The following is a 70212-nucleotide window of genomic DNA, read 5'->3' on the forward strand; positions in this document are numbered from 1 at the left end:
CAACACGTTACTTTCTTTCAATCGGCCTTTTTGGAGTGTTTGGATTTGTCCTCTTCAGATAACTTAATTTTGCAAGTCTTCACGATTCGTCGACAATTTTCAGGGTTCTGTTTCGATAATTTGGGAGAGACGACCTTTTCCAAGATATTCCGTGAGGAATTTAGATTGAAAAAATGTTTTGTTAGGATGAGCACAGAAAATAGAAATTCATAATACATGTTGGAAATAATATAAAATTTTAATGAGCAAACTTACTGGTAATGACGGAAATGATTGACAGAGGCATAAATGAATTAATTAGTCTATCAATCATAAACTCTGCAACATGTGCTGGCTTTATAGAGGTAAATATCCACAATTTAGAGGTATTGAACTTGAATTTTTCGTTTTATTTCGTGAATAAGCGTTCTACTTTTAGAAGTAAGGTCTATTAAAGTTTGATCACAATGGAAACTAGAGAATTTGTCCTCTCTTAAATGCCCTAAAACAGAATGAAATCAGTGAAAAAATAAGCAGGAAATTTATTTTAATTTTAATTTTTAAACCGCTCCAAATTCGTAATTTTAAAAATACGACGTTGGCGCTAAAATGTTTCTAATTGAAAGTGTACACACTATTATTATGCAAGTATTAAAAAATTAAAAAAAAATAAGTTTTGCCGTATAAGTTGCTTGCCAGGGGAAATAAGGAGGAAAGAGAAAATTTGACTTAAAATTCTAAATGACTGATGAAATGAATGAAATAAGCAGGGAAATTATTTAAATTTTAATTTTTAAACCGCTTCAAATTCGTAGTTTTAAAAATACGACGTCGGTGCTAAAATGTTTTTAATTAAGAGTTTACACACTATATTATGCAAATTTTCAAAAAATATTAAAAAATAAATTTTGCCATATAAGTTGCTCGCCAGGGAAAATAAAGAGGAGAGAAAAAATTAGACTTAAAATTTTAAATGACCGAAAAAATTCAATTTATTTCAATTCAAAAATTCAATGAAATCATGAATAAATTTTTGACCGTTAAGTAAACTAGAAAAAATCTAGAAAATATGTATGTCTTGCCAAGAAAGAAAAATTTTGAACAGCTCAAATGTGTCGCGCTGACACTCAAATATGTCGCGCAAACAGTTTAAGTAATTTTTAACCATCTCTTTACTATACCTACGTTGCAGATTAAATTTTCCAACACTTAAAAGTATCCAGAGGAGAAAATAAATGACAAAACCAAATGTGAGGGACAAAAATGAATTCGAAAATATTTAATAAAAAACTAATTTTTTTGGTGTTTTAAGCCTGATAAATGACTGCTTATTTATCTAAGAAAGTTTAACTAAACAATATTGGAAAATTTGTGTTTGGATGTAATTTAACAATTATTATCTACAATATTTTTGCAGTTTTAACGTAGAATCATTCTAATATAACTCTTTTTATCTAGAAAAATATCCCACGTCCGCAGTAATTTAATTAGTAAATTTTAATTTATTTTTTCTATGTAAACTCACTTAAAGCAAGCACGAAAACTTGGCCGACGCGCTTTCAAACGAAAATATTTACTGCAGTTCTTAAGAAATCTTAAGTTTTTAAAGAAACTTTCTACTCAAGCTAATTTTAATAATGCAAATTGAACCGTCGGGCCGCTTATTTCGTCTTATCACCCCACACATGTAATTCTTATAAGAAAACTTTGCTTAAGAGTGACCAGCTTTTGGAGCTATTTGTAAGAAAGCTTAAGGACCAAATTCTGAGGGTAATCACAGGATCAGTCCTCCCCAACCTGAGGACGCGTAAACGGAAAACAAATATTAGCTCAGCCACGTATACGCGTGAATATCTTTACCTTCGCATCCTGTTTTAATTGCTTCCAGGCAAGCGCTCATCTCAAAACCGCGAGCTTCTATACTGAACTTCAAAAAGTTTTCAATGTATGGGAGAGGTTGTAAACAAATTTGGGTGTATAGAATTAGATTATAAATCGTTTGACCGGGCGGCTGGAAAAAACAAGAATTCTGTGAGTTTTCTTTGGGAAATTCTATAGTTGATCTACACTTAATTGAACACCAGAATTACATGTTGAATAAACGGTGGCGGACAGTTTACTTTGCGAAATAGGATTAGAGAAATTCGAACCGCGACCCACACAACCTGCCCTTAGAAAAAAGTCGGAATTAATTAGCCACTAGGGTTAGTAAACAGCCTACCAATAGTGTGCTTTTGTTTCCGTTGCGTGATCTTAATCATCCTAAAAATTGTTATTACAGTGGTTATAGCAACATTGATTAGGCTCAATACGGTTTTAAAGCAAATTCATGCATTTCTTGACAAAAGCGCCATCAGACTTGTGTCGATGCAAAGACATTTCAGTCAATTTTACATTTTGCCGCACATATAATCAATACCAGATTGAAAAGCTCACCTGCACGAAGACTTGGAAGCTTCTTGACAAATCCAACAAGCTCCTAGTATCATATATCAGTGTTTCAGTTATTTGAGACTTGTGGGTCGCAATAATGGATGAAAATGCGAAATCAATAACTCTTTTATAATTACAAGGGCAGGAAACTGGGTTAAGCTCGATTTGTTTGCAATGTTCGCCTCCACAGTCGTTGCAATTTTTTAGCGTCAGAGGAAAGGCTTTCCTTTACAAATTTATCACTGCTTGCTTTTCCTGTTAATTTTTAATTACATTGATTAAACGTTCCTTTATTAACGGTTGTTGTAGTAAATGGTGATTTAATTAAAATAAAGCGAAAATTAGGCACAACGAAATCTATGCGTCATTGGGCTTTAATTAAACACTGGCCAAACAAACACCGGCTCTGAGTGCATGATTGTTGTAAACGAAATTTGCGTGGGAGAGTTCATTTTCGTGATTTCTCATTTGTTTAAAATCACTGTTCTATTGATCCATTAGCCCCAGGAAATCGAGTTTAAAAAACGATAATTTCAGCAAGTCGGTTAACACAGTTTTTCTTTACTGGACACTCTCATTGGATGACAATAAGAGTTTGTAACCTGTCAAATTAAGCAACGCTCAACATCCTATCGATAAAGATTACGTACGTAAATTTCTATTTACGTCTAATAAATTTCGTTTCAATGAAACAACAACTAGTACAGGTCGAGGTTGTTCCAGAATTTCAAAGTCACATTAAATTTTAAGCAGCATAATTAAAATCAATATTGTCGACGTAACAAAGTGGTCTAATTTAATTTTAGACGACAATAAAGTTAGAAAAGAAAACGGAACGTTAGAACGACGAAGTGATAAGAATAAATTTGTTAGTTAAATACTTTGCATCAGGGAATTCAAGGGTCTAGAGATTCATGTTCACGCAGCAAACTCCAGAGAGGTTAAATCATAAATATCTTAAGGTTAAACGCTGAAGCTTCTAGTGTTAAAAGTTATTGTTTTCGAAAATAACGCATCGCGTCACGTTTTTTTAATCGACTCTATAGCCTGTAAACTTCGGGATAATTACAGCAGACGTCCTACTGAAAGTTTCAATCAAGCTCGAATTAATCAGACTCAAGTCTAGCCGAAGGAATCCGAGACCGCATCAACACCTAACATAGCTCGATTTGACTCAGCTATGCATAATAGAATAGTCCTTTGTTTGCAATACCCTCAAAGTTACGTCTAGGCTCGTTCCCTTAATTGCACTAGGTCTGTTTAATGCACAAAACAAATACTGGAACCTTCATACAGGCGTGCTTTGAAAGCACACCAAGAAAAACGTCAAGCTCGAATCCTTGAAGTCCCGGCCTTGGGTTATATTTGTCCTTTTCTCTATGACGTCTCTCCGTGATGTTTGCATGTCGATAGTTAACATATTTTTATCCTTATTGTCACGAAGATACTTGGAAATGCGCACCGAAACATGGAAGAAACTTGTTGGAAGGAGACATATATCACTTACCTTAAGCGACCGAGCTTTTTTGACATGTTATACCCATAAAGGAGCTTAAAGTCGACCAGATTCCGTCATTTTGCATACTAATATTTTATTTTAGCTGAAAAGAGCTCCAAGAGATCTGATGTTTGTTCGAAAGTTTGCCACAAAAATAATGTAAATGTTATATTCATGTGCTCGATTCGTTTCCGCTGCTCTGTTTTCTAAGTAATTACACTAGTCAACAAATTTTAGACGAAATTTGTAAGGGAGCAGTGAAAAGTCATTTCTAAAATAGAATTGTCTTTTGATTTTGAATCTGAAACCTGTTTTACTTATCAGACCAAGACTCTGAGATATTTGTTAATAAAGTTTTTTTTGAGTACACTTTTATTTTTTTCAATTTTGCTCAACAACTTGCAAGAACATGAAACTTTATAATAACCTCGTTGTAAAGGTAATTAATTAAATAAGCTTTCGAAAGAACTATAAAAGTTGCCTGGATACTTTGTTTATCAACAACAAACGGTTTAAAACAAATCATACTTTTTTGCTAAAAACTCTTAAATTCGTTGTTCAATTTTTTAACGTCACTAAAGGTAGAAATCTCTGCATTCTAAAGCTGTATCAAATACGTTATTATCTCTTGTCATTCAGAAGTTACATAACATTTAGAAGAATTTGTAATTATTTTTAGGAAAAATGCCTTTTGTTAACTTTTTTTAAGATTTTTTGAGAATTTAGTCTAGTAAATTGGCTAAATAAATTTTTGTACAGTAGAATTAAAAAAATCAGATAAACCCGGTCCTGATAAAGCAAAAGATTTGCAATCAGAAGCCCATTTCGCGTTAGAACTGACTTCACAAACTCCACAAAAGTTATTAGTAGGTAATTTTTTTTTCAAAAGTCTTGTTATCTTGGTACAAGAGAAAAATCTTAATAGCAGAGTTTATTAAAACGCCGCAGACAAATTTGGACAAAAGATTGAACTAATTATGTCGTCTAATTAAATTAAACCGGCTTAGCAAATAGTTTATGAGCTAAAGTTAAAAAGAAAGCTCGAGGGAAATTTTATGATTAAATATTGAATGATCCGTCAAAAACTTGATAAGGAGGTGCAGACAAAAGTCCGTGGAGAATGAAGGTGTGTATAAAATTAAAGATGTTAATTTGGGCTAAAATATTTATGAAGTAAATCATTTAGGTAGCTATGCTTTGCTACCAACGAGCTGGAGTCCGTTTCTATTAAATATTTATCAGCAGTTGTCACAGTAAAAAGTTTAATAAAACTGTGCTGACTGGTTTAAAATAGAGGCATATTTGTATCGATTTGTGTCAAAAAATATGTGTGACTCGACAAATATTTGTAGCCTGTTGATTTTGTTTAAATTTGTAGCTGTTTGAAAATATTTTATTTGGATTTTCTGTTTTTAGCAACCTAAACAAGTTTGAGATAATAAAGCATCATACAACTTTCACCATATTTCAGCGCTTTCACTGAAAAGTTAAAAATATTTTGCAGTTTTAAGTTTACCACAGTAACGCATTAAACATAAAAGCGCAAAATCTGTAAAGAAAACTCGACATTGACAGATACCGCTGAAGAGGAAAAAAATGGAGCAAAAACTCCCGAACTCTGTGAAAATAGCTCTCCTACAAAATGCACAGTAAATCAAAGCTCATCTTAATTCAATAGCCGTTTCAATAAGCAAGGCAAAATCCAACATTTGTGTAGCAGTAAATCATGATCGTCCACATCCTCGCCGCTCCATTACTGGCATTTAAATCCGCCATCGCCAGGTGGTGAAATGAATTCAAAAGCTGTTTAGCACGCGATGTAATTCATAATATAACAATAACTCTCCGTTTCTGATTATGTGCGATCGCATATCAGCTGTCATCGACATTTTGCAATGATTAATGCATCCGAAAATCAGCGCCACATCACATCTACCACCTGATAAACTTCCATCTCCGGCGTCATCCCAGGCCTGTACCGTCGTCGGTTTAGGTATCGAACCTTGTCGTAAGCTCCCCGACCATGCTCCTCCTCCGCCGCCCCCGGCCCATCTCGGAGCCTTTCTACGACTCACCTGGCCTTTATCGACCGACGCGCCGCACAATGTGTCGGTGATAAATAACGCTCCTTCCTTTAGAAACTGTTAATTATTTTTTCTCCCTGGACGCCTATAACTAAGTAATTCCAACCTATATTTCAAGCCTAGCGATGCTGGAAGACTATTGTTTTCGTTCAGTCAAGGGGCTTCGAAACGAACGCACTTTAAATTTACCAAAACTCGCTATTGTGCCACTTAGCAACTTTCGCAACTGATAGAAAGGAAACGAGTAACAAAATAATAAAACAACACCAACTTGCTGCGCAAACTTCAACAGCTTTCGGAAGGAAATCAGCACTAGAGTTTCTAATAGTTTTTCCAGTCCTATCGCATAAGTTTAAATCTTGTTTAAACTCAGTCGCTGCAAATACAGAAAATAACAAAGCTAATATTTTAGTTTATAACAACGTGTCATCATAAAACATTTCCAAAAAAGCCAAACTACTTTTTAACTGCCACGTGTCTATAATGAATTATGACTGAAATTCAGGCTTTACAGCGCGACATTTTCTCTTAATGATCAAACATTTCCACGCACTGGAAAAATAAAATAAATGCGCTGAGAAATATGACTATTCAACAAGTGAGTTTGCAGAGCATATCGGAAATGGTTGATTTTACATTTGTCCGATGCATCCGGCGCATTCACCAGTTTTAATCAATATAAAATCAACTCGTTTATTTTATTAATTTAGGCATCAGAATTTAGAATTTCCTTTAACTCAAAACAGAGTTCTATAAATAAAAACGCCCACAACTTTTTTGATGTAGAACAGCGCTACGAAATTTAATAGAAAATCTGGAAATTTTTTAATTATACAGATCAAGTAAAGCTCATACATCTTGTGAGAATATTTTATAGTTTAGTTCTTAAAATGTGTTTGAACTGAAAAATTCTCCTCTCTGGCGTCTCCTCCACATTTTAGCAACTTCTTGTGAGAATCCAAGTTTGTTTAATTGGCGTTCTGGGAACAATAGTTTGGTTATATACGTCGTTATGCGCATTGCAACTCACAGAACTTTGTAAATTACCTATCAGTGAAATACCTCAATATAAAACCGTGATAATCAAAAATTATTATATCACTCGTTTCTTTCTCTAACAATATACTCGGAATGATAAATCGTCTGTTTCCTACTTCTGTCTAAACAAAACAACTTAACCTACCCATTGTCAGAACAATGACAAACAAATCGTTAATAATTCCACCACCTGACTCGATTATTTCTCTTCGTTAAGACATTTTTGTTCTCGCAAAAATATGTACACAATTTCGTCGCCCGTCTTTGCTCCAACGGCGACGAATTATACAAAAAGCAATTAATTTCCAGGCCGAAGAATCCACGTGTAATAACGTTCTATCCAGTGAGCTTTCTGCTCTAAAATGATAAATTATAATTTAATATAGTGTCCATGTTGTAACGTAACAAGTGTAGTTTTAAAACGTTTCAAGTCACGACAAATCCGTGTTATGCATAATCCTTGTATGACTTCTGTTTCCGACATATGCGTGACTGTCAGATACCATTATCCACATTACAGTGCATTTTATGTATAAATTAACTCATTAAAAAGACGCTCAATTTGTCAGCAAAGCAAAACTCATTAGCGTTTGTCAGGTTTCATCTTTGATGAGAAAAATGTCAACATTTACCAAATAATCAACAATTTTCTTTGAAAAATCAATGGATTTAATTAAGGCAGCTCGAAATAAAACGACGTAGTGAAATCTGTTTAGTATCATGAAAATCCAGTTTGCTCACCTAAATCGCCTTTATATTTTCACCCTTGTGCCTTAACTCAATCTGGGATCACCCCTGATTCCCTGATTTTTAAAGCAAATATATAGACATTCTAATATGCGAAAGGCGAAAGAAACGGCTTTCTCAGCCCAGATATGGTCATTTTTTACCAAAAGTGTTGCTTATTTTGTTACAAAAGAACGCAAAATCCCCGCTTTGTTAAATAACATGTTTCAAAGACACTTCGCCCCAATTTCAAATTCAGTAAGCTAATTTCACGTCTCATATTCAGCATGCCCAAATCCACCTCGTGACATTACAAAATTGTAAATAAATAATGAACACATATTACATTAACATTGCTTTTAACACTGATTACATATTCATAACTCTCACGCATTATTATGTTAATTTTCATCTCTCGCCTTTACTGCACAAATCAGTTAACACGCATTGTTGCATGAATTACGCATTCGCTAGATGAAAATGTATGAGGAAAAACTTTTAATACAATTAAAATAATCTCCAAAGGAAACGCATTATTCATGTTTGACTTTCATCAAGTGAAAACAAATTGTACTAAACTGTATTTAAATGAGGTACAAGAGAAAAATTTACAATTTGAATAATTGAGTCCTTATCAGTTGGCATCAAGTCCGCATTAACATTTTAAATCGACTTTGTTGAAGAAAATTATTAGTTTAATGATACTGCCAAAACAGTTTTACTGTTTAACTTTTGTTAATTGTTTTTAATTAGCGAGAAGAAAGCCTGCAAGTATGAACATCGCAAATGAATTATCGCTGCAGATGTGGAGCATTGAAACTGTCCCCGGAGGAAAAAACAAAGAAATGACTGTTTTCAATGAACAATGTTGGTTCAGCCTCCGTCTTTACCTATTTAAATCTTCTATTAGAACCCCCGTTGACTTCTATAATAAATCCATCAACTTGAATGTTCACTGAAGAAGCACATACATTCGTTGATAAACTACCTTTCACTGCTAATTTTAATTATCTGTCAGTATAAAAGTGTTCTTCTCCTATTTTTATCAACAGTCCATCCAAGTTCATCAAACAGTGACCATGAACAGAGACTTCACATTAGTAGTAAGTTGTTACGAGTAGAGTTACTTAACTTCTTGTGTGATTTCCAGTCCCAATGTCTGCACTTAATCGCAGTTTCAACCCTGGTAAGTGCAAGAATTGTCCCAAACTACCCCACCCCAACGCAGAAACAAGACACTGAAATCTCTCTTCCGCAACAAACCGAAACTAAACCAAAGTGGCAGTTTAGTAATCTAAACGCGGACCAAACCAGCGAAATAGAAAAACTAGTGAAGCAGAGTTTGGAAAATCTTTTCAAAAACGAAGAAATGAATGTTAATTCCGGCGGTTTTGGATTAAAAATGTCAGCTTTCAAAGGACCGGAGTTTCAAACTGAAGAAAAAGATATCAATGATGAACTCCACTTATCAGATCCTCAGGTTTTGAAAGTTCCGGTGCCTCAACCTTACCCGGTTCATATTCCAGTGAAGCATCCATTTACAGTTCCCATTTTTAAGTTGGTGCCTGAGGAAATTGAGAAAAAGGTTCCTATTCAGGTAGAGAAGCTCGTGCCAGTCTATAAAGAAAAACCAGTGAAGATTATCGTGGAGAAGCATCATCCATATCTAGTCTACAAGCCTTATGCTGTTCCCGTTCCTGTGAACACTCATGTTCTACTGGGAAAGAAACAAGAACCAATTAAGTGGTACTGAGGTTGTTAACTGCTAGATTTTGTTGTTTTTTACTAAGTTATTGTTGTTAATAAAAAGTTCTATTGCATTTTACGTACAAATCTAAAAATTTTTTCGTTGTAAATGTATGTATGTGTTGAAGATCGGTAGCTATGAGATAATTGCCGTTTATTTTCTCTCTCCGTTTGCTCTACCATCAAACAATTTATCGTTCATTACCCCTTGTAAAAAGCCTTAGAATCTGTTATCTCAAGGTGGTCGACTTAGCAGTCTCATTTTCTGCCGAGATTATCTTGTAAAAAAGACGACTAAGACCCTTTAACAATGATAAATGATTCTAGTCACGCCCCTTGAAGTTAGTTTAGACGATTTTATATTGTCTACAAGTAAAACTATCCACCGGATACAAGCGGTAAAGATTTCAATTTGTTTCATTGGCTCAAATGAATTCGAGCAAGTGGAAGTATTTATAGGTGAGTAAATCGGGTCGCACCAGAACTATCGACCGAGCACCAATCTAACAAGGCGGAAAATTTATCAACTCACAACTTTTGGATATGCTAAATGGTTTTTCGCCAAATTATATTACACTGCAGTATAATTAATTAATGAAGTTCAGTGTAGGCGGTACACATAGAGAGATGCCACTAATTAAATTATACATGACAGTGATTAAGTTGTAATGCTCGGATCACTCAATTTTTAGAGCTTTATATTTTGCACAAAACTGGTCGGACTTAGAAAGTACAATAATTTATCTACGACTATTTAATATTTTTTTTATACAGGGTCTATCAGAACTAGCGGACCAAAATGAAACGATGTATTCACAATCTTCTGGGAATAATTGGAAAAATGTTTAAAAAAATCCATCTTTAATAGTGATCAGAAAATGAACAATTTAAACTAACCAATCGTGTTGCTGATGTTAAGTTACCTGAAAATTAGCTTTTCCTGCTTTATTTGTAACTATGGATGCATCTTAAATATTTTTGCATTGTTGTTACACTGACGTAATTTTTTAGGTGACGTCTTCTCATAAAAATTGACAAGTTTATTTTAAGACCAACAAAATGAAATAATAAACTCAAACTTTAAAATTAACAGAATCCGAAAAACAGATTAGTAAATGAATACAGAAATAACAAAAATGAATGAATTAGCGGTATAAATTTGAATAGGTAAATAGTTTTTAAAGTAAATGTTCAAAATTTCTTCCTTCCACTTGAATGCACAGAGCAGCTCTTCTCAGTAGACTTCCCCTAGCATTACTGACCATTTCAGCTGTTATTGAAGCAAATGCTTCTTGAATGCGGTTTCTTAACACGTTAATATTTTCAGGCATATTTCGGTACAGCAAATTCTTGACGTGTCCCCAAAGGAAAAAATCTAAGGGCGTAAGGTCTGGCGACCTGGGGGGCCAACGTCTTGGGCCTCCGCGGCCTATCCATGCATTAGGAAATCTAACATCTAAATGGTTCCTAGTTACATTTGCAAAATGTGCTGGGCATCCATCATGTTGGAACCAAATATTGTTAATGTCAACATTTCTTAATCTTTGTAGAGGAATATTGTCTAGCAGCATGTCCAAATCATCAACTAAAAAATTTGTATAAATTTGGCCGTTGAGTCTGGCGGGAAATTCGTACGGGCCAACCTGAAAGAATGTGATGTTTTATAATTGCGTATAACTTGTTCTCAAAACAATTTACTATGGCGTTCCCAAAAATTCCAGCCCAAAGATTGACAGAAAATCTTTGCTGGGGATTACTTTGCCTGAAGACGTGCGGATTATCTCGCCCCCAAACATGAAAATTTCTTTGATTGAAAAATCCATCTTTTTGAAAGCAAGATTCGTCTGTAAACAATATGCTTTTGACGAAGTTCTCATTTGCTTCATGTTCCCGCAGAAGCCAAGTACAAAACTCCACTCTTAGAGGATAATCTTCCGGCGTAAGACATTGCACTTTAGTATAATGAAATGGGTGCATTCGTTCGTCTTTAAGAATACGTTGAACAGAAGAGGTGGACATTTCAAGATTTCTGGCCACAATACTAATGCTCGTTTCCGCTTCCGCTTCCTCGTTGTCCACGGTTCTCGCAGTTCTTGGGGCACCCCCAACCTCCCTTCTGCATACTTTTAAATTACCAGATTCTCTTCCTCTCTGTACTAATCTTAAAATAACATTTCGGCTAGGCTGTTCCCTATTTGGAAAACGAAGTGCGTATTGCTGGATAGTAGCTGTTGCACTGCGATTACACTCTCCATACAACAAGACCATATCAAAATATTCTTCCGGGGTAAACATAATTAATTATTAAATACAATGAAACCACAAATCAACGTTTGGAATGACTGTCTAATTGTCAGAAATACTTTGTTATGACATAACAGTCAATTATTTTTTGCAACAATTAAATAGGTTTCTATGGTAAAAAATATATGTTTTAAGGTAATTTTACATCTACAACACGATTGGTCAATTAAAACCGTTCTTATTTTAAAAGCCAACAAGAATGGATTTTTTTAAACAATTTTCTCTTTATCTGCAGAAGATCATTTATCCATGGGATGATTTTGGTCCGCCAGTTCTGATAGACCCTGTATTATGTTTTCTAGTGCAAGGCAATAATGAAATTCGTCTGCAAAAACTTAACTGAACAATTTACATATTCATTTTTTTTGAAGGAAACAAGTTGAAAATTGTTGTACACGTTCCGCGATCTAAAAATTAAATTAGTCATAATTACGTCAATAAGTGGTCCTAGATAAAAACTTGAATTTTACTCTCATATTGTCAAACTCGTCTGCGGCTTGAGAATTCTCATCCTCGTGCAATAATAGCTTCGTCATATGCTCTTTAAATAAATATCTATTATTCAAATGAGTAAAATTAGAAATATTTACTTATACCTCATCAAACGCGTGTAATTTATGAAGTTTATAACCGAAAAAAAACTGTCAACATCTGTCTTGAAGGCTGTTGGTATCTCCGCTTTTTACTTGATTAAATCCAAAACTCGTCCGATTGCTGGCAACTCTTCTCGTGTAAAGCTCAACCGTGACATTTAATTAAATACCTTCTCCATAAAGCTCGTGGCACGGGATTATAGAGGCAATACTTTGACAAATCCGGTCCTAACGTGCTTATCAAAACCGATATACCACCACAGAAGTCTAGATATTTTTAAGTCAAACGCAACCGTTTAAACTGATTATGAAAGCTCGCTCATTTTCCCCACAAATTTCTCCAATTTATTACATTACCACCATTCCCAAAAGCTTGTTGAAGCAACACCGTTTATAAAATCCCCGAGCGTTTATACATCGCCTTAAAACATAAAGTTTTTATCCTGCGCGTGTCACCTTGAACTTAACCGCAAAGCTTTGCTTACAAAAGCACCTGTTGTGGTTCACGATGCTCTCTCGTTTCGTTGCACCGGGCAGTTTTTAAAGTTTCGGGCAGTTTATCTGTTATTTGCAGTTTCAATTAACAACAAATTAACTCATTTAATTACGACTAAGTTTAATGGAGTAGATGAAACTCGAGTCTTTTTCTGGCGGGTAAGCTCGGTCTTTTGACACAAATCCGGAAGGTACTTAACATAACGACTACATAAAACTCTTTCCCGGAGAAATTTGCTGCGTATTATGAAGTTGACAGACGGCACTTCATTTTTTACACATCCAACTTCGTCCTTCGTCTAAAAATGTGCTCTGATTTACATATCTATCTATAAAAGAGTTGCTTGAAATGCGACAGGGAATTCAAAGAGTTATGAAACCAGAGGTATAGAAATAAGTTTGATACTAGTTTTGTTACTATGACTTACGAGTTCAAGACTGCGCCTCCAAGTCCATTAGTTCTAACAATTAGCCCACAAACTGATACAGTGCGCCGTAATTTTGCAACTTATTATTACAAGCGTGGTATCAGAGTCGCGTCTAATAGAAAAAGCAAGCGCAAATAGTTTTGTTTGAACTTTTGTCGTCCGTGGTCGATGTAAATTGTTTGTTACGTGCTGTAATTTTTCTCGCATATTGAAATTACATAAAAACTATTTGAGAGGATCGTCTTGATTTCAAATTCATTATCAATTTGAGCAGCTAAGGTGTCATATTACGACAACCGTATCCCCACTGTTTCATTACCACCTTGAGCAAACTTTATTGCAACTTAGCTAAATTACAGAGTTAGAAGACTCAATTACAAAGTCAGAGTATAAACTAGGTAAAAGCTCGCAGTAAATATCACACATCACATCAAATTATAAAACATGATTTTAAAATTCAGAAAAACTCAATGTTTTTACCTCTTTCAATGCCAATTAAAATTTGTGAAGTAAAAGTTTTTACTTACTGAAAAACAAGTTCCTTTCTTCTTAATAATTAGGTCAACTTTGTTGATCTGTGAAGTGTGGAGAAAAATAATTAGTTTCAATAAAATCTTTGGAAAAATATTTTTACTTCTGTTAATTGTGAGGTTTTCAATTAGGTACAAAGGAATAAGAGCAAAATTTAAAAAAAAATGTATTTCTGTTGCTCGAAAATTTAACAGTCACAGCATCTATTGAGGAAGAGATAAACTACACACATGGAGGCGAGCTTTTGTGAACAAGAGTTCTACCAAAAATGGAAATATTTAATATTATATTTTATCATTAATAATAAATTCTAATTAACTGCCAATATAGGTACCTAAATTACATGATAAAAAATATGTATCAAACTGACATAATTGGGTATATGCAGTTTTAAAGATAAAGCAGTGAAATTCCGTGGATTTTACGCTCACGAGGTAGGTATTTATTGAGTGGACCAATTCACATAATTTTAAAGCCAAAAACAAAAATTCTAGAATTTGTATTGGTAAGACAAACTCTAAATTTATAATATTTTTTTCAATTCTGTAAATTTGACAGTTTTAACGAAAACGCAGTGAAATTAAGTGTTGAAATTTAATATTAAGTATATTGAATTACATAATTTTATATCAAAAAATAAAACTTCTGCAATTTCGACAATTTTGATGATAAAGCAGTGAAATTCGGGAGACTTAACACCCAAGGGGCTTTTATTGCTTGGACCAATTCGCATAATTTTAGAGCAAAAACAAAAATCTACAATTTTTTTATTTGTAGAACCAGCTCGAAATTTAAAACTTTCTGTTTAATTTGTTTAATAGTTATAACCATAAAAGAGTAAAACTTGGTGGTTAACACTCAAGTGGCATTTATTATATTAAAATACAAAATTCGTTTTGAATGCGTTAACAGTCCATTTCCAAATCGGATGCGGAAATTTTTATTATACACCGATACTGATAAAAAAAATAATTAAGAATAGTATTTTGTTTTTTTATGAAAGGAAATGCCTTGTTTATTGAAATTTCACATTTATTATTTTCTATAGCTTAACGGAGGGTATATGAAAATAGTACTAAATTGTATGAACTATTTTTAATAAAATCACTACAGAGCTTCCTTAGACAAGCAAATAACAATGTACAGTTTTTTTATGTAGTTTTGAAGACAATTGTGTTTTAATGTTATTAATCAAAAGAGGAAACTGTAATTTTCCAATTCATTCAGTTCCATAAGACTTTAAAAAAAAAATGGGAATTTTAAAACTAAAACTTGCGAAAATAAAGATTGGACAGAAGTCTTTAAACAATTTTTTATAAAGCAAAGTGCAATAAAACAGTTTAACGAAGTCACAACAATCTAAAGTAAAATCTATTTTTTAGATAAAAATGGTGGATGCGCCGTATTTATTTTTTAAAAATTTATTTGTTTCAATGTTTTGTTAAAATAATATATAACAAATGTTTAATTTATAATAATAAATCGATAGTGGAATTTAATTTCGGTATTTTAAATTTCTGTTAAAAAACTAAATGCGCCTGTAAAGTATGCAACTCATTATACGTTCAAAAAATTTATATTAACACGCTTATACGCTTTTTATTACTTGTGATATTTTATCAGATTTTTAACTAGACAAAAATAAAAATTTCGGACAAATGTAATATTTGGAATAAAAGCCCTTCTTGGCCCCTATAAATTTCTAGAAATCTGCCGTGACAGGTGTCAAATTTTTCTAGTAACTTTAACTTTTCGTCTCACCATGTTGGTAGCACGTGTTGCCAAGACGCTGTTGCGCAACTGACATTCGTATCATGTAACATTTTCAACAGTTTAAAAGCCATTATTGTGTAATTTCCAATTATTTAAGTTAAATTGTGACAGATCTTCACGTTGTTGGCAAAAGTGACGAAAAACAAAGGTGGTCATCATGAAAAATCTCGCATATGCGAACCAATAATCATCTGGATGCCATCTTGTTTGTAAAGTGGAACATAAACATGGAAATAGACTTTTTTAGCAACGATTAATGTACGTTTATGTTTAAAGTAGCGGTTGTACTTTAGCGGCTTTTTCTGTAGAGGCTAATTCATGTTTTTTCCTGTAGAATTAATGGTGTTATTGTTAACGGTTTTGTGCCGTGTCAAATCAAAGTAATATGGCGTATCTTTTGTTTTTTTCTTTTTGTTTTGGCGCCAATATTGATTTGTTTAAAAATGCAACTGAAGAGCGCTTGATAAACGACGTGTTTGTACCGTAGGTGAAAAAATGGCAGGCAATGAAGGTACAAGCCAAACAGAACTGTGGTCTTCGGTGGTCCACCAGCCATGTGAGGAACCCGAAGAATCAGAATTACCCAGTACAGTGGACATGGCTGCTTTCAGTACCGGATTAACTGTGGAACCTTCGAGCACGTCTCAAAATAATGATAACAGCGACAGTGATAGCGACTCTGAACCTGAGTCAAGCGTAAGTCAAAAAAACCTGTACAAACGGTTTTTATCTGTAAAATTTACAGAATTCAGGCAGCGAAGGCGGTCAATCATCCAGTCAAAGTGATTCTTCTGATTCCGACTCTTCTACTTCAAGTGTAGAATCTTCGTCACGGAGTTCTTCACCGGAGTTTTCTGTGACTACTTCACAGACTAATGGCTTGCGACTTACAATTGCCACAGTGAGAAAATCATCAGGAAGTCCACCTGCTGATAAAATGAGCAAATCTACTGAAACGAAAACGAAAAATGGAGACTGTAGTTCTTCTTCAGACTCTGTGTGTTCTTCAGACTCTGAAAGTGAATCAGAGATTTTGGCTGTTGCCAAAGGTCCTGTTACTAGGACAAACGTGAAAAGTGCCAAGGATAATATTGTTAGGAGAAGTGCCGCGAGATTACGAACTAAAATTTCCGATAAAAAGGACGAGAAAAAAAATACTAAAAAGGAGGCTTCAGTGTCGCCAGTTAAGGCCAGCGGTACTAGGCCTAGAACTAGGCAGAGAAAGACAAAAAAGGTAAGCAGCTAGTAGAAAAAAACATCAAAAAATTGGTAATGAGTAATCAAACTGATATTGTGACTTCATAACGTATTTATTTATGTTGATAATAACACAATATACTTTATCTATTTGCCATATGATACAAAAAACGGTTATTATAAACTCGTTTACATGCTCGAAAAAAGTGGCCTATGGATTTTCAACATGTTGGTAACGGCGTTACCAATCTATTTTGACATGAGGCACTTTTCAAAAGTGACATAATTATGTTTCCATTAATATTTAACCTCTAGATGTCAAAGAGACAGGTAGGGAGGCAGGGCTACCACCACATTTCAGATTCCGCGGAAACTGGTTTTTAGGCACTAAAAATTAGTTGAAAGAGGCATTTTTATACATGAAACAAAGTTATTTTACTTAATTTACATAAATTTCTTCCAATTATCTTTGGGTTCAATTTTATTCAGTAGTTTATCATTCGTTCCAGAGAGTTTTTGTACATATTTTAGTTTTAGATTTATTTAAGTAATCTCATTGTTTAAGCTCGTTCCGGGCTCTATTTCAACTTAATTTTAAGGGTTTAGTCAAGTTCAGATTGTCTGGACAGTATGAGGTATGAAGTAAAAAAATATATTGTAATTGATTGGTCGGAAAAGTACGATTTTACATACATTTTGATATTTTACAACCGCCATTACACCTAACGGTCACTTCCCATAAGCATTACAATTTTTTCGCCACGGAAATGCCAATTGTTCCTATACAGGTGTATCAGAACGCTCGCATTTCCTTTTAATGGGAAATTCTCTATCAAAATCTGAGTTGATTGTCGTATCGCTCAATGTTCAGGCCCTTACAGTTTTTAAGTTACAAGCACTTTAAGTTGGGCAATCACAGCTCATAAATCGCTATATAGCATTCTGTTGCAGCGTTACCTGCGAAAAATTTTCCTTAAATTGCACAAAATGCGCTGGGAATGGTCAACTTTAAATGCTTGTAATGTGAATACTATAAATACCTGCTATACGGCAATCAATTCAGATTTTGATGGAGAATTTCCCATTAAGAGGAAGTGCGAGCGTTCTGAGACATCCTGTATAATATTTATTTTCGTAAGCGGACACCTCTCTTAAAGGGACAATATTTTGGGCACCGTTGATGTCCGTTTAAGAGAGATTTCACTGTACATCGACTCATCGAAAAGATGTACAACGGACAGACGCTATTGATTAAACTAAACAAATTGTTTACAGGAACCTCAGGGGTTATTACTCCTCAAAAAAGGCTTAAACCTGACTTTTCCTAATTTCCTAATGATTTCCTTGTAATTTTGTCTAACCTCTTCTTATTTCCTTGTGATTTCATTTAACTTCCCCTGATTTTCGTGTGATTTCGTCTAATCCCTCCTTATTCTCTCTGATATTGTCCAACTTGTCCTTATTTTCTTGTGATTTCGTCTAACCTCTTCTTATTCCTTGTGATTTCATCTAACTTCCCCTGATTTTCTTGTGATTTCGTTCAATCTTTCCTTGTTTTCTTGTGATTTCGTCCAACCTTCCCTTAGTTTCTTGCGATTTCGCCTAACTTCCCCTGATTTTCTTGTGATTTCGTCTGATTTCCTTAGATTTCCTATCAATTGGTCTTGATGTCCTCATATTTTCCTTCATTTTCGAGTGATTTCTTATTGACTTCTCTCATTTCCTAACGATTTCCTCTGATTTCCTCAAACTGATTCACCGATTTCCCAGAGAGATTAACCCCTCGGAGCAACCTTATTGCAAACCACATCAACTTAAAAATAAGGCTTAAATGGACATAAAAATATATTCTGGGGATTTGCAGTGAAGCTGCTGTAAACAATTTAAAACGTCAAGTCTATAATCGCACAGGAGAGTTTGGCGAACTGAAAATTAGATGGGGCTAATTACAATCGGGAGCTATTCGATCATAATGTTTAGCCTTAACTAACTTTATATCTTACATCACTTTACAGTGGAACATTTAGTTTTTTAACAATGTTCATCAATTATTAATTGACGCAATTGCATTTTGCACTTTTATAATCATAAAACACTCGCAATACTTACGTTTCACGTGATCATATCATGACATTACAATAAAAAATAAACAAACTAAAAGTATGAGTAATTTCGCCCGATATTTTTAATGTAGCTACCCAGTACTACTTGTTGTTTTTATATTATAATTATATTGTTTTTCCACTTGTTCATTGTTCATGATTATGAATATCAACAAAACGAACTTGTTTACTTGTACTAGCTTTGTTCTGAAATAATGATTTGGGAAATTCATTGTATTTGTCCCGTTCTCAGATCTGTTATTTTTACGATTTACATTAACAATAGGATGACTATTGTTCGTAGCCGCCTAAACCTTATCAAATCATACAAAACCGCGTCGCTTTCACGGCATAATCTGCGGTCTCGGAATATCCAATGATTAACGCGAGCCGCCTACAAATCCCGTCAAATTATGCAGCAGTTAGGTGCTAAGCGTAGACCGCTCCTTTACGGTCATCCCGTGCAATCGCTGTCAACATCGCTAACAAACCACATCAACGCGAAGATCAACTTGATTCGCACCCTCCAAAGACCCTTCGCTTCTTCATTCATCATGCTTACTGTTCTCAAGACCGTGGCGCGCGCGCCTTCTTGTTGTTTACAATAACCTTCGTTAGTGTGTTGGTTGCCGGTAGGCCACGCGACCTCCTCGTTTTTAATTGATCGTCAAACTCGGTAACGAGTAGGAGGTGAGAAGGTACCGGCGTGAGTGTGTTTGTTTGGTGCGTTTTGCCGGCATGGTGAGGCACGTGGAAGTTGGAGCCACAGCAGTGGACAGCGGCGCCTTAGCTGAAGGGGTTTGGGAGTACGTCAGTCGGTTGGTCAAGTCCTATAGGACCAAGGACATGGAGGAGAGCTACCAGTATCAGGTCCGAAAGGTTTTTTTACTCACAATCAGTGTTAATTATATCATAATCTTGCACAACTAATGCTCAAAAAAGATACCGCCGAAATATAAACAGTTTTTTATTTTATATTATTTTGGGATAAACAAACAGAAATTTGGCACATCGGATGTTGCTATCAATAATAAAATATTGGAGCGTTTAGCATTCCCAGAATAAATGTTTTATCTTTACTATCTCCAGAGTTTTCCTTTAATGTGGCCTTGGTTTTTTGGGATATCAACCTTTTTTTTATGTTCACATGTTTTCCAAATTTTGATTTATTAGCAGACCTTGTAATGGTTCGTTGTGAAGTAATTCTTCCACTTCTTTGTGGTAAACCAAGCAACCTTAAAAGTGCGTAGCCCTTAAGATGTGCAGATCCAAGGCCAAATTACGTGTGTGGAAAATTTAGAAATCGGAAATTAATTTTAATGCGATGCTCTAACCATGCATGACAAGATTTAGTAAACAATCCAATGGCAGAGGTGGCAGTTTCTTCTGACCAGTTCGCCTCTATTGGGTGGGAACCGGGAAGCTAATGTTAAATCGTGCTCACTTAAGAGAATGCGAAAAAAAGATTGGAGAACTGGTTTGCAGAAACCGAAATGAAACATTTACGTGAAGATTCTTATCGACGTCTTGGTGACATTGAGTCTGTACAGTAAAAACTCGGCCAGTATAAACATTATGGCAACTCGTTGGAGTTCAATTCAATTACTTCGTAATTCCTTTTGGCTAATCTGGGATCGATGAAAAAATATGATCCTTGAAACGAAACGCAGTATGAGCTGGGAGTCACCCTTTAAAAAGCTGGCGGAAATGAAACCAGGTCGAATTGGGGTGCCCCTCTCTCTCCTCGTGTCTTTCTCACTTGATCCTCTTCTAGATAAGGGACGTACGACGTAATGAAGGAAGTCCCGCTGTCTGGTGCTTTGTTTTCCGAGACTAATTACACCGCCTCATGATCACAAACGTACAACTCTTTCGAAATCGTTCCCAGACGGCTGCCGGCATCCATACATTTTTTTTTTTTCTTCATCTCAAGGTCAATGTTACTCGGTTCCCCTTCTTCGTGGAGTCTCTGCTCTGCTTAACTCTGTAAATCGGCGAGCGCAGATTCGGTGTTTGTGGCCAACGAACTACTGGTAATTTATAGCCAGTTTTGGAAGAAAAGACAAGAGATTTGGGACCTTGTATAATGTCATTATTCGAGGCCGCGGCCTCCGATCTCGCGCCATCCCACACTATAAAGGAGATATGTCAAACTCGTAAAATATCGACAATTATGAGCGCTGTTTCGTTTTTTACTGGGAAATTTTTCGGTTCATTAATCTCGCATTGAATCTCGCAAGATTTATAGGGGGAGATTGAGCGACCACAACGACTGCATGACAATGGATTATGTTTGATTGCCTCACATTCTTTTGTTCGTTTTAACACCTACGAGCTGTAGCAAATCGCTTCTGAGTTGGTAGCCTTAATGTCATCCGATATAAATACCACTTTCTAGGATTTCATTCGTTCGACCTCGTCAAGTTTTATGGATTTATACTTTTTTCAAAATATGCAAATTGCGCATTGTCTCAACTTTGATATCTTCCAACATAAAATGCGCGCAATAAATCATTTTTCCCACTGGGTGAACTGATCTTTATAATTGAATTTAATATCTTAATTTATTTCGGTCCTCTTAAGAAGCTCTTAATATTTATCTAAATCTGATCTTTTAAAAGATTAATTACTAGCCACCGAATCATTTTGTGAGAACACTAAAATTTGTTTAAGTAGACGTTATGTTAATTTATAAAGGTAGTAAACCAGTAATTTGTAGATGTAAATTCTAAACAGCCGACCACTGAACACGCAACTTCAAGCGCAATGAATTTGACACCGTAAAAACCATAAAACTTGCAACAATTAGATTGATTATAATTAGCTAAAATCGGTTTGCTTGTAGGCTTATTTTAGGTGTTAAGAACAGCTAAATCAATCGCAGCACAAAGGAAGTCAGCTTTTGAATGACTTTCAAGTAAAAACTGCAGTCGCGATAAAAACGTAATGAAAAAGTTAAGTGCGTCTCGACGTTGCATGCGGCGCCTGTTTTATCAGCGTACTCTATCGTAAAATTCAATAATGACAAACTCGGGGTAAGAACGCGATTTAATTGTGTTTGTGACCCAAAGTTTGCTAATTTTAGTCCCGGAGAAGATTGAATGTAAATGAAACAGGTGACCTTTTCATTTCTATTTGAAATGTCAACAATTACGTTATTACTGCAAAACATATTTGTTAACATTTTTTGGACTTCATACTTTGTTGCTACAAATGAGTCTCTGACAAGCAAGATGCGGATATTCGAAGTATTTTAAAAAAGAAAAACGTATCACCTGTCGCCAATTAAAATTCACAAGCTAACGCTACGAAATATTTCAGATTGATGTCATACTTAGCGTCTTTCAGAATATGAAATCGGTCTTGGGGGACTAATAAACTTGCAGATATTTCTCTGAAACATTACGGAATTTCATTGATTTATAGGCATTTGGGTGCGACAATAATTAATGTGATTGTTACTGAGGTATGTCGCACATTCTGGAAAAAGAAAACGGAAATTATGTCGTGATTAAAGTCTGCATTCCATTAGGAGGAAAATTATCTTGGTAATTATCGTAATAATGGAATTCTATGATGTAATGATGATCGTTTATAAAAGTAATGTGATCAGATGTGTAATCCGCTATCTGATGTTGCAAATTGCAACTCGCAATTTTTCCAGAACTAATAAAAAATTTTAACAGCTGAACGATCGTCAACGAGTTAATTGCACCGATAACGATAACTCCAAACCATTTCGCGACGTTCCCACCCGAAAGTAAAGAAATTGATTTTAAGAACTGCCTGCCGATTGTAATCCCATCGATTAATAGCCAGTCGTTATCTTTCTTCCAACACAAGAAACGATAAAATTCTCTCGATGGCAGGTGTTTTGTAACTTCCCGCCGGCTCCGCTGTCGTCTCTTTCAAGATTTCCATACAGGTCCGGGCGCAGGAAATTGAGCTCCAGTGCCGGCTCCGGAGGTAATGCATCAGTAAATGCGACCCGTTCCTCTCGGTGAAGTCAAGGCCAGCAAGTAACATTGTTGTCTCGAACTGAAGGCGCGCGAATCTCAACCGGACCATTGCTCTTTCATTACCCCGCCTTAATTAATTGCTCCAGCCGGATGCTGTTCGCAAGAAATAAAATGTCACCACGAGAGAGAGAAAAAGACGTCATATTATCACGACGTGGGCTGATTTTACAGGTGATATATTGCCGAAACGAGTTGAGTCGCTTTTTTCAGCGGGAGCTTTTTGGGGGCCTGCGATTCAATTCAGGGGCTTTGAAGGAAGGGGAAGAAGGTTGAACTTCCTTTGGTGAAAGGTGCCACGGTCTTGAAGATCGGAAGAAATGTTAATAAGAAGATGTTATCTACGTCGCATTCTCAAGGGTTTGTGCTGCAATTAGATCGCACATTCATAAATATCAAGGAAAGGTGTGCACTTTCATAACGTGCGCTGGCTTCTAACATTTTCATATATGGGCAATCGAATAAAGCAAGAAAGCAATCAATTCAACGATCGAAATGCACGTTCACACGTTACGTCCAAGGCTTGGCTCTCACGATGCCAGCAAACTACCTATTCCAAGCGAAAGCGAATCGTCAATTATTTTATGATGACATTATTGGATTGTTTTTACAAGGCTTAAGACTCGCTCTAGACGAACAATCTTTTTCTTCGCAGGACGATGTCCAACTATGGCAACAATTTTCGCGTAACAAAATAGACTAGGAGAGCTTCAGTATCAAGTCTGAAACTTTTTCCGGATGCAGCAAATTGCGCTCAGCAAAAACATCATGATAAATGATTGCGATGAACAAAGCGCAAGAAGATGATCAATGATAATTACAAAATAACATCTTGCACCATTAATTGCCGGACAAAAATAAACAACTGACGCGGGATTTATTATATTCCCATCATACGTCATTTATTCTAATGAACTGTCTTCACTCCCTCTAGAAGAAATCCACCGAAATATTCTGCATATTCGTCATCTGCTGAGAAAGATTTTTTGTCGCTTGTGTTTGCGTCATGCTGTACCCATCATCTGTTACACAAGTCAGTTGATAATTTGTTAAAATGTCGTAAATGTGTGGTAGTTTTCGAGTCAATAAACCGCGAAATGTATCATTATTTCGCGCTATAGTGAGTCGCTTTCAATTATTGTTATCATTACGAACAATTTTCCAAAGTAATCTCTTCAACTAGTTAATTTGTCTAGTCTAGACTGGAACGCAGCGTGGTGGAGAAAGGCTTCGGTATGTGTTAACCAAACGCGACGAAGTGTGAATATGACATTATTTTAACAATGCAGTTACATAATTCGGTACTTAACTCGAGTAATTTGTTGAACAAGCACCTATTTTTTGTAGTTTTTGCACACTTCACACCCATACAAAATGGTTATTAACATCTCAGATGCGGTCTACATAACTTCGCAGTGTTAAGCAATAAACCTGATTAATTAACAGCGTCCTGAGGGTATTCACATTGTTTTTTCAATGACTAGAAAGAATTCGTTAAAGTCAATAGAATTTTCCACGCCTCTGCAGTTTAATAGACGACACCGAATTGTATAAAAAATTGTTGACAGAGAAACGTATGTTTCAGGTTTTTTGTTTATCATTTGATATAAGTAGCTAATGTGGCGCCTACAAGGAACTAGTCTCACTGCGGTTAGAAAAAAGAATGAAGATTATATTTACATATTTTATTTTGGAAACCACATTTCAAAAAAGACGGTTTCATTCCAATGACAATCTGTGGTCATGATTCATAAATGAGATATTTATTGTTGCGATGGACAGATCTCTAGAATTTTGCAGGATGTATTAACTCTAATTTTGCCGGGGATGGTCGACATCTGTGACCCCATATTAAGCTATTATTATGTAAATTATGGCCCAGTAGAAACGATAAAAAATAACCGCCGTACGTACATAACGAACAAGTGAGCACAGCGAACTCTTTATAACTGAATTCTACTGTAAGATTCCTTCCTGGATGAATTGCAGTCACTGAAAAAAAAACGCTGATACTGTTCAACCATTGCACTCATGACAATTGTTTGCTTTTGATACCACAATAGACCTTCCATTCTATACACTTATCAGTAGTGATTACACAGAATTCGCTGTTATCGCCGGTTTGGTGCAGTATTTTCGCACTCCCGTTACCAAAATTTTCTAACATTCCGTTATTCGTGTTGTTTTCCTGCATTTTCTTTTTGTGTTCGTTTGTCAGAACACCTTGCTCGTTGTAGCTTGCACCTGGCGTCATGTATACGATATCGCGTGATATCGGGTCTCCCTCGATCTAATTCAAATGCACGACGTCCGTCTCCCTTCCGGACACCCTCGATGAGGGTTAAGCGACTCTACGTCGATGTAAAATAGTTGTTGTAAGAGTCGACGACGCCGTGAAAGTACGCGCCTAAACGAACTAAAAAAAAATCGGTTTCCCTGTGCCCTTAATGTGCGTGCATGCATTTCCACGCGAAATGTGTGATTCATATCAAGTTATCGATCCAGGTATGAAGTTACCGTACAGTTAAAAATCCCATAGGGCTTCAACTGATGCACTTAGAGTAAATATTTTCGTTGCAGATGGCGGCGTCGTTGCCTTTGTCCCGAGGTTCTACCTATTCCAGTTCGGATTCGGAGGAATCAGATGCAGATAGAGCGATCTTGGCGTCTTGTAGCTTGCAGGAAATCAGACAAGAAGATCTTGCCGCCATTTTACCAGATCAGCAGGAATGCGATGCTTTCGCCGACTTCGAATGTAATAGAGTTGATAAAAGTTCGCCACAAACAGGTGATATGTCAGGATCTGACATGGAACTACCGCAACAAGCAGTAAATGCATTAATCCAAAGGACCACTGAGAGCTCCAGTGAATCTGAATCTCATGCACCACCTAATCCATCAACGCTTTATGCGAATAGCTTATTACAACAGTTCGTTGCTCAAACTCAAATGTTAAATGCACCATGTCCCATCATACCACCCACAAACGACGGAAACAAATCTCTACTCTTAAACGGTGAAACTCAAACTAGTATTAATAACAATAGTAACAACAATAGCAATAACAATAACACTGAAGTAGACGTAGTCAAAAGAAAACGAGGAAGACCTAGGAAAAATGACCACAAACCTCCAGAAACTAAAACCCAAAACAAATCTCTCAATAACGAATACTGTGGCGATCCGAACGTTTCTCCAGACTCTGGAATTCAAAACAGTCCAGACCACGTCTCAAGCCCCGAACCCACTCTCTCCCCAAACACGAAAATCAAGAACAAAGAAGAAACCAAGAAAACCAAATCCGACACAAAGTGCGACAAATCTAAATCAGTTAAAACTAAAGAAGTGACCAAACTATCAGTGACTTCAAACAGATTCGACCGACTCTTGTACGGCAACACAGATCGAGTTCTTTATCCACCGCGAAGAAAAGTCGGACGACCACCTCTAATCAAGAAAGGACCAGGAAGACCACCGAAACACAAACCTGCGAACACTGAAATAAAACCACCGGACAAAAACACAGACAATAAAACTAAATCTAAAGTGGAAAACAGGCCCGTACTAGTTTCAAAAAATAAAATAGACAATACCAAAGTGAAATACACGACCTTAAAAAATTTAAAAGTCATGCACAGCAGGCACAAACATAAGAAACATAAAAAGTACAAAATCAAGATTTTTAAACCACTCACAAGCAATAGTGACCCCAATAAAGTTGTTGTAGAAATCGATAAGTTGATCGCGGATTTTGTGAAGTTTTGTGTGATAGGTTCGAGCAAACCACCGAAAGAAAATGTCCCCGAAGTTATGAAAACGGCGAAGAAAGTGTCGAAGAAACGGAAAACCACCGAGCACACGGAGAGAAAAAAGAAGAAAGTTAACGTCAACGCAACTGTCAATAAAGTCACAAGTGTAAACGAGCAGCGATTGCCGTTGAAAAAACGGCACTATCTCTTCTCAGACGGGAAATCCAACGTCAAACAGACGAAAGCAGAAGAAGCTGTGCCGAAAGAAGAGAAGACCAACTCTAACAACAACTCGATTACTGCAACTACTCCGAAGAAGCGCCATAGACTCGAAATTATCAACAAAGAGAAAGAAAATCCGCCTGTTAAAACTAGCGCGTCTCCCGCGACTGTGGAGCATCCGAAACTCAAACCGAAACTGTCTCTAGAAACTCTTATTTCTGAACTGAAGATGAAGAGAGGATTATCTAACCGAAACGTAGTAGCTAACTCTGCAGAGCCGAAGAAGAACGAGGCTCATGAAGAGATTCTGGAGGCTGTGGTCAAAGTCAACGATTTTTTGATAAAGCAAGAAATCACGAAGAGCGCCACCGACGCTGCTAAGAAGAAAATAAGAAAACGCAGAGCCATCAACCGGACTGGCTTTCCAACAGTCAAAAAGAAAAAGAAGAAAACGGTTGTGACTTTAGACGAGGCTGTTGAAGAACCTGAAGAAGAGAAACCGGTGATTAACTGTGATCGCGTCCCGAAAGACGGAGAAGAATACAATAAATTCATACAAAGAACTGAACGATCTGATATTACTAAATCTGAAGATTCTATGTCGAAATGGGAGGTTATGAGCGAATGCGATAGTTTACCTCAAGACGAAAGAATAGAAGATAGGGGAGATAGTGGTGATATGGATGAACTTTCGTTGGAAGCAAGCATAGAACGACTTAGGTCTAGATTAGATAAGAAGAAAAGAAAACGGTGTACTGAAAAGGTTGTGGATAATTTGAATGGATATCCTAAACGGAAACTCCGCGATGTGTCACCTGCTAGTAGCATTGAGCCGCTCACTGAACGAAGATTAAGGGAAGAACGGGCGTCGGCGTCGGGAGATGAAATGAAGAAGAACAAAAAGGCGCCGAGGTGGAGGAAGCGGTATTTGGCGGCCGGACTGTTCTCCGACTATTTCAAGGAAGACGAGTGAGTAAATGTCAAATTTTTATTACTTCACATCAAATCGGGACATCCTAAAACTGACTTTTTTTTAGTGAAACAATTCGAATCAAGCGCAATGATAACGTGGCGAAATCTCGTTTGACCTACAACCCCTCGGAGCACCCTTATGGCTTGCTGCCGCCCCCTTATCACTGCGGCAAGTACTTACGGTGCCGAAAGCTGCCATTTCAGTTGCCATACGATTTGTGGTGGCAGCACAATCATTCTCAGCTTCCTGGGAGAGACGTCGTGCCTTCGTGGAATTACAGAAAAATCAGAACGAACGTTTATAACGTCAAAACAACGACAGGGGCTTGTGAACCACAACCGTGTAACTGTACGCCACTGTCTAACTGTGGCGACGACTGCATAAACAGATTAGTCCTCGCCGAGTGTCCTGCGAGTCATAAATGCCATAATCAGAAGATACAGAGACACGAATGGGCACCAGGTCTCGAAAAATTCATGACTGTGGATAAGGTAAGTTTCGTTGTATTGTAACTTAAGTCTTATTGTTTGATCCACAAGGGTTGGGGTGTGCGCACTAAACTCCCCATTAAATCCGGAGAGTTCATCTTGGAGTACGTCGGGGAGGTGGTATCAGACCAAGAATTCAAAGAACGCATGGCTACGATCTACGGAAATGATACTCATCATTATTGCTTGCATCTGGATGGTGGTTTGGTCATCGATGGGCACAGAATGGGAGGTGATGGGCGCTTTGTGAATCACTCGTGTCAACCGAACTGCGAGATGCAAAAGTGGTCTGTTAATGGACAATTTCGAATGGCCCTTTTCGCGCTAAGAGACATCAATGGTCAAGAAGAACTAACCTACGACTACAACTTCTCGCTGTTTAACCCAGCGGAGGGCCAAGAGTGCAAATGTGGCAGTGAGATGTGCCGAGGAGTTATCGGAGGGAAATCACAAAGAGTCCGACAACTACCGGTTGAAGCTAAAGAAACCAAGCACCAACCAGGAAGAGTGGGAAGACCTAGAAAAAACCAAGCGAAGAGAACCACAAACGTGAAAGACGTACCATTGCCACAACCAACGGTACCGATTCTACCACCCTTGCAGTTTAAACCGATGAGCCACCAACAGAAGTGCTTCATTCTTGAACACCACTGTTTCTTGTTGAGGAATCTATCAAAGGTAAAGAAGCTCCGCGACAGATCTACAAACTCCGTGGCAGTGCCCCGTCAACAGGCGATGACGCCCACAAATCAGGGTGCAGCCTTCATCAACCACTTGAATGCGCTACAAAAACCACGCAACATCCGCACGAGACGCTTAGCCCAAGCTGAAGACAATCCCGAATTGAATAAAACAGTGAAACTCGCGTCGGTGTTAAGAGATATTTGGAACATCCTCACGAAAGCCAAAGGTGAGTTAATTCAATGTTTTTCTCTCCTTAATTGCGTGTTGTAGATGAAAATAATGAATCCTTGAGCACATTCTTCATGACAATGCCATCTAAAAGAAAAGTACCTGAATTCTACCAACGGATTACAAATCCCATCGATCTCAGTACAATTGAGCAGAACATCGCGACGGGCGTGTATCTCACGCCTGAGAGCTTCAACGCTGACATGAATCGTTTGTTTGCTAATTACTTGCGTTTTTACGGACGCACCAACGAAGTGGGTGTCGCCGCCATCAAACTCAAGAAGATTTATGCTGAAACAAAACAACAGAGTCTGCCTAAGTTTGAGGACGCTTTGGGAAAGAAACCGGCGCCGAACTTCGTCTCAAATAAGAGTAGGAGTAAAGGTAGGTTTGTGTTAAATCTCTTGTCATGCTAACATCACTTATGCAGATGAAGAGGAGGACATCATTCGGTGTATTTGTGGAATGCCTCGTGACGAAGGTTTGATGATTCAGTGCGAACGCTGCATGGTCTGGCAACACAGCGAGTGCGTTAAAGCTGATGTTGCGGCCGATAGCTATCACTGCGAGCAATGCGTTCCTAGGGAAGTGGACTATGAGATTCCGCTCGATGAATTCACCGAGCATGGACACAGGTTTGTGGTTTTTCTCTGCAAGACGTGGCGTTAAGTCGTAAATTTTGTAGATATTACATGACGCTTTTACGTGGTGATTTGCAACTAAGACAAGGTGATACTGTCTACGTCCTGCGTGATATTCCAATCCCTGGCACAGATCGCAAGCACACTTACGACACAATTGGTAAAATTGACTACTCGGAGTTGGATATTTTCCGGATCGAGCGTCTATGGAAAGACTCCGAAACTGGAAAACGGTTCGCGTACGGTCACCACTATCTAAGACCTCACGAAACGTATCATGAGCCCACAAGAAAGTAAGATTCAAATTTTTCATTAAACTTAAACTAATTTAAATTTTAGATTCTTCTCGAATGAAGTCATGCGCGTACCTTTGTACGAAGCAGTCCCTGTTGAACTGATAATCTCTCACTGTTGGGTCATGGACTTGAACACCTTCTGTAAAGGACGCCCGATCGGCGCCCCCGAAGAACACATCTACATCTGTGAATACCGAGTCGATAAATCCGCGCGATTATTCAGCAAAGTGGCCAAGTCGAAATTCCCGATTTGTACGAAGAGTTTCGTTTTCGAGAGATTCGAAACGAGACTGAAAGTTTCACGGACTTACACCCCTCATGATCTGGATCCGGCTATGATAAAGCCAAGAGGACGAAAGCCTCAAGAAAATGACGAATCCCGAGAAACTGTTATCCCAGCGATGCCTGTACATGTGCCTGTTGTTAGAGTAAGTTAGAAACACAGTTGAGGTAGTTTTTCATTTCGATTTTTAGACCCCCTCAGAGCAAAAAGCTCGTTTAAATAAAATCCTGTTGAATCTCTTAAGCAAAATGCCAACCAAACAAGCGTTGGATGTGTCGTATCTTCTTGAAGGAGGTCGGCGAAGGAAGAAGCCAGTTGAAAATATTAAAAACTAATTTCAGAAATGGGTGATATTAAATATTTTATTTTTTTATTTTTTACTTGCTATTGAATGTTATTTATCTTTTAGAATAACGTCTGTAGTTTTTAATTGTTTATAAATGTTTCTCATAGGTCATAATGACTAGTCATAGTTTTGTTGTTAATTTTATCATCATTATTTATTTGTATATAAGAAAATTGTTGCCTTTATATATTTTAGGAAGTTGCTTATGATCGAAATCTTTCAGAAATTTGTGGTACTAAATCATTGTTTCGCTCCAATTGTTCCCAGTGTACAAATTTTTGTTTTTTAAGTCGACTTTTTATGTATTTATTTATCTGGGCACGCTTTTTAAGCCTTTTTGTACATTATGGATAATTTATTCTAATTGTAGACTTCTTGCCTGATTAGATCGTAAGATTTAATATTATGATAACATGTTTTTACATCACGTCTCACATCACATTAGATATAATTTTTAATAATAAAATTGTTATATTTTTAATTACCACCATATTTTATTCCAGTCAATCTTTTCACCTGACAGAAGAATAATACAAAAATATTTATTAATACAAACTAATTAGCATAAAAACTTATCACAGTCTCACTTGGGAAGGCCTCACTACTAGGACAAAATCCCTTTCATCAAATCATTTCCACTAACAATTCGGTCACTTAAAATAACGATCCTAGCTCCTGTTAAAGTCTCCAACAGGTTACACGCTGCAACCTCTGCATAAGTAATTCCTCCAATCACATAAACCAGTAGAGATCGACTTTGTAAAGGGTACCCCATGTCACTCCTGACACTCATGGCCCCTAATCCCCCTAGTTTCGCCTTAATATCTTCAATCGGAGTGGAATTTAAAATCATACTGGAAATTTGCGTGATGAGCGGAATGTAACTTCCCCCAAAAACATAACTAGCGCAGGTAGGAAACTTCAAGTTAATTTTTTCTGGGTTGGGAGGAATCTGTTTAAATTTATTCGCGTTGCTGTAGAATTCTTTCGTGGTAAATTTCGGCAGACGGAGCTTGCTGGGGATGTTACTGCTTGAAACAACAGGCTCTGGTATAAAACCCGCGTTAATCAAATGTCTGTACGCAAAGCTGCGTGAAAATCCGAACTGGTGGAGAAACTTCCTCCAAAAGCTCTTGACTTCGCTTTCGCCCAGCTTCTGGGTGATGGACAGCAAACAGAAGAGACGTAGAGTCACGCATTCGTCGTCTTCCACACACAGACTCTCTTCTAAGTGACTGAAGTTTGAGCTTTTATTCGTGTCTCTTAAAATGTTCGATTCTACTTCTTGTTGGGCTTCATATCGCGATCCAAGAACGTTAATTATGGTCTCAGCAGCTAATAAATGATTAGTAATGAATTTTTTCCGCGATTTTGTAGCCTGCAGCTGTGTCTGGACGTAACGTTTTATCTCATCCAATGCCATTTCTTTGGACTGGACCTTCTCAGTTTTAAGTTGCTTGGTCAAAGTGCTTAAGACTGATGTAACTTCGGTGAAATAACGATTTTTTATGTCTGCATAAACCGAGTCTTGGTTGCTGTCTAAAGTGAAACTAACTGGTTGTTTCTTTATGATGGGATTAAGACGGCCTTCCATGGTCTCGCTTTGGTCTTTATACTCGCAGATTCCTGCATTAACACCATAAACTTCGTTAAGAAGCGCTGCATATGTGCCTGGCGTCAGTAAGGCACTAGGGTAGTCGAAATTGCGGTCTATAATAACCAAACCACCGATATCAGCGTCAAGTCTATCACTATCACCTTTATCTTCAATGAATAAATCGACTTGTGTTAAAATCTTATTGGAATATTCGCCTAAGGCTACAATGAATCTTGGTCTACCAATAACAAAGAAAAGGTTCCACAAAGATCTTGATAAAGGAGGCAAAAATGTGTAGTCAAGTTGTAGAAACAAATTCTTATAAATGTTGGGAAGCTCTAAACTTAAAATTCCTGTATCTAAATGTACAGGGAACCATTGAAAAGAGTGTAATTTGATAACAGAGCACAGTCCCAACTGCTCTAGTTCATCTTGGAAATAATTTAAAAGACGTGGCACCACAATTATGTGAAATTTGTTTACCACTGGGTTCTCCTGGTTGATTTGCGAGCGAATTTGATCTACCACTTGCTTGAATGTAGATAGTTTGCTAAAAATCATGTAGAAAACGGAATATTCTCCAAAGTTTGGGCAAGTTGGTTCTAATTTAAATATCTTCTCGACTCCGTTCCCTCTATAAATTAAAATTAGAGTTTATTATAGAGTTGAGGGTTCTTACTTTAACCATTTGACGCCACATACTCTTTCTAGGGGGCGAATTATATCTTGTTCAAGGACAATGTATTTTGACGTGGACACCACACTGAGAATTTTCGACAACTGTGCTTTTGAAATTTCTTGCAAAGACGCTAACTTTTTGTTTAAATCCATTTTTACTATCTGTTGTGACAGATGAGGTTATGTTGCTCTAACCTCTATTGCATGTAATGTCATCGGTGTCACAATCGTAACGACGGGGCGGCCCAATTTAAATTGGAGGTTTTATAATTATAAAAGTTTTTCACGTTTTGGGACCCTGGACTTATTATTTAAGTTTCAAATAAAACCTATGGAGATTTGTTTATTTTATTCACATTTTACTAATATGAAGTTAGCGCCGTGTTCCTAAATCCGCACCACCAAATCCGTTACACACAGCCGAATGAATAAAATGATATTCTATCCAAAATGCACTAATCGAGTGGTGTTTTTTCACTCATTTGAGACATAAAGTACTCTATTATTCTCTAGAGACCATAAATAAATTGTGCTACATTTCCATGACAACAACGCTTTCTAAATGCAAAAAAATTGTCACTGCCGTTACTTCAGTGGAAATTTGCAAATTTTCGCGCAAATTCATGGCTAAAACTATGCCAAACAACTGGTATCTATATCTCGCTTATTTTTTAAAGTAAACCTGCGTTTTTATACATCAGTGTATGCAGAACTTTCCGCAGATTGCAAATCTGGGATTTCAATTCAGATCCGACAGCAAATAACTGAGTTATGGCCGATCAAAGTTTCGGAATAGTATATTAAAACACCGAGTTTCATAAGGCAATTTTTTAGGCACGAATCCAAGTTTATAAAACGAGCGGCAAAGCCGCGAGTTTTATAATGGATGAGTGCCTAAATGGCCTTATGAACGAGGTTTTCATATTATTTTTCCTAATTTGTTCACGTAACAGAGTTATTTTCGCTATTTTTCAATTCGTTTTCAGTGCTAGAATATCCATTTCGATACAGAATGTTAGAATAGCTTTGTTTCCATAGCAACTTGGGAATGTTTAAGATACAAATTAGGAAAAGTTGATTTTCATTTTTCCTCATTTTTTCCTAATTATTAAAGTTAAATATCTCGGAAACTATTTGAGATTTACGGTTGGGTCATTCTTTTTCTCGGCTCATTTTACGTTAGAAAATGTTATCAAATACAAATACAAATAAGCAAAAGTCAAATGAAAGATTTTCGCACTCGGGAACATTTCTTGACATTTGAACTAGGCCACCAGTTATACAAGTCGTAGAATGTTACATTCGGCTATGTGCAACGGACTTAGTGGAGAGGATTTTGCGAGCTTCACGGCGCTAGTTCCACAGCAAGTTCACACAAGTCATTGACACATTAAACCTAAAATCCCTATGTTTTTTCAAACGTCAAATTTTAACCTCCTGAATAACCAAGTTGTAACTATAGTTTTATCGTTTTTCTCACCTTAAAACGAGCAAAATGTATGATAATTACTTATTGTCGAACTATCAGAAGCTGATAATTGAAATTTTAAGTGACTGTGACGAAAACAAACACTTTTCTGTCAACATCGAGTAAGTGCAGGTGTTATGTACACAATTTTTTCCAGCCTGATTGTAGTTTTGTAGAATTGTCGGGAAATGACCCCAATTTAGGAAATAGTTTCCTCGCACAGCCGGAAAATTCACTTGAGCAATGGGACCAAGCTCTTCTCAATGTGCAAACAAATTTAATTCAACAGTCAGAGGAGAATTACCTTTTCAAAAAACACGCGAAATGTCGGATTTTTGGCTTGCCGTTATACCCAGAGTTGCACAGAATTAAATTTCCCCAAAACGACGATTATGACAAGTTTTTGCAGGTCTCAGGTTAATTGCACTACCTCAGTTTATTCTAACTGAAAGAAAGGCACTGTTTTTAGGATAACAGCTGTAAAAATGTTTGAATATCAACGACAGTATGTTTGTGCGAAATGCAAGAATCTCATGACTGTAAATGCACAATATCATTTGAAAAACATCATCAAACCCCCCAAAAAGTGCCAAAATCCTGAAGGATGTCAAGGAACGACGATACTTTCCATGGGGGAACTCAATGCTGAGTTTTGCAAAGACTACCAAGAGGTCAAAATACAAGAAACTGTCAGCAAACTAGATGTTGGATCAGTTCCAAAAAGTATGTGGGTTACCTTAGAAGATGATTTGGTGGATACATGCAAACCTGGAGATAATGTCACCGTGTGGTTGGTAGCATTGTCTGTTTTCACACAGCTTTCCAACTGCTATTTTCAGTGGATTTGTTAAACTACGACACGAACCTTTTATGGTTGGAAAAGAAATGGAAATGGAGTTGGTTCTCAAAGCCAACCATGTCCATGTCAACAACAACAGCACTTCAATTCTTTCCCTCACGGCTGAACATAGAGAAATGTTCCAGGCGTTCTGGAAAACCTACAACGACACCCCATTGGCTGCCAGAGACATGATCTTAAAGTCTATTTGTCCAGAGGTTAATAAATCACGCCTTTGAGACTTTTAATTGGCTAGCTAAAAAGTTTTCTAGATTTTTGGACTGTTCATAGTAAAACTAGCAACAGCTGTCGTCTTAGCTGGTGGTAGCAACCTCCACAACAACTCTGATACTGGAGTCAGAGTCCGCACAGAACCCCACATGTTATTAGTGGGCGATCCCGGCACTGGCAAATCTCAACTCCTTAGATTTGCCTCGAAAATTATCCCTAGATCTGTGCTAACAACTGGAGTTGGCTCAACAGCTGCTGGTTTAACAGTAACAGCGGTTATGGTACGTTCTTATTGGTGTTTGAACTTGAATCAAGGCGGAGTTTCAGGAAAACGGGGAGTGGCAACTAGAGGGAGGAGCTCTTGTAATGTCAGATGGAGGTATTTGCTGTATTGATGAGTTCAATACTATGAAAGAACATGATAGGATGAGTATACATGAAGCTATGGAACAACAAACAATCAGTGTAGCTAAAGTAAGAGTTTTATTGTTTTTTTTTCGTAAAATTTCATCGTTTTTAAAGGCAGGAATAGTCTGCAAACTTAGCACGCGGTGTTCGATCTTGGCTGCTACTAATCCTAAAGGCAATTTAGATCGTTTTCAGCCTTTAACTATGAACGTTGCTCTCCCTAGTCCGTTGCTAAGTCGGTTCGACTTAGTGCTACTCCTGAAAGACAAAGTTGATGAAGAGTGGGATTCCCATCTAGCTGATTACATTTTAAATTCTTCTGATTGTAATTCGTCCAAGTTTAGCGATAGTGTTAACTGGACTATTGAGACATTACAGGTAAGAGGAAACCTTTCTTTTCACAGTTCATGGTTTTATTTGAAGGCTTACTTCGCTGTCATTAAAAAAATTCATCCTGTGTTGACCGAAGACTCTAATAAGATCCTGAGTGGTTACTACCAAGCTCAAAGAAGAAAGAGTTATCGAAATAAAGCGAGAACAACCGTTCGTCTTCTTGATAGCTTAGTTAGGTAAGTTCTGGGAGTAACAAAAATGAGTTACCTTAAAAATTTAATTAAGATTGTCGCAAGGTCATGCAAGGCTCATGTTCCACGAAGAAGTCTCGATCATGGACGCTGTAATAGCTGTGATATTAGTTGAGACTGCAATGGAGCCCGAATCTTCTGTTTTCAATTTAAGTTTCAATCTTAGAGAAGATTTTCCCCAAAATGCCAAACAAAACTACTTAGAGCTAGCTGAAGTCGTCCTTAAAAAGCTAGATTTGAATGATTTACTCCAGAAAGAACATCATCCGCAAAGAAAATCGCAACCAAGAGACAATACGCCAAAAGTTAAAACCGAAAAACCAAGGGAAAAAGAAGTTGATAAGGAGCGTTTCGACGGTGAAAAGACTGAACAAACTCCGGAAGAATCAGAATTAAACCAAGCAAGATTTCCTAGGGGCCAAAATGAAGAAACCAATGACAGGTTTGGCTGTGGTTCGTCGAAAGCACAAAAGCAGATCGCAGATCCACCTAAAAATCGATCTAGATCAAAATCGTTTCAGGAAAAAACATGCGATAAAAGTGCCAATGCGCCAGTATTACCAGGTCCAAGTTGTAGATTGTTGCAAGACGAAAACACAAGATTTTCCAGTTGCCAAAATGAAGAAACTGTTGAGGCGGGAAAAAGGTTAAGTTGTGGCTCGTCAAAAGTCCTAAACCAAGTCCCAGATACACCTAAAAATCAACCATTATCAAAATCACCTGGGCAAGAAACATGTATTAAAAGTGCCAGTGTGCCTGTGCTGTCGCAAAGAACAAAAATAAGAAACAAGTTATGCAAATTTAGATTCATTTCGAAAGAAAATGAAGAACCTGGGGCAAAGATCGAAGATTCTAATAAGATAACTCACAGTGAAGATGCTTCCACCATTGCAAGGAATATTGAAGTTCCTAAACCAGTTAAACAAAATATAGAACCAACTGATAACATTTTTGAAAATGAAGACGATATATGCGACATTTCTTTAGTTCCAAGGAAGAGTGAAGAGGAGCTTGTACAACATACAAGACCACTTGAATTTTTTGAAGATGAAGAAATTAGTGATATTTCTTTCGCAAATGTTGTGACAAGTACCCAAACCTCTGTAAAAAAGGTATTTGAAGAACCTAAAATGGAAGAAAAGTTACCAAAGAAGAAATTTAATTTCAAAAAATTGGTAGCTCCTGATAAACCAGCGACTTCCAAAGCGCCAGCTTCAATATTTGAAAGCCATGAGGATATTGATAACATGGACTGGGATCTATAAGAGTTTTGTTACAACATTTAGAAAATAAAATTATTTATTTTGAATTAAAAACTAATTCATCAGCATCCCGACTGCAAATTCAGCAAGCAAATACTTTTCGTTATATTAGTGGTGGTATTTAAAGTAGACTCCATCCCCAACTGGAATACTCTGGTCAATATCAGCTTTCCATACTCTTGCATCACCGAAACTAAATCAGACAGTTTGTCCAAAACACTCGCCACCACATCTCCATTTTTACTGTCCAAACAAGTAAGAATTGCAGGTAAAGCCTGCGACGCGGCTTTCGGATTATACTTCAACCACCTCACTATCAGTGATAGCGCAAGAGTCCTCACGTTACCACTAGACGAACCGATGTAGTTGTACAAGTATTGAGACGGAACTTCAAGAAGCTGTGGCTTTTTATTAGTTATATGGTCGAGTTCTTGGAGAACCGTCAAATTTTCTGAAGATTGTAACGCCGATAACAGTTGGGGCCAATGCGGGGGCAAAGGATCCATCATAGGTGACATAGCAGTGCGCACCAAAAGCTCAGGAGGAGTGTTTGCATCACCCACCGGTAAAGAAACGTTGCACAAAAGAGGTCGAATTCCCGGTTGTACCATTTGGATGTCCCTGCAAATTTCAATAATTAAACTCGCGGAGTTTTAACATGATACTTACATCAAAACCGATCCGTGTTCTTGTAAATACCGCGAAGCAGCTTTGATGTCGTGCGTCATCCAGTGTTGGATAAAAGTAATCATTCTTTGGATTAAAATCGACAAGTCTTTACCATGTCCATGGTACTGCAACAGCAAGAAGTACGAGTCCAGAATGTCGCATAATGTTAAACTTTGTTCAAAGACAGTCGGTTGTAACAGCTCCAGAAGCCCCAAAATTTGCCCAAACAACAATAAGTGTCCTCTGTTCTTCAAGACACCGTAATCGTACTGTGCTCGTCCTTTCAAGCTTCCAGCCAACATAGGGAGTTGTCGCAAGACCAAAATAGGATGTGTTGCTGCTAATTTTCTGGCACAAAGCTCCAAATCTTGACTTTTCCGTGGCCAGTCTTTACTCCGTGGAGTTGCAGCAAGAGCACTTAGCAAGCAATGCGAGATTTCGTCAGCCGAACTGGGACAATTCTTCGCGAACGCCTCCTTGGAGATGTCTCCTTTGGAACTAATCAGATCCTGCCCTGATGACGGCAACGACATATAAATCATTAAGAGAAGCTCTCTCGAGTGGACATTGCCATCAGATTCTTCCAACAAAACCCGAAGAATATCCGAAGCACAGCTTTTGATGCACTTGAGGAGTAGTACCAGACGTGATTCCATTTTCTTCTTCCAGTTACTCGCATTTTGTTTGCTTTCTTCAAGGATATATTTCATCAAAATTAAAGCCTGAAATTCAATGATAAGAATGAGTGGTGATGCTGTGGTACTACCTTGTCCTTTCCTAGTTCGAAAACATCCTCAGAGTGGTAGTGTTTGGGGATGGCTTTATCGCGCCCTTGCCACAATTTGGGGCTTTGTGTTAGCGCACATAAAAAATCAAGAGCAGAGACCGGACAGATGTCAGAAGTGTCTTCTTTCAGAAGGTAGTTCATGATACTGTTGAGACTCTGCCAGCTGGCTCTTTGCAGTACCAATGACATCAACAACGGTCTAAATGAGAGACTTTCTTTGGAAAACAGAAGGTCTTTCTACAAGGAAAAATCGTAACGTAACAAGTTGGTTTTGAAGACGTAAACTTACTTGTAATTTCTGTTTCTGCGAATTAGCAATTTCTAATTCCACTGTTGACAACCAGTCGACAAGGAGCCCAGTCTTCTCTTCCTGCGACTTCGCTTCTGATAACATTGTCCCTAGATTTTCTCCCAAGTTATCAGCACTACCATCAACTTCCATCGTTTCTTCTTTTTTGATTTTCTTTTGTCCCGCCTTCTGGCTTTGTTTGAGGAACTCTTTTAGTACAGCGTACGTGGAATTGTGCTCATCCGCCATTTGGTTCAAGAAGTTTGTTGCCATGGTGATCATTTCTTTGTCAGTGACGTTTTTACTTGAAAACAGCAGTCGCATGAGTGGGGCCACGGAATTGTATTTCAAAAGAACGGGAGTTATGTAGTTTATTGGAAGGGATTTTAAATAGTTGAATACTGCGTCTAAAGTTTCCTTGTTGAACGACATCTGCAATTTATGTTAATTGAAGAGTTACGAAGACCCAACACACGTCTTACCTTAGTTAAACTCAAGATGTCCTTATTTTTCTCCCCAGAGAAATTCGGACTGAAGATGTTATTCAACAAAGTCACTACATTCTCATTCTTGGTTGCAACGTGTTGGTTCTTTACCAATCCCGGTAAAACTTTCTTCGCCTCAACTTCAATCTTTACGTTAACATCTTGAACGACAGGCATTTGCATTTCTATAGCTTTAACGAAAGTTTCTCCACCGATCGCCCCTCTCTTGTTTTGCACTTCAACCAACTGTATCATGTAGGTCTTATCCAAAACTGAATCAACGACCAATTTTGGATCTAGAAGAGTCGCCTTATCTAAAGTATTCAACAATTTACTAATCGATGTCGTTGGAATTCCGAACGACTGAATAAAAAGAACCAATTTCGGAGGCTCTAATTTTTCAATTGCCGCGTCAACCAGTCGAGGAACGTTCGATCTGATCATTCTTAGTTTCATCCAGTCTGGCAAATAAGTCGTTGATTCGTTGGTATCGGGGGTGAGGGCTTGGGGATGTTCCCCGTTTTCAGGAAACCAGAAGTTTAAAAGGGTGTCGAATGGTTCGAAATGTTCTAATGGGCCATAAGTAAGAAGAACGATGGCTGCGTGAATCACCAAAGTTTGCATGTGGCATTGTTCGCCAGACACCCAAGTGACCAACACGTACTCGCTGTAGTTTTGCAGAGAACTGTAAATATCTTCAGAGAACTCCTGTGCTTTTTGGATATGTGTTGTGAAGATCGTGAGAAGATTCTTCAAAGTTTGGTTCTCCGGACCTGGAAGAACATACGAGGCGACACTGTGTCTTTCTATAATAACCGAAGATAAATCTGCGATCAACTCGTGGAGTTCTGTGAAAGAGTCATTACAGTCTTGGGTCGCTAGAAAATTGATATAGCTTGAAACCCTGGAGGGATTAGTTTCAATCTGTAGCGCCTGTCGTAAGAACTGGATCAAAACCGGCTTGATCATAGTAAAATGAGGAAAATGACTAATATAGTTCGTCAACCAGTTGGTGTTGTTCGTTTCAGTCTCTTCGTTAGGTCCCAGGATTAAATTCAACCCTTTCGTCGCCTGAGTTCTACTCGCCCCATGGTCGGAAGTTAACCTCCTGAACAAGTACTCAAGAACCTCACAAGCAGTTTGAGGATCATTTTCATTAACCACAGTCCTCAAGTGTGCCAACAACTGGCCATGTTTCGTCAATTTTTCAGTTGGCGCAGTTGATAGGAGGTACTCACAAAGACATTGAACGGGTAAATGCGCCAGAGCACCCTCTGAGTTGTGTACTAATTCGGCCAACCACGGCATATGCGCGGTACCACCTTGCCGCGACATTATATCCAGCAAAAAATCAGGATTCCGGGATCGGCAAAGGAGGTGTCCCATGCGATGACTATTATTAAGGTGCTGAAGTTGGTCGAGTACTCCTTGAGGAGGACGCCTCGCCTCTCCTTCAGGTCTCAGTTCCATTAATTGGGGTAACAGCAAACTAGTCTGTTCCGTGATCTCCATTTTAGTGCTCGCGGCAGCTAGATGAGTCTCAAATTCTAGGATTTTTTGCTTTTCGAGAGCTAGAATTTGTTGTTCTCGCGATTGAAAGTCTTCTTCCAAAGACGTCATCGTCGGTGGTGGGAATGAAAAGTGACTACAATAAAGAAAAATTACACATTTTCGGGAAAATCAGTACGACTTACTTTGTGATACACATCTCCATGAACATCCGCAGCGTCGGGTACTTATTCCAGACTTCATTCCCGAAAGTCATGGGATTATGGGCTGCTAAGATCAACAGAATCAACCACACCTTCCAGTACAACCCAGTAATCGCCAAACTCGGTGGAGTGTAACCGGCAGGCAACGTTATATTCTCTGGATAATTATAACTGCACAGATTAAAATAAATCCCGATAATCTCAAGATTATCAACGACCAAAGGTGGAGCACAGTCTTGTGGTAAATTCGCGGCTCTTCTTATCAACTGATCGCTAATTTCAATAGCTTCAGTAGGACTTATTGGATGTTCTTTGGAGTTTCCTATCAATAGAATTCTCAGAAGAGTCGCTTGGAGTAACGGAGCTTCACTCGTGAGTCTCAGAAACAGATTTCTTTCATTTTCTCCAGGCCACGAGTCAACTTTGTAGTAGTGCTCAGCTTGTTCTAGGAACAACACTTTGAGAAGAACATGATGGAAGTCGTTGACGCTCGGTCTGAAAACTCTCAACGCTGAGTCGTTCAACCATGTCACTGCTTCTCTTTGAATGTTACTGACTTGTTTTTGGAAGACTTTCAAGACTGTGACGTCCCGTTTATTCTGAGTGGATGCATCTCTGACTTGGGGGCTAACACAGAGAAGCATGCACATGCAAACTAGGTCACCCAGAGACAAAAAAATGCGTTCTCGAAACTCCGATTCTCTGACACTATTAGCGAATTCTTTGCGTTCCCGGAGAAGAGAATGGACAATGCTGAGGAGATTGAAGTCGTGGCGAAGAACTCTGTTGATTTCCTTCAAAAGAGCGCGCAGTGAGCGCAGATAATCGTCTTTGTTTAATAACAGCTCCTATGGATTATGGAATGAAAATGAGTTTTCTGAGGGGTAAACTTACCAGACAAATGTCGGCGAACGCGTCTGCGCTGGCCTCCGGTGCCACTTGAAACAGTGCCCCAACAACAATCAAATTATTTGTGTTCCTCGCATTTGAAAGCTCATTATAAATCGTGTATTTCAGAAGAGGGTACAAGTTTTCAGGAAACGAAAACACCATTTCACGCAGACAATTGTTGAAGTAGTTAACCATAGGTTTGTTCTTCAATCTGAGTTTGCTGAGTTGAGCTATTATCTCAAGATCTCTTTGAGAGTTCGCGGAGCAGTTATAGCACAGATACGCGAGCAGTTCTTGAGCTGGTTTCATCAACTTGTGGTTGTGTAACCAGTTTTCTATTCTTGAAACCGCAATGATTCTGATTTCAACCAAACCACAAGCGATGCTCAAAAATCGGACGAAGTTTTTAGTGATGGTTTCGGGTTGCTGCCGACGCGCGAGTTGTTCTTTAATGGCTTCAAGTACGATCTTCTCAACACTTTCTTGCGATTGGGTGAACCGAGGGAATACTTTCACGTTCCAATTTTCGACGGCGGCTTTGTGTTCAATGAAAGCTGCAAGAATTACGAAAACGATGTAATAAATAAAACGAAATTTTTAATTTACCTTCAGCTTTACTATCATCATCCGCACTGGTTATAGTAAGGGGGCTGGAGGTTTCTCTGGACGTGGAATTCCAAGTTTCAGATTTCAGCAACGAGGATGGGGGCAACTTTGTGTTGAAAGCTGTGACAATATTGTCAACAAACGGTTTGCAGTAAGGATTATCGATGAAAACTCGATCGGCAACCGCATCTTCGACGTAAATCTATAAGAATTAAGGTGAATTTCTGGAGGATACAGTTGAATTTAGATACCTTGACAAAAGCCTCAGGCCAGTGTCCAACTTCAGCAAACGCATGAGTCAATAAATTCATGAACAAGATATGAAAATAGGCGTTGCTTTTGTTGACTCCTTTGAAACCGGAAGCGACATCGCGTCGTAAGACTCCTACTATTGCCGAGATTACATTCTCGTTAGTAAAGAGTGACGGCTTACAGCTACAAGACAGTAGAAGACTCAGATACACAACTTTACAAATCTTCGTTCTTTGTCCTTTTAGGGCACGAATAATGCCTAGGATATACCCAACCTACAAGACAATACTGTTATTTTCACAAAACTAATTAAAAAGAACTCACAGCTTTGTCAGTATTCCCTGAATTAACCGCCGTCATAATATTCTCAAACAGATCCGCAGTTTCGCAATCTACAGCCAACGCCTCCCATGGTTCAACCCCCATCCTTTCTGGATTCATGCTACTACTGGAAGGTCCAGCTATTCCAGGACGCGCCCCTGGTAACGCCACCTTCATCTTCTTAGACGGAGGCACACTCAAACTTGAAGAACTCCCTTCCCTTTTTAACTTATCAGGACCTTTGCTTGAACTTGATGGTAAAAGCGAGCTACTCGTAGTCTTGGGCAATGGTACGCTGCGTTTGGGGTCATCTCTAGGCGATGATTGCTTGGCACCCAACGCAATAAACAAGTCTGGAGGCTGCTGAGTTATCTTGGCTTTGGGGCCGCGAGCGCTCTGGCTCTGCCCCGGCTTGTTTCGGTCCATGGTGGAGGAGCTAACCTCAAAAAATCTGGAGAGCCCTTAAACAAAATTGCGGTTTTTCATGTTGCCCCAGAGGACTAAAAACGATGGGGCACATCAACTTTCACAGATTTTCTATAGTTTTCCCTGTAGCATTAAATAAATTCATCAGCCTTTACTGTCAAATGTCAAATAAATAATGATGGTAGCGTCCTCTAATGGCTAAAACTTGCGAAAACTTAAAAGACGTGCTCCCATTGGCTCAAAGCTGGTTAATTTGTTTACGTAAGCTTGAACTAGAGGGCCGTGGTATGATTGTGACAGTTGAGCACATGGTGTAAATATGACCTAAAAGAAAATCTACGGTTGATTTTTTTATATTTATGATTACGAACCGCCATGGGAAAGGTAAGCAATGAGATAAATTGAATATAATGTACTCATCTTTTTATAGGTTCAACGATACTTCAATAAAAGCGAAGACGAACCATCAAAATCCAAGTCTAAAAAGCGCGAAACTGTAGTCTATCATGTAAAACCAAAGCAAAAGCGCTGGGGTAGAAGAAACGCCGACAAAGAAACCCTAAAGTCGCAACCCAAGAAAAAATATGTAGTAAAAGTACCAAATCCCAACCCCAAATTTAAAGGAAAAGTTCCAATCCCTAAGGAACTCCTTAAAAAGTATGGCAGAGGCAAAGGCATTAGCTCCACGGGGATAAAAACAAAAATACATCAAAAGAAGTTTGAGAAAAAGGAAGAGGTCTTCAAGTTTGCTACAAAACAAGCTGCAAGAGCTGAGGTTTTATTAACAGAGGATGATGGGTAATTGGTAACTCTATTTTTTCTTTAATTCTTGGTTTAGATTCTTAGAGGCAGATGATGGAGAAACCACAACTCAGTTCACTCAAAAACAAATCTCAGAAAGTGTAGATATTACAGCCGCCACCAAATGCTTTGAGCTTCGGCTTGAAGATTTTGGGCCCTACCGCATGAAATACACGAGAAATGGTCGACACTTATTGCTAGGAGGGAAGCAAGGACATGTCGCTGCATTTGACTGGGTCACAAAGAAACTCCACTGTGAAATAAACGTTATGGAGTCAGTTCATGATATCAGTTGGCTCCATTTGGAGACTATGTTTGCAGTAGCACAAAAAGAGTGGGTTTACATGTATGACCATCAAGGGATTGAGCTGCATTGTGTTAAGAAACTGAACAACGTCACCAGGATGGAGTTTTTACCTTATCATTTCCTGTTAGCAACATGTGTAGGTTTTAAATTTGGGTTTAAAACTCAATCAATAGACGATTTTTATTTTCAGAGCGACTTAGGCTATCTGAGTTGGTTAGACATCTCAATAGGACAGTTGGTAACTCAGTTTAATACAAGACTAGGACGGCTGACCATGCTGGCCCAGAATCCCTGGAACGCCGTCATGTGCCTTGGTCACGTCAAAGGCGTCGTTTCTATGTGGTCCCCCAACTCCAAAGACCCTTTAGCAAAACTTTTGTGTCACAAAGCCCCCTTAACAGCTCTACACGTTGACCCCAGAGGACAATACCTTGCAACTTCAGCAAGCAACAGGGAGCTCAAAATTTGGGATGTTAGAAAACTTGAAGGACCTGTCCAAGAATACAAGTTGATCACAGCTGCAAACAATTTAAATTTCTCACAAAAAAACATGTTGGCTGTAGGAATGGGCAATGTTGTTGAAGTTTACAGGTCTGCCTCGACTTCAACTGTTTTTTTAATAACAATAATTTGTAGGGATTGTTGCACGAAGCGCGCGAAACGACCTTATTTGCGCCACCGCTTCGTTACTTCCATTGGAAATTTAAATTTCTGCCCTTACGAGGACGTTTTAGGGGTCGCAACAGCGAAAGGAGTCACCAGTTTGCTTGTCCCTGGAGCTGGCGAGCCCAACTTTGACGCACTTGAAGCAAATCCGTTCCAAACTAAATCACAGAGACGTGAGGCAGAAGTCAAATCGCTTTTGGAAAAGGTGTGATTAGAAGTATCAAATATAAGTCTTATTTGTTTGTTTTAGATACAACCGGAACTGATCACTTTAGATCCTAATTCAATAGCGGAAGTTGATGTTCCTTCGCTCAAGAGTAAGATTGAAGCGCAACAAAAATTACTCGTGAGTTTTTTGTGTTGTTTTTACAGTTATGTAATGTTGTTTTCAGCACGTTAAACCACCGAAAATCAATTTCACGCCGAGGAACAAAATGAAAGGGAAAGGGGGGTCGGTGCAAGTGGCGAAGAATAAGAAAATTATCAAAGAACAAGCTAAAAAAGTAAGTGTTGTTTTTTTAGCACTGAGGGGGTGTTAATTTTGTTTGTAGGAATTTATCAAGGGTAGCAAGAATTTGGTTCCCAAGGTATTGGCGGAGGTTCCAAAGAAACCTAAAAAAAGTGGTGTCTTAGATAGGTTTTTACCTAAAACCAAAAAAGTCTAACCGTTTATTTTAGAATTAAAGAAATTGTTTCATCCACCAGCGAGTCTCTGTTTGCTACATTCACCTGAAATCATCCCTTGAGCTTGTGATTTGGTAATTTGAGGTCTTACTGTGATGAGTTCATTGGATTTATCAGATTTTAGTTTTTGGACCAAAGGTCCACCTCCTTTTAAAGGCACAGTGGCAATGATTTTTATATTCTGATCAGCAACGACTTTTTGAATCTGATTCTCAAATTGTTTGCTTAGTAATTCCATTTTTCCAATCTCATCTATTATAAGAATGGAGCTTAACTAAAAAAATAAGAATAGGATGAAATTTTCAGACAATTCCCTCATGTTACATTGCTGAAGACAGGCAGCGCGACTTTCTCAAAATCCTCAATATGGACGCTATAGCTCCCGACTTTATATTTCGAATCTGCGTTACTAAAAACAGAATTGTAACTTATAGATTTCCGTGATGTTGATACCTTTTCCGAGCTAGAATTCCTCTCTTATCATCTAATGTCACAATATCAAATCCTACGCGATAATTTCTGTTGTCTCGCAGCTCTTCAGTGTAAAATCCAGACACTTTTACCGTCATATCTTTGAGCCTGGTCGCGACTTTCTTAGTGAGGGTAGTTTTCCCAATTCCTGAATGACAACCACTGAAAATGTTACCCTCAGATCAGTTATTTTACCTGGGAGCCCTTGAAGAATTATCCTTGTCATCTTTCTGTGTTAAAATAAACTAAAAGTGCCCCTTGAAATTTTGCTTTGATTTTTCGACCTAACCTCAAATCATGAATGTCAACATTAGGGACAATTTTGATTGGACGAGCTGTAGGGCGCACATATTTGAAAATATTCTGTGTGTAGGTGTTCTATTTTATATTTTAATACGAAAACAAGTTATCGTTCAAGAAGCAATAAATTAAATCTGCAATTAAAACAAAACTGCATTTCTTTAAATTAATATTTAATCTTATTCCAGATAAGAAAATAGTCAATTTTCCGCGTAGTTTATTATTCCAGGTAGCTATTTAAGCTTGAACTTTGTAAGATTTAAGGTGTATAACCATGAAACTGGTAATATTTGTGGTTGTTCTGTTGATTTTTACCTTCAGTGAAGCATTTTTAAATAAAGCACCCCCAAGTCCGTTCAGAAGTCCGTAAATAGAAATGTTCCCCAGGAGGAGTTTAAAGAATATTTTTCAGGATACAGACAATGCTATAATCCCAATACAGGACATATGATACATGGACAATTAGTGCGTGTATTCAGAGAGTGTAAAGTTGCTCGATGTGAATATGATGGAAGTACAACATATTATGGGTAACTATTAGTTTGACTTGATAAAAATTTTATTTCAAGTCAACTTTTTATAGGTGTGAATTTGAAATTTTTCCTGAAGAACAATGTGAAATGTTAAATGCACGTAATTTCAATGCTCCTTATCCAGATTGTTGTCCTATATTATCATGTACATTAATATAGGAAGTACCATGAATGTATATATGTGTAAATAAATGTCTTCAAGTGTTTTAGTCCAGTCAACAAGAAGGTAGGTAGGTGTACGTGAAAAATAAGCAAAATTCTAAAAGTTTTTAAATTTTCGTCAAATGTATAAGTAAAACAAATAATAATTTCCAATTTGCAGGAGGTCCACAAGTTACTAAAAAAAGTAAACGCAATTTTTCTTTACTATGTAAATTTTTTTTTTTCAAAAAAGTGCATTTTATACTGAATAAACAGTGGTTTTTTATGTAGTGTTAAATTTTTTTTCAATGTGGAACATTATTACCTTCGCTATTTTCTCCCCTGACTACATAAACAAACATTACTAATTCATAAGGTTTCTGATGGCAAAAGCAAAGCTGCAAATTTAATAAGCTTTTACTAAATATAAGATAAAACAAGTGTTAATTTTTATTGAATCATATTTGCAGCTCTATTGTAATTTTTGTTCGTATAGTTTAACAAAAAAAAAACGCATTTCAAGTAACTTCCGAACCACTTCACTATGCAGCAAATTGAGATTTATTGCTGTTTTTATTTGTTGTACAATTGACAAAAGTTTCAAAACTTTTGAAATTATTTCGATTTTATTGTCTTTATTATTGATTGACCTCTTTGGAGAGTTTTACAGAACGGAAACGTTTTGATTGTACAAGTTGTGCCATCTTTGTTATTTTAGATTAAATATAAAGTTTTTGCCAGACTGAAACTGTTAAAATGATTTCAATTAATACAGACTGTTCTCAAACTGCTGCCGCAAAATATATACTTACAGCAAGATAGAACCGTAATTTCTTAAAAAAAAAAGATAATTTTTGTCTTCTTTAATAAGTTATAGTTCTACTTTAAAGTTGGTAATATTCAACTGATATGCTTCAGAAGTCTGCAGATAAAACTAGGAATAAATTACGTTGAATTACACATCAATAACTCGTTGACGAATTTCATTCATAAAAATCTAAATTTTTCTTTAATTTCGTTTTTAGATTGAATGATTTTTATGAATTTTTAATTGATTTCCATTTGGTAACATAAATTATTGCTCCATGTATTAATGATTATGCTGAATGTTGCAACTTTTGCCAAATTAGCTCTGATACATGTACAAATTTATTTGAACTGAGACAACAAAACGAAATTCTAATTGTAAATTGAGGTTAATATTAACAAAGTTTATCATTATTTCTATTTTTTGTGACAATTTTGAAACACGCTGTATATGTAGAATAAAACGATTCCTAAAAAGAATTAATCATGTTTTATACAGGTGAACCTAAATAAAATACAAAGCTTTAACCCAGCATCAGCTAGTGCTGTAGATTATGAATCTGCAAAAAATCCAAATTCCAATGAGGCAAAACCCTCTGGGATTACCCGTTATTCAACGCCTATGACACTGAATTTAATAACTTATTGTTTTCCAAAGACTGCAAAAATCCTTCGGACAAAAAACGTTTATCGTATTTATTTAACTTTTAGTTATTAATGGTTTTAGACAATTCACATTTAAAAAATTGGGTGTTGCGTTTAATTACCCACTTGTCTGAAATAAATTAGCTCTCAAATAATAATCAAAAAGTTACCTGAAGTTATTACGGAAAATTACCAGTGTTGGGTTCCTTTAGACAATCCACAATGTCACTACACGTAAATTTCGTTCCACCCTTGTACAATTCACTTTTAATAACTGTAGGTCTACCACAACACAAGAAACAACTGGCCAAGTCAAAATTATTCAAATTTGAACAGTTCGGCTCTGTAAAACTTACGTTACTCTATAATGATGAAACTCCTATAGTCATTTTTGCTACTTGTGTAACAGCCTTTTATTTCCAACTTTTCAGTCATTTTCATTGACATTGGGCTTTGAAACTGATTTACAAAACAAATTCATTAGTGCATCAATATTTCTGCACAAAATTTAAAACATTTTTTTTTAGAAACATTATGCAATATAGAGCCGAAAATAAAAGGTTATTTAAAGGAAATAATGAAATACATACATAAAATTTGGTAGAAAAATAGCGCATGTTAAAATTTAAACAGAATTTTAATTTTGGTATACAAATGGAATTACGCAAATATTTGTATTAAAGTACAACAGTTAGGACGTGCTGAAGATTTATACTGGGTGTTGATAAACAAATTGAATAAAAGTATAAGTATTGTGTGGGTCTAATCTTTATAATTTAATCACTAAAAGACAACGATTGAGTTCTTAGAAATTTAAAATATGATCAGGAGTTTGTGGGCTAAATCGAGATGTTGTGCAGACAATAATCCTCGAGAAAAAAGTGATTTTGAACCACACACACCTCATTGTAAATAACAAGCTAATTATGAAGCATTTCTATACATATGATTAAACTCCGACGCGCGGATGGCCCGGTCTCTACTCTTAGACTTTGCAATCAAATACTGGACGTTCAAGACATAGCTAAGCGCAACAAGCAACTTGTGCCTTGTCCATTATCTAACAAAAAGCATCCAGAAGAAACTACTCAAAGAGTGGCAAGCGTTAAATCTCCGACAGCCTGTGAGCCTTTCAATGCGGGATTAGACACGAAAAACAACAGCGCAAGTACAGAATGTTTGGTCGTTCCTGTAACTTTTCTTAACTATCCACATAGTTAAATACCACAAAATAGATCGAAGAATCGCAATTTTTACGTAGGCAGAACATTTCATCCAAATGGCGTAGTACGTTCCAGTAATAAACCAAATTGTTAATTTTATGCTTCATTTAGCAAAAAAACAACATTCTGACATCTACAGGTATATAAACTCGAATTATCTGGGGCACATACAAACAATCAAATTTGTTTAACAATGGAACTTCTAATACCTGTGACTGTGCTTCTGATGTTATGCTCTAGTGAAGCAGCCATAGAAAGAGCTCCGCCCAATCCTTTAAGAAGTCGGTAACTATAAATCTTTTCAAAGAGGAGTTAACTTTTTTTTTAGGTCGTGGAGGCTGTTTCAATGACGATACTGGTGATATGCAGATTGGAGAAGAATTGAGCGTACCTGGAGAGTGTAAACTTGCAAGTTGTGAACGCGGTGGAGTTACAATATACCACGGGTAATTATAAAGTCATTAAAAACAGTTTTAAGAATTTTTACAGGTGTGCGCCGAAAGTCGTAGAGGGTGCAGATTGCGAACTGGCAGGATCGGTTGATAGTTCTGCTCCTTATCCCGATTGTTGTCCTATACAGTGTAATAATAACTAATGTAATTTTTCGGAATAAATCACCTCTCTAGTGCTGCGACTATACACAGACTCCCATATAACGAGTAGTTTTACCCCTAAATTTAATGGAACGTTTCCCCAGAGTTTAGTAAACACATCTAAATAGAAGATCTTTAAAGTTATAAATTTTATGTGACGTACAATATTCCAGGCGACACTCAAACTGTGTCTTGTGCACATTTGAAGTTGTTTTTGGGGGAGGCTAAACAAACCAAGCCAAATATCGTATAGTTTAATAAAACAAACAACATTTATAAAATTTGAATTTAAAGAACATCACTGATACATCAACACAATAAAATTTAATACATTTTTGTTTATTTAGTGTGATTAGTATATTATACACTGTAATTGACTAGGTCCATTTTAATTTAACATTCTAGCAAATTAAAATCTGGTACACAACCCCTAAGTGTATTTCAACATAACAAATAACAAACAGAAGTAACAGTCGGTCCTTATACATATTATAGTTTTCTTTGTGACTATAAAAATACATAAGTCCTAAAACTTAGATTAAAATTTTTGCTTTTACAAATACTGAGCTATTTACTAAATACTAAATTAAAGTATTATCATATCACAGTTGAAGAAAACTAATTTAAGATATACACATTTGTAAAGCCGAGGAAAGTGGTCTAATAACGAATTATTGGACACCTCCTTTTGTAACGAAAGAAAACATTGTTGGTCGCACAAAGATTATGCTCTCAGTGGATCCGAATCGCTGGATTTTATCTTGACAAAAATTGATATTGTCACATTTAACTACCGATTTAACTATTTTAACTCAAGGACAGGCTATAACAGTAATGAAAACTCTACAAAAAAATTACTAGAAACGATTGAATCTATTCGGATTTTCCACCTGTGGCTATCTATAAATAAAGCAGACATTTATCGTGTCACCGAAGCAATTCACCGAAGGAGTTTACACCTTAAAATGATCAGTTTTGGATTACTGGGAAAACGACTGAATTTGGCAGTGTTGTTTCGAAACGAAAGTTTTGGTTGTGTGTCGGTGAATTGGTCTAAGTGGACATTTATACCTAATTTATCACTTCTTTTTATTTAAAATTATCTAAAAGCGCACATTTCCCCCCTGTAGCTTATAAGTACTTTATACCAATACTAATTTATGTTTATAAACGATCAGATTCACTGAGATTCGTAATCGAAATAAAAAAAAATTGAACAAATGAGAACCTGCAAAGTATGATAATATGATTGTAATTTTTGATTCAACACACATTTATAAGAGTTCATCCCATCCTGAGTGTGCTAGGGGAAGGTGAGCAAGAATGGATCACTCTGTGGGTGGGTGATCCAGCATTTCCAGTCGATAAAGTAGGTGTCGGATGTCTGCTCCGAACGTGACGTCACAACGGATACAGTTCATGTTGACCCACTGAAGAGTAAGTTACTCCGCTTGGAGCGCTTTCAACCACGTGGGAGTTAAAATATTGCTGAAAGAACACAGTTCTACGTCAATTGTAATTGAAGCATTTTACCCACGTTAGTGAACAAAAAGGGTCAGAGACAGTTTTTTGATCTATCTCTTGCGACTGACCCACGGATCTGGACATGGCAAGACATAAATAATACGAGGGTTGTGAAGTGTAAGGAATAGAGATATACACATAAGTTGCAAGCCTAGTTGTTCAAATAGTTGACGTGATGAGATAAAAGAAAATATATCGCGGATTCCCGGCCGCCGGCAAAGCCGTATCGGATTACCACATCATCCAAAGCCGTTTTAATACGGACGAAAATAGAACGGGGGCGGTATTTATTTGCCTATTTGCTGAAAACTACCAGAGATGTGTCTTCGAGTTAAAAACATGATATTTAACCGAACCCGGCGCATCCACCATTTAGTACAGTGCTGATGGTGTTACGGTTTTTTTGCTCAGGTTTGACATTAATGCATTCAAGCTCTGCAAATTCATAGTCCATTGAACAAGGGTTTTAGACGCATACTTTGACGGATATTACAACATGAAAGTTTCCTCAGATTTGTATAAAAAGTGGGTACACTATTTGATAAAAATAAAATGATTTATTATACAATTTCAATTTGTTTGATTGAATGGTATGCGAATCTCTGTTATTACATTGTTTATTGTAAATTAAATAATGTTATTCCAATGCACAAAACAAATAATATTTTGAAGTTTAAAGCAAATTGTGCTGGTTAGAGGCCAATTTTACTGATTCACTGCTGCAGTATTGAGTTTTATGTTGTTTTTGTTCTTGGCGTGAAATATGTAATCCGCTTCTCAAACGAATTGCAAAAATCTTAACTTCCCAATCACATCGACATTTTAGGAATAAAACGTTTTGTCATCCCAATTTAATAATAAGCCTTTCGTGCTCAATATCTTTGTTATTTGTGAACAAATTAATTAATAAAACTAAGGTAACTGAAGAGGTAAAAATTGATTTGAATTTGCAATCAACATCGTTTTTTTTTTCAAATTATATTTGTTTTCATTTAGATTTAAATAATTCTAATTTAATCTAAACGGCTAAAACTGATAGGCGCAATCCGTCAAATCAAGAATAAAAATTAAATTTGACAAATAACAGATTCAAGACAGTTACCTTGGCGTTGGCATATCATGTAGCAACCTTTCCCCATTAAACACGTTTGTTTCCATTGTATAAAATGTGTCTTCAAATTTATGTTTTGAGTAATTGATTAAACGTTAAGTTAAACACAAAATTACTTGTTAAAAAGGACCCTAAAATTGAATTTTTAATGCTGAAGTAGTTTATTTATCGTCGAATTAAGCCGTATTCAATAGTAATCTTCATTTTAAATTTTATTAAAATGCGTGTTCAAATAATAAAGATATTGCGTTCGAAACACTTTACTTTACTTTACCTCCTGTATATTTTTTTATTATTATAAATATACAAGGTGACAAAAAAGACGACCATGCTACCTATCATGTTGCAGCTAATTGTTTCCTGAGCCCAAAATTGAAAACCAAAACGAAATTTGTGCTTTTTAACTAAGCTAGAAGCTTTCTTTTTTAAACGATCATACTCTATTTGGATAAACTTTTTGTAACAATTTTATTATTATAACATCACAATTTTTACAGTTAATGTTATTCTGTATCACAAAACGGACAAAAGTGCGAAGAGAAATTTTCAGTGTTGCAAAATTGTAAAGCTCTTAATATTAGTTGGTTACTTACGGAAATTGCTAAATGAAAAATTTTATTAGAAAGGGTTGAGCAACATTGCCAAGTTTTCCCTTTGAAAACAATCCATATTGTAAAAATAAATAAGTTTAAATTAATTTTCCTTTCATTTTCGAGATGGTTTTACTGAAAAGAACGTGGTGCTTCCACTCATGTGCGCCTTTTTTTATCACCCTGCATAGTAACAAAATGATTTATTTTTTCTATTTAATGCATTTAATTTTGGTGAGTTTGTTTCTGTCCCCACTAAATATTGCGCTTAATATAGGCAACCCAAAATACGCGTTTCTTTATCAGTTTGTAGGAGAGAAATTTAATTTTACATTTCGGAATCAAACGACATAATGACATGTTTTCAAATTAATAGTGAAGAAAAAATTATAAAAGGTTAAGAACGATATTTTCTCATTTGCAAGATGATTAAATCTGCCAAACTTCTTCCTCAAAAAAATCCAGTGCTTGTAGCTCTCGTAATAAAATTCCTTGAGCACTCTACTGATCTATTAAACTTGCTTTTCAACTCTGATTTTAATTCAGTCCCGCTAGTCGTAGACGTAGTTATATTGAGCGAATATCTATCAAGAGCAGCGTGACTAACATTCGAATCATACAAACTCAATTTATCTTGAAAATTTATGTGAACGTTAATTGAAAAAGAAATGTGACAGTGTCAAGTAACCAATTCCGGACGTGTCACAGCAAGAAAACAGTAACGTGATCTGTAACGACTTTTGAACAATTAGGCTTGAAAAGAAGTAAAGTATGCAAAAACCACTTTACCGAAAATATAATACTGCCCGAATTCTGAACGCAATTAGTTGAAATAACAATGTTTTATTCATGACTGTGTTAAATCTAATTGGCATTTTGTGCATACTTTGTTAAAGAACGAAGAACCAGTTAACAATACTTCGAACAATACAGGTATTTATGTAATCGATCGTAACAATAATAGAAGACTTGCATGCGTACTAACTCTTGTCAACACTCTATTCACATCAAACTACAAGAATGTAAACACATTATGAGCTCAATTTTACACAACCATCGGGAGCGTACATTGATCGCAAAACATGAAATCTTCGCACGATGCGGCTAATGTTTTTGGATTTTGGTAGTCAGACAAACCGACACAATTCATGTTTGTTTAATTTCCTGAAGTCTCTCATGCGAATTGTGTAAACATTCCGATCGCATGTTTTTTAAACAGTTCAATACATCCAAGACAAAGTCTGGAGATAAATCAAACTGAAAGAAAAATGTCGCCTTTAGATCAAATATGCGACAACTGTCGCCAGATCATTTACCGGCTCTTTAATCAAGAGAAGACGAGTAGCGCTCAAAATTTTAAGTCAATGTTCCATCTAAGAATAACTAATTCTCATCTATGAATAAAAGATACATTGTAAATTCAACTGAATCTGGCGCATCCACCATTTTACTACAATGAAACTGACTTATTAGTGGTGCATGCTCAAGCTTGAAAACGCTTTGTTGCAAATGAGGACGACAAAAAACAACACAGTTGAAACCTGAAACTAGTTGTATGAAAGAGGAAATCTAAAAGAACGTCACAAATAACAATAGACTCCATGACGGAAACGTCTCTATTTAAAAGCGCATACAACGCAACTAAGAATAATAAAGAAAGTGTCGAGTTTTATAAATAAAAGTGCATAGCAGCCTGAAAAAAACGCGTGCAAGTGCTGTCAATTCAACTTTTCGTTAACAAATCAAAATATTTCGTGTTTTAACAAGAAAGTCCTTCGAAACTTCATAATTTAATAACTCTCGAAACTCACTTTACTGGTTTTAATTACAATTACAAAGAATAACAAAAGTCTTTGAATAAACAAAATCGTGTTGTATTTAGACAAAACGTGATGAACATTCTACTGACAACACAAAGAACATAAAATCGTGTAGATTTGGTAATTTTGTGCAAAAGCGTAGATAATGTTTGACAACACAGTGCGAGACATTTAACGAGACTCGCAGCAATTGCATTGGACTGGCTGAAAATTGGTGGTTTTTGAGGCATGCATCCCTCACAAACTCCTGTTTATTATTGATGGAACTTGCATAAATTTGCCGCAAGGTGTAGATCGATCTCCGAATCGAGTGTGAGTAAGAAATGAGGAAGTGCTATCTGCACTTAACCAGCTGAAAAATTTATCGGAGTAAATTGGAAATTTAGGTGGAATATAGGGAATTAATGGTGAATGCGGAGCTTCCAATGAGCCGCGGAAAATGCACATTTAGCACAAGGAAACTCTCGAATTTTTGAATTACAATCTCTTGAAAATATTGTCGCCACCTCGGTGTTGTTTGTAACATTAGAGCCAGTCCAATACGCTGCTGTGAGTTGATTGAAAGTCCACATACCTTGAGCACACACGCCTGAGGACGTACATGGGGGAAAAAGGAAACGGAAAGATCGAGGAAATTTGGATGAATAGCCAGCCAAGATGGCCAATGTTATCGCATTTAAAAATAGAAAAGTGACGTGGATCTTGTAAAGGGTAAGTTGGAGGCTATCTCCACGGAGGGCCGAGGCGGGGCTGTGTGCTAAATGTATGTCTGCTCGCAGGAGTTATGGCGAAGAGAGTACGAAGAGTAATAACGCTGCGATGAGAACCTCTGCAACAATTACAGTTATCAGTCAGCGATGCGACCAACGCCGAATGGGAATCATGATTGATTCTTTTTAAATCATAGCGATTGTCTGCCGATATTGCTGGTAGGAATCTCATTTTCCTATCACGATCGATGGGATATCATAATAAATTCTCCATTTTCCGGCGACAATTTAAATTAAATTTGACCACGTGGAAATACATTTTTGTTGTAAATATGCGTTTTATTACGTAATCATAAACCCCAATTTCATTCATTTCATTTATTTCAGCATGAAATGAACTAATTCAGACCATTTATTTCCGCAATTTTGATTGAATTTCTGTTTCAATTTTGTTTGGAATACGTGCAAAGGTTACTTGCAGCTAGTAAGACAATTTCAGGAGTTTGTTCTAAAGTTTAAAGGTAACTTCGGTTATTGACATGCGTTAATATGAGCAAATTTATAGAGTAAAGGTTACGATAGGGTCAGTTGGGTGTTTCCTTCAAAACCGCTCTTTTCTATTTTCAGGGTGTGACTACCACAAGCTACAAGAAGTTGACCCAAAATCGGCGTTTAGTTTCACCTACAACTTAACTCTCAAGGTTGCAAAACAAGAAATTCTTCCGTGACGTAGACAGTCCTTTATTTGTAAACATCTGGGATTCCTCAGAAACTAGTTCTTGGCGACCTTCAATGTCATCAAATTCCACAACTTTATTTACAATTATTACGTAAAGCAGCTTACGCAAAGGGTGGAGAGGGTTTATTTGTAAACAGTTCGGCGGAAAACTTTGAGATAGTTCACACACAATTTGTATACATTTTGATTTAGATTTTTTTTTGTTATACATGTAAAATAAGTCGTTATGAGAACTATTTGGAGAACAGAATTGAAAATGACATTTAAAGAAAAAAAGAAAAAACTGATAGAGTAACCTGAAATCGAAATCTAGATCTGAAAACTTTGAAACTTACAAAGCTGTTACATTTATTTCAGGATATTTAGGAAACAGTGAAAACACAAAATTTCAAAAACTGCGTTTTTGAGAAATAGTAATGGTAATTTTTCAGAAAAAAATGTTAAAAGAAATGGAATAAAGCGAGAAGAACCTGGCCCAAAATAAAATAATAAAAACTTAGAAAGAAGAATCAAATTTTTTGTAAGAATGACACTAGTCAACAAATACTGCAAAGTGGAAACTTTCTTCTTAAATGGAATCTGAAGTCCGTTTTGCTCAATTCTTGCCTTTTTGACGCGCTGACAAATGCATTGCTATTTTTTATCGATTAGAAGTTACACAAAAAACATTGAGAAGTTAAAAAAAAAATAAAACTTTTTGTTATTTCTTGGCGATTTAATTAAAAATCAATGCCATTTCTTACAAAATTGTAATAGAGCAAAACGGCTTTCGGATTTAGAATCAGGAAACGTACTACTTTAGAAAGTTTACTTTTTAATTTTTTGGTAAGTCCCAACTGACCCTATTAACGTAAATGCTTGGATTATCTACAATTTACAACTTTTCAAAAGTAGACAGGGCTTCACTGTAAATAGTTAATGTTGCCGAGATGCACTAGCGTACTTACAAAAGTGACTACCCATTAATAAATACTTTAAATCGTTGTCCCTTTTAATTACTAAAAAATCCCTAAAAATAAAACGAGTTAAAGCTGTTCTAATGCAGCTCTGGTAAACGGAAGTGGAAGCTGAAAAAAAAGCAAAATGAAAAAACTTGCTATTATAATTTTCAAATGAATGAAGTCTTTGTGTAGTTGGTAAGTGTCGTCTGCTGAAATAGCTGATCTTTATTTTTAAGATTAAAGTCCATTCGGGATTTTGAAGTCTCAAAAGTGCTTTTTATTACCTGACTTGGTTTGCTTCGGAAAGCTGGTTGATATCGACGTCTTACTTGTCTGGGACAGCAGACACACAGAATCCTTAAAAAGGCCCTGAAAAAAAAACATTTAGTCAATTGGGGTAATAAACCGAGTGAATGATATTTCGGTAGATTCGGCTAAATCGCCATTTTATAGAGATTCCAGTTGTTGACTGGAATTCTGATTAAATCTGATATGAGTATGCAGCTGCTGCTTGGAATTTTAATTTATTTTCGCGCTCAACGGGTGTCATTGCAAATAAAAAATGCATTGGAAGGCTCATTATGGATTATTCAAATGCGAGGAGAGCTCAAGCCCTGAAAAACGAGCGATCGAATGATTTTAATTCGTGGCTAATAACTTGTTTGCTACGACAGAATTGAACAAACAAACAGATTTAGGGGAATTTGAAGGCGTTGAGCGAAAACATGACAAGTGTCAAATCTGTTTCTTTGTTTTCCGTTTGTTACCGTCTTTTACTACTTAGGAGGACGTCGGAAGTTCGGCTAAGCAACGGGCTCACGAGAGACAAAATCTAATATCCCTAAGGCATCGCGCGGTTGAATAGCCAGAGTTTCTGAAGTGGCCAAGGAGGAAACTTTCCAATATTTCATCTCACCAGTTTTTATATTTTTACAATAGTTGAGAGCCCACTGAAAACCAGATTTACAAAAAAAACTGAATTCATCCAACTGCTATTAATGTCCGAATAAAAAATTCACAATGCATTCTGACGCCGAATGCCGAGCACAAAATTGGAAATTTTACTTCTTTTTTCTTGGTTTTTACCGTATGTTTTCAGTGTCTATTAAAATAAAGAATGGTGGCTGTCGTGAAGTGCGAACACTTTTCGGCCACTAAAGTACTGGTAGAATAAATTAAAACTTTAAAAACTAAATAATAATAAAAATCGTTTGTATGTAAATCTCTCACTGTGAAATATAGGTTTAGAACTTAAGCTTCAGCTTAACTAAATGAACGTTTCTGTGTCGTCACTATTATTTAAATCTGTCAAGATGACGAAAAAATGAAACTGCTTCCTTGCACATTAGAATTTCAAATTTGTTCAAACTTGGGTTATTATAACCGCCTTAAATTAACTTTGGAGCATCAAGTTTAAGATGGACAGTGTATTCCGGGGTAATTAAAAATCCACGCTTGTTTTATAATCTGCTGATAATTTGATTTGGTTTAAATTGGACTTGTGGGATAAATTGATATTTACCCCCAAAATTAATTACTGCAAACTCTACTCAATTAGGTAGACAGACTTTGATGGATGATGGCCAAAAACAGACAAAGCAACTTGAATGTGTTCGAAATTCCAGGTCAAAGAGAGAGTTTCGTGTTCTTTTTTAATCACTTGATGTCGGCAGAAATTATTCTTAATCTTATTGTCTGAAAAGCGCACTCAATCTCGAACTTTGTGGCAGTTTTTACATCGAAAACGCTTCAAATTTAAACGAGTTTCACTTTAATGAGTGTCGGAATTGGCAGAGCGGAAATAAACTAGGAAAATTTGTTTTAAGAAATTTATGTTAATACTTTGTATGATGATTTTTCGGTTGGGAAAATATCTGAAATGCTTGAGTGCACTTTCTCAATATTGAATTTCCAATAAAACCTTCAGAGAATTCCATATGTTATGGACTCCGTCTTTGTGCGAGCGCAGAGTTTTTTTAAATAAAAATGTCAGGGGTTCCACACCAAAAATCGCAAAAACTCAACGACCCTTAACCGAGATAATTAATTTGATTAAGCGAAGTACAGAGTTGGAGCGAGTAAATTTCCAGAGAAATGCAAAAATTGTCTCGTTTATTTAATGGGACCCTAAAGTTGTTAGATGCGTCTAGAAGTAGCCTGAAATAAAATCTCTTTTATCTCTTATCTTTGCGATGTCTTCGTTTTTTAATTTTCTCAGAGGAGACGTGAACTGAGGAATTATTACTATCAACGAATTAAATACGATTTTTATGCAGATTTCTCTGGTTTGTCGAAATGATTTGCATATAACATGTGCATTGTGTGGTTTACTACTGTAGTTTATCTTTATTTGTATGGTGTGCTAAAGCGAATAATTATTCAAGGGACATTCCGCAAGATTATAAAGCTTCCACTACTCAGAAATGGGTAAACTCTCAATGTCAGACCGACTTAAATCCAAAACGTTTTTTTATTTAAATTAGTTGGGGACTTGAAATCGTGCTTAAAATTCATAACCACTCTGTAGATTTCCAACGGAACAAAATAGACCCTTCTGTTTTTACAAACTTAAATTTATGCTTGCACTGCAGTTATGGAAATGAATTAGCTTTTTGGACCGCAACGGATCTTGTTGTCCCAGCGCATCCACCATTTTTCCTACATAAATTCGTGGGACATGAGGGATGCACTTTTTGCACACTTGCTGTCCCACGAATGCCCGGAATTTGGTTGACATTCGAGGAATGCAGCTGGCCGAAACTGAGAACAAATTCCATGCAAAAGCCGCAAATGTCTTAAAAGCCTCATTAATAATTACTGTTAAGTTAGAACCCCCACGTCGGATTATAATAATTTGTGACGGTAATTAAATTTTAATTGGATTCAGTTGAAAGCTGTAATGATCTGTGAAATATAAAGTATTTTATCAAAGGGACTTTTCCATTTATGAATTCAAAATTATCATGCAAATGGATCATAAAGATACGGTAACAATGTAAAAGGGGTACGTCACATTTGAATCTCAAGCGAGTTGTTCTCATTACAAACACTATCTCGACGAAGAACAAAGCGACAGCTTTAAGACATAGCTTTTTCTAAAATAAAGCTGTTTCAAAATTTGCGAATTTGCGTCACTGTTCTAATTAAAGCAGTCTTAGTGAGGCTCCACAATAAAATTATTTCGTGCTAAAATTAATGAGGGAGTTGCATGGATCAGGAGTTGAGACTATTTGTTAAAGCGGAACTTGACGTCTTTGTTTCCTTCCATGAACTATTTTTGGTGGCAATGGGAAACGATGACGATCAATGCTAATTAACCAGATGGAACATGAAAGATGAAACCTATTTATACAGCTCTAAATTTAGATCGAAGTGCTAACTACATTTAGAAGATTTCGTTCGACCTAAGCCACATTTTAGTCCATTTTCAACTGAAAGAGATTTAGCCGGGCTTGTGCCCCATCGAAGGAGATAAAGAGTTCAGCTTCAGTGGGACATTACAAATCGCTCAATAAATGATCTGCCAGGGACACTTTTTTGCTTTCTCTTTTTAAATAGTGTAATAAAATTGGTTTTAGCGAGATAAACTGTGGGTTAAGAGAGTTAATAGAAATAATTTAGAGAAGATAAAGTTAACAAAAAGAGCTGAGTGATGCGAAGTCATTACTTGAAGTGCAGAGAACGAAAGCAACTATTGTGGAATGTAATTTGGTGTACTGTAAGCGGTTTGAAAAGAAGAACAAAAAATGGTACAAAAGTATTAAAACGGAAATTGAAATTTGCTTGGCGGATTTGTCATTTCTAAGCGGTAATACAGTGACAGTTTTTTCTTTAGACAAATAATGATGGCCATAATTAAGTCCTGTGCTATCATAAAATTTGTTGCCTCTGATTGGCCAAAATCCATTTAATAATGACCATATTGCCATGGTTTTGTAAAAGAAACGAAGTTAGCCCTGAATAGAAATGTCAATTTTTATGTAATTTTGTTTAATATACCTTCTGAACAAAGAATTTAGTAACTTTCATTAAAAAAAATCGCGTACTTATATCAGTAAATGATCCTAGATAAAGCATAGTATTAGACTCCATGTTCACTTTGTGAAAAATAAGTCTCATAACATGCTCGTATAATAATGTACTATTTCCGGCAATCGTTTGTTTTTAGGTACTATTAATGCATGATTTGTCGGCTGAAATCATGCATTAAAGTGGGCTATTAATGAATGATTTAATGTGATTATTATAAGCAACCAATTACACACAAAATAAGTAATTCAATAATGATCTGAAGACGCGATTTTGAAGGCTCTGGATCTGTTTGTTTATTAATACCAAATCAAAACAACTCCACATAAAGACTCCTAGTTCGATAGACATCGTTTGGAATTATACAGTTAAAAATTTGGCATAGGCGAAAGCTTGGATTTGTGGCGAGCAGTAATACATAAAAATCGGTTATTAATAAGTGTCAATAATAAACGATTTTTGCCTAATAATCGTGCATTATAAACGATCGCCGGAAACACTTTTTTTTTCAGTTGAATCAATGCCGTTGCTAGGCCGAAAGCTGCATGTAACTTCCATGATGTCCATCGAAATCGATACTTTACCCCAGTCAAAATACAGTTAATTACCATTCTATCAAATTCATTATTATAACATAATTAATTATAATGTGAAACTTCATACTTTAGAAAATTTATCGCGAAACCAAACAAAGTTCAGCTAGTATTGCGCCGATTCCCGAATTCTTTGAAAGCCCCTTCTAAATCAAAATTTCTCACCCAGAAAAGATCAATTCATCTTTATCTCTGGAACATTTATAAAAATTAACTAGAGAAGGAAGGAAAAAACGTACTTAAATGAAGTGATCTCAAGACACCAACAAGGATATAACACAAAAGGCGGATCTTTTTCTAAAAAGAGAGAAGTAAACGGTTTCATTGTATTTCGTAGGACTCTTATCACGACTAATCTAATGAAATAAGCCTACCATCGATGGAGGCTCTTCAGGGTTACGGTGTCAATTCCGCCTTGACATTCCTACTTGAAAGCACACGCTATAAAACGGAGTGCGGAAGTGTGATCCAAATAATGCAAAGCTTTCACAGACTTTTCATTACACGACGAGCGGAACTTTGAATCATGGAACTTTCCTGCATTGTTTTAAAAAATGTAATTTCAAAGAGTGTAGTGCTTTGCGACTTTGATGGTAGATTTCATAATTGGGATAAGTGGCGTCTAGACGCGAAATTATGAAGACGTCGATTCTGGTTTTTATTCCACGACAATGACGATACACGCAAGTTTTTTTACGAGTCCGTGGAGGGTAACTTTAACCTTGTAAATTTCATAATGAGATAAGTTTCCTCGAACATGTCGATAAGAGCTAAGGATATTAAGCTCTAATTTAGGGCAACACCAACAGTAGTATATTAACGCCGGCTTTAATTCGAAATTACCCTTCTCGATTAGTTCGATGCGGTTTTCAAATTCAGTTCAATAGCATTACCGAAAATCCACTTTTCAAATATCAAATTTTGATTTATTATCCGTGTCATTATTACTATTGTACGAAGGCGTCATGTCAATTATTTTCCGATAACACATTAACTGCTCTGTTTTTAACCAATATTTGTTTAGCTCGAATCAACTTTAGTGTTAACGCTAAAAAGCCTCAAGCAAAAAATTAATTTCAGTTTGTTCGCCAGTTCCAATTTTAATTAAATTCAGCCCAGTTGAGTGAAAAACTTCAAAGAGTGCAAAAGTGGGATTCTTAACCGCTAAATAAACACCTAAACAAATTTAGTTAATTTCGTCGAGCGGTAATATGAATTTAATTTAGGAACAGTTTGGGGCCTCCTGGAGTAAAATTAACTAAATCGCACACTGCGCCATATCCATATTAACAACATCCGAATGATGGTTACTCATGTTGAAGTAACGGTTAATTGTCGCGGGAGCATTACACTTAAGACACCGGGAGTTCCATCGCGGTCGGTTAATTTCACGAAAGGAGTTGAGCGTAACCTTGTAATTATCCTTCGACTATTTCATATCCTCAATGACGCGTTCTTAAGGCATTTGGCGCGTTTTACAAATTGAGCGCACAATTGGTTTGGACTATTTAGTTGTTCACGCTTGATGTCAACAACTTCGGGAAAATTGCGGAAGTTGAATGTAGTTTAATAATGTAGTTGCAATACTCGGTTTGGTGTGAATCGATTCAGACACCGAAAAGCTTTTGGTGCAGCGTACAAAAACAGTAAAGAATAAAAATGGTGGATGCGCCGGGAGCGCCACGTCATTAAACTAAAACACTTTTTTAGACACTCTGATCAATTGCGCTTAAAAAATCTAATGTGAAACTGTGTAAAGTAATTTGTCACCACCCTTTCTCACACCCCCGCTTAAAATAAAACGTAACGATGCGAAAAAGTGGACAATTCGTGTTGATAAAAGAAATTCTGTAACAGAACGAATATTTTCGGGCGGATTAAGACCTTTTTTGTTGCTAGTTAAACGACTTCCCATAACATCCCGAGACTGAGTGTTTCATCCGTTTCGCTTAAATAGAAAGAATTGTTCAAGCGATGTTGGAAACTTTCTTTAGACAATTTGGAATGGTGGCGTAACTTCGAGTGGTGCTAACAAGATTAAAAAACTCGTACGACAAGTTCTGTGGCCAGAATTCAAACCGTAACTCATATTTGTTTTAGGATGTGGGAAGCTAGTTCGCTTTTCGGGTTATACAAAAGTACAAAGGCCTGAAATTAGATGCGTTATTTAATATCAAAACAACACAACTTTCCGAGGAACTATAAAGTTGGTTCAAAATAGTTTTATAAAAGCGTCTCGTTGCTAAAATCATTGTAACTTTTCTAGTCTTCCACGTTTAAGCTTAATTTTAAACGCGGGCGTAAACACCCGAAATCCTTTGATATCATTAATAGAAATTTGTTTAAACAAGTTTGCATGAAATTGTGGCTCTAGCTCGTAATTATCCGGTAGCTGATGCAAGTTTCGACGATACGACGCTTAACTGTGATCTTTGCAATGTTCAACGTAAAGCTCTGAGCTTATTCAAAGTTAAACGTGTTGTCTATAATCCCATGTCAATTTTAATAGAATACCGAATAGTTTCCGCTTTGATGTCACAAATTAAACCATCATGACCACTGTTTGCACAACGTGTGGATATCCACACCGTACGTAATTAACACACATAAATGAGTAATTTCAAGCGGTTTTTTTCTCCGTCTCATTTACCCGCTTCTCTATGCAAAGGTGGTGCGAAATCCCACTAGGCGCTTTGACAAAATCAAGATAAGGCGCTTGCCAACCTAATTATATTTCATGTAGTATTGAGAGAAGTTTGTACCTCACCACGGCCCAATTTGTCTAAAATTAATTACCATATTTAACGTAAACGCGTCTGGTAACCGATTAATTCGTCTGGCCTTACTCGTAGCTCGTTTCCTATTGATTCTGTGTTTCACACGCTTCCAAAAATATCTTGAAAGGAACAAGATAAGCGTGACTTTCTATTAAATTAAGCTGAAAATCTACTTTTCATTGTGTCGCAGCATTACATTCACACAATCATGTTACTAGTGTTTAATTAAGTTTCATAAAGGGGGGTCAAGATATTCACTTGTCTACGAAAGGTCTTAAACGGTCCAAGTTGTGTGTTCGTCTCGGAAACTTTACCGGCATTTACATGAACTACCAATTTACTCGTCAACCACCAAACAAAGCTATTTGTTCAATCTAGAAATTAGGACAGATGTTTACGAGGTGCAGGTGGGTGTCTGGTTTAAATTGTATCAAACAGCTTGTCAAGGGATTATTAATTAATTAACTGAGTTATAATTACGCCCATCAGGACCGGAATTGTCTTAAATTAGAAATAGTTCCCATATTTGTCCGATCTCTTCGAGTTTTAAAGCAATTAGGCGTTACTCTAGGGGAACTTTTTGTAACGCGCTCTGTTAGTTTGCATTTTACAACATAAGAAATGACAAGATTCAACATTATCCCGGCGCAACCACCATTTTTATCCGATAAAAAATATACATTATGGATATTCTACGGTGTTTTTTGCAAACACTAAGCGTAAAGTGCGCTCCGATTTGAATAATAAAAGCCCTGTAAACTTGTAGTTTTCTCTACTTGCAAATCAATATTGTTTGTACTAACAACATTCAGCCATCAAACTTTGAGCCTTGATCGTCCTAAGCTCGACGATTAAGGTATATGTAGTCTGGTCGGCTGTCTGCTTTGCAAAGTCTCGTAATAAAGTTGCAGACACCGTTGAGCGGCAATTTATAAACTTTTGGGTAAGTAATAAAAGAACTTTTAAGTGGCTTAACTCCGAATTGGTAGATTTGGAAAACACTAAGTTGTAGTGATAACAATCTGTTAACACAGTATAATACAAAATGTAAATACGTTCTTACAAAGTTTAAAGGAGTCATGTCGGTAGCAAAGAGCTAAATTTTCAATGTCTTTTCTGAGCAGTTTTTTTTTGTATTTTTAAGCAATTATCCATATTATTGCCTTCATTAGTGCCTCAACCCATTAAAACAAAATTCGGAAAAAAAACCGTCCCGGTATCGATCGCCTTCACGTGATTTATGCGCTCGTTAATTTAAAGAAAAAATATCACCCATTGCTTAAACCGCGGAACGGTGGCCCACAGACCCAGCTCGCATCTGCATGGAAAATGACAAATTAAATCAATTCGAAAAGGTAATAAATACGTATCGGAATGTTGGAAATTTCAAAACATCAAAAGCCAGAACATTTAATTCATGTTGAGCATCCAAAACGCTTGATAACACCTGCTCAGTCCCATTTATTTCCTCCAATTTTCTCGCTGTGTTTGATGACATAATGATAAATGAAGATGCAAGTGTTAAGTCGTTATCTTCTCATGCCGCATTAACATTAAGTTCCGTCTCCAATAGTTCCAAACTGATTGTGTTCTCGTAAAGCAATCAAAAATACTATAAGAAAATCGAAGCTCGCTTAAGACCCTTATTTACGTGTGATTGATTTTCCCGAACTCATTTTCTTTGAAAAATTGTTTCGGTTATGGCCTTGTATACGAAGGCTTAACAAATCGATCCGTTTTCACAAAGGTTAACTATATTTTAGATACAATGATATTTTATGGCAAGAAACTTTGGGGAAGCGATCGCTGTTCTCACCACCAACTTTAAATCGAAGAAGTTTTCACGTTTGCCCTCCGACTGGGATTCTACAACTATTTATAGTGATTTCTGCTAAAACGCAGCAGAATTAACAGGGAATTGGTCGAGCACGGAAAACTTTGCAAATTAAAGAACCAACAATTAATAATTTTGCGCATGGCCGAAAGCTGCAATAAAAATGGTAGAATGAACTTATTTTTAAAGTCAAGGGATGCATGCTACTTTATTAAATTTAGTATGCTTTGAGTGTTTGTTATTCATATTTTTAGTGCTGCAATATTGCAATTAAATTTTAAATCAAAATTAATTTATTCTGAAAACTAAACAATATTTTGAATGGATTTTCTACCATCTGCTTTAAGCAAAATTAGTCAACAAAATTCAAAACATTTTATTAAGAGAATAACATTTTGTGTCAAATTTGACTATGCAGATGATCACAAACATTTTCAACTTGTTGAAAATCTACGCAGAACAAAAGCCCTTTGTCTTTGTGTCCCAGCCTTTGGTTGTATTATCGCTTAAATTTTTTCAACAATTTTTTCCTTTGAAAATTCCTCTTTATTCATATTTCTCGTGATAAATCAAGGTGATTCTTTGTTCCTGAGAAATTCATATCGCAAAAACCACGGTATAAATCAAATGTGACCCATCCCAAATCAATTCTTTTCACTTTTCTGGCTTTACTCGCCGAGAAAAAATTATTTTGTTTAAAAAGAGAAATGTTGTATGTAAATTTAGTGGAGTGTTTTGCTTGGATTCGAGCACAATAGAAGCAAGACGTTAGAATTTCTTGTCGACTGTAAAGCTGTGAATTTGTTCACGCTCAACATGGTCATTCTTCTAGTTTTAAGCCCCGGAAATCCAATTTTTCTCGGCTAGTTCGAACTATAATAAATTAGAATCAGTTTCCGGCTAAATCCAAGATTAATATTGTGCCCTCTTATCATTTTATTGCTTGGCGATTTGCTTAGTTTTCCTTATTCAACCCTCCTAAAATATTGGCTCACTTCCAGCACACACTTCCTTGAAATGGCAATGAAAATTTAAGGATTGCCAAGAGTGGAGGTTTTACTCCAGAAAATCCGGCAGTATTGAAATTTGCTTAAAAGTCAAGGTTGGATTCTTTCCGGGACTCCATAAATTAGGTACGGCTGACAAATACTCAAACAATTTTATGGAACCAGCGCCAGTCGTTTAAGTTTCGTGCCTAATAAATTAAAGTCTGATTGACTTTGAGTCGGTATAAATCTGCGAAATTTACGAGCGATCCCTTTTTGGAATCAAAACAAAAACAGCGCGCAGCACGTGACTAATCAGTGTAAAGCCTCCTAATGTAGAACTTTTTCCACAGATTCTAACGCAAAATTATCCTATAAGAGAATGAGTATTTCTTCAAGTTGGCATTTGCTCATTAGCTTCACAGGATTACCCATAAATGAAGTGGTTTAAACTCTGACGGAATAAGACTTTCGGTCTAGTTTACTGAGATCACGGTGAATTATTCCGAATCGTTTAGCCATTTAACTCCGGAATGGTGAGTCCAGAGCCCGGATGGACTTTGCCCCACTGATTTGCAGCCCCAATATAAAAGAATTCGTCTTTATTGAATCCCATCGCCCTTGTCTTCCGCATGAAAATACTTCCTGGGGAAAATTAAAACGGAACACAGGATACATGGGACATAAATCAAAAAAATTTATGGCGACAAAGCTGTGTTTATTTGAAATCTGATTAAAAGGTGCACAGTTGTTTGCAGCGCTTCAAACATCGGTTTAACTAATGACAGCGAAAACAGTAATGGTTTGCTGATAGGAGGCGGCAAATCCTATCACCAAATCGGGGCTATTGGATAACTAATGAATTCAAAAGTGTTTAGAATCATTTCTGTGTGTTTTTAACTAAAAAAATATTAAAAACATTTTCGCATTTTTTAATCCGTTGTTTTTAGCTCGGATTGCAGGATTTTTCAGTAAAACTTTATTTCTTCAAGTTGTTTTTCTCCGCGTGATCTTGAGTTTATGAAAACGT

At 36.6% G+C, this 70212-nt stretch overlaps 8 protein-coding genes across 14 annotated transcripts in view; 4 read left to right on the forward strand and 4 right to left on the reverse strand.

Moving 5' to 3' along the window:
* The first annotated feature begins 8837 nt into the window (after positions 1-8837).
* Positions 8838-9511, forward strand: LOC148173100 (uncharacterized). The gene is made up of 2 exons (XM_088040120.1): positions 8838-8861; positions 8909-9511. The coding sequence occupies exons 1-2, from the start codon at positions 8838-8840 to the stop codon at positions 9509-9511; spliced, it is 627 nt and encodes a 208-aa protein (XP_087896246.1).
* A 6090-nt stretch (positions 9512-15601) lies between these two features.
* ash1 (histone-lysine N-methyltransferase ash1) lies at positions 15602-31215 on the forward strand. Of its 3 annotated transcripts, XM_088040058.1 has the most exons (11): positions 15602-15886; positions 16116-16324; positions 16374-16862; positions 25524-27883; positions 27952-28378; positions 28427-29285; positions 29330-29671; positions 29718-29922; positions 29973-30221; positions 30268-30652; positions 30699-31206. In XM_088040058.1, exons 2-11 carry the CDS (start codon positions 16124-16126, stop codon positions 30840-30842), a joined length of 5661 nt encoding a protein of 1886 aa, XP_087896184.1. In that variant the 5' UTR covers positions 15602-15886; positions 16116-16123; the 3' UTR covers positions 30843-31206. The 3 variants fall into 3 exon arrangements, with proteins under 3 accessions (XP_087896184.1, XP_087896185.1, XP_087896186.1); XM_088040059.1 differs by lacking the exons at positions 15602-15886; positions 16116-16324; positions 16374-16862 and adding an exon at positions 19666-19797 and having other exon boundaries at positions 30699-31215; XM_088040060.1 differs by lacking the exons at positions 15602-15886; positions 16116-16324; positions 16374-16862 and adding an exon at positions 25297-25448 and having other exon boundaries at positions 30699-31215.
* Positions 31216-31323: 108 nt separating this feature from the next.
* Vps33B (vacuolar protein sorting 33B) lies at positions 31324-33522 on the reverse strand. Of its 2 annotated transcripts, none has more exons than XM_088040061.1 (2): positions 33130-33522; positions 31324-33084 (listed from the first exon to the last, which is right to left on the reverse strand). In XM_088040061.1, exons 1-2 carry the CDS (start codon positions 33279-33281, stop codon positions 31458-31460), a joined length of 1779 nt encoding a protein of 592 aa, XP_087896187.1. In that variant the 5' UTR covers positions 33282-33522; the 3' UTR covers positions 31324-31457. The 2 variants fall into 2 exon arrangements, with proteins under 2 accessions (XP_087896187.1, XP_087896188.1); XM_088040062.1 differs by having other exon boundaries at positions 33136-33228.
* Positions 33523-34521: 999 nt separating this feature from the next.
* On the forward strand, positions 34522-38033 carry LOC148173103 (uncharacterized). The gene is made up of 9 exons (XM_088038362.1): positions 34522-34718; positions 34765-35012; positions 35053-35386; positions 35436-35652; positions 35707-35946; positions 35993-36139; positions 36188-36451; positions 36497-36642; positions 36692-38033. Exons 1-9 carry the CDS (start codon positions 34624-34626, stop codon positions 37920-37922), a joined length of 2922 nt encoding a protein of 973 aa, XP_087894488.1. The 5' UTR covers positions 34522-34623; the 3' UTR covers positions 37923-38033.
* Positions 37933-44544, reverse strand: IntS1 (integrator complex subunit 1). The gene is made up of 10 exons (XM_088038361.1): positions 43935-44544; positions 43610-43885; positions 43359-43560; positions 42756-43306; positions 41844-42709; positions 40147-41794; positions 39665-40096; positions 39355-39612; positions 38589-39310; positions 37933-38540 (listed from the first exon to the last, which is right to left on the reverse strand). The coding sequence occupies exons 1-10, from the start codon at positions 44355-44357 to the stop codon at positions 37982-37984; spliced, it is 5937 nt and encodes a 1978-aa protein (XP_087894487.1). The 5' UTR covers positions 44358-44544; the 3' UTR covers positions 37933-37981.
* Positions 44545-44622: 78 nt separating this feature from the next.
* Positions 44623-46832, forward strand: LOC148173105 (WD repeat-containing protein 46). 2 transcript variants are annotated; one of them, XM_088039358.1, is made up of 8 exons: positions 44623-44741; positions 44788-45155; positions 45196-45601; positions 45656-46056; positions 46102-46336; positions 46382-46477; positions 46524-46634; positions 46683-46832. In XM_088039358.1, exons 1-8 carry the CDS (start codon positions 44733-44735, stop codon positions 46794-46796), a joined length of 1740 nt encoding a protein of 579 aa, XP_087895484.1. In that variant the 5' UTR covers positions 44623-44732; the 3' UTR covers positions 46797-46832. The 2 variants fall into 2 exon arrangements, with proteins under 2 accessions (XP_087895484.1, XP_087895483.1); XM_088039357.1 differs by having other exon boundaries at positions 45656-46336.
* LOC148173106 (uncharacterized) lies at positions 46629-47608 on the reverse strand. The gene is made up of 6 exons (XM_088039359.1): positions 47482-47608; positions 47269-47434; positions 47140-47224; positions 46907-47089; positions 46798-46860; positions 46629-46743 (listed from the first exon to the last, which is right to left on the reverse strand). Exons 1-5 carry the CDS (start codon positions 47510-47512, stop codon positions 46801-46803), a joined length of 525 nt encoding a protein of 174 aa, XP_087895485.1. The 5' UTR covers positions 47513-47608; the 3' UTR covers positions 46629-46743; positions 46798-46800.
* A 4354-nt stretch (positions 47609-51962) lies between these two features.
* The window catches only part of Dop1R2 (dopamine receptor 2), a 58710-nt gene continuing 40460 nt past the window's right edge, over positions 51963-70212 (reverse strand). Inside the window, exons 3-4 of one of the 3 annotated variants that reach the window (XM_088039326.1) lie at positions 59248-59332; positions 51963-53016 (exon numbers count right to left, since the gene is read on the reverse strand). In XM_088039326.1, the coding sequence (XP_087895452.1) occupies positions 52930-53016; positions 59248-59332 (172 nt within the window). In that variant the 3' untranslated portion in view covers positions 51963-52929. Of the gene's footprint in view, positions 53017-57201; positions 57403-58962; positions 59090-59247; positions 59333-70212 lie in introns of those variants that run through there. The other 2 variants (XM_088039328.1, XM_088039329.1) reach the window with 2 other exon arrangements.

Source organism: Gnatocerus cornutus, chromosome 6, assembly GCF_029298725.1.
Source record: "Gnatocerus cornutus isolate USDA-ARS CGAHR chromosome 6, icGnaCorn1.1, whole genome shotgun sequence".
NCBI classification, from domain to species: Eukaryota; Metazoa; Arthropoda; class Insecta; order Coleoptera; family Tenebrionidae; genus Gnatocerus; species Gnatocerus cornutus.

Coding starts and splice junctions, on each gene's coding strand:
- LOC148173100 (XM_088040120.1), top strand. CDS start 8,838: ATGAACAGAGACTTCACATTAGTA. Junction 8,862..8,908: donor ACAGAGACTTCACATTAGTA/GTAAGTTGTTAC, acceptor TGTGATTTCCAG/TCCCAATGTCTGCACTTAAT.
- ash1 (XM_088040058.1), top strand. CDS start 16,124: ATGGCAGGCAATGAAGGTACAAGCCAAACAGAACTGTGGTCTTCGGTG. Junction 29,923..29,972: donor TTCACCGAGCATGGACACAG/GTTTGTGGTTTT, acceptor TAAATTTTGTAG/ATATTACATGACGCTTTTAC. Junction 30,653..30,698: donor TACATGTGCCTGTTGTTAGA/GTAAGTTAGAAA, acceptor TTCGATTTTTAG/ACCCCCTCAGAGCAAAAAGC.
- Vps33B (XM_088040061.1), bottom strand. CDS start 33,281: ATGGATTTAAACAAAAAGTTAGCGTCTTTGCAAGAAATTTCAAAAGCA. Junction 33,085..33,129: donor TGTGGCGTCAAATGGTTAAA/GTAAGAACCCTC, acceptor TTTAATTTATAG/AGGGAACGGAGTCGAGAAGA.
- LOC148173103 (XM_088038362.1), top strand. CDS start 34,624: ATGTATGATAATTACTTATTGTCGAACTATCAGAAGCTGATAATTGAA. Junction 35,653..35,706: donor TAAAGTCTATTTGTCCAGAG/GTTAATAAATCA, acceptor AAAGTTTTCTAG/ATTTTTGGACTGTTCATAGT. Junction 35,947..35,992: donor TAACAGTAACAGCGGTTATG/GTACGTTCTTAT, acceptor GCGGAGTTTCAG/GAAAACGGGGAGTGGCAACT.
- IntS1 (XM_088038361.1), bottom strand. CDS start 44,357: ATGGACCGAAACAAGCCGGGGCAGAGCCAGAGCGCTCGCGGCCCCAAA. Junction 42,710..42,755: donor CGTTCGCCGACATTTGTCTG/GTAAGTTTACCC, acceptor CATAATCCATAG/GAGCTGTTATTAAACAAAGA. Junction 39,613..39,664: donor CGCAGAAACAGAAATTACAA/GTAAGTTTACGT, acceptor TTTTCCTTGTAG/AAAGACCTTCTGTTTTCCAA.
- LOC148173105 (XM_088039357.1), top strand. Junction 45,156..45,195: donor TTATTAACAGAGGATGATGG/GTAATTGGTAAC, acceptor TTCTTGGTTTAG/ATTCTTAGAGGCAGATGATG. Junction 46,478..46,523: donor AAGCGCAACAAAAATTACTC/GTGAGTTTTTTG, acceptor TGTTGTTTTCAG/CACGTTAAACCACCGAAAAT.
- LOC148173106 (XM_088039359.1), bottom strand. CDS start 47,512: ATGACAAGGATAATTCTTCAAGGGCTCCCAG. Junction 47,435..47,481: donor AATTCTTCAAGGGCTCCCAG/GTAAAATAACTG, acceptor GTTGTCATTCAG/GAATTGGGAAAACTACCCTC. Junction 47,225..47,268: donor GGAATTCTAGCTCGGAAAAG/GTATCAACATCA, acceptor TTCTGTTTTTAG/TAACGCAGATTCGAAATATA.